Source organism: Arctopsyche grandis, chromosome 1, assembly GCF_051622035.1.
Source record: "Arctopsyche grandis isolate Sample6627 chromosome 1, ASM5162203v2, whole genome shotgun sequence".
NCBI lineage: Eukaryota > Metazoa > Arthropoda > Insecta > Trichoptera > Hydropsychidae > Arctopsyche > Arctopsyche grandis.
The window spans coordinates 19,346,670-19,416,585 of NC_135355.1; the positions used below are offsets into that span (position 1 = coordinate 19,346,670).

The 69,916-nt window shown below is 33.4% G+C and overlaps 11 protein-coding genes and 1 long non-coding RNA gene across 17 annotated transcripts in view; 5 read left to right on the forward strand and 7 right to left on the reverse strand.

Moving 5' to 3' along the window:
• Positions 1-3,309: 3,309 nt before the first annotated feature.
• On the reverse strand, positions 3,310-8,532 carry LOC143917680 (uncharacterized). Its single transcript, XM_077439290.1, has 8 exons — positions 8,206-8,532; positions 7,900-8,037; positions 7,778-7,814; positions 7,434-7,503; positions 7,221-7,353; positions 6,906-7,136; positions 4,557-4,699; positions 3,310-4,480 (listed from the first exon to the last, which is right to left on the reverse strand). The coding sequence occupies exons 1-8, from the start codon at positions 8,413-8,415 to the stop codon at positions 3,934-3,936; spliced, it is 1,509 nt and encodes a 502-aa protein (XP_077295416.1). The 5' UTR covers positions 8,416-8,532; the 3' UTR covers positions 3,310-3,933.
• Positions 8,533-10,724: 2,192 nt separating this feature from the next.
• On the forward strand, positions 10,725-14,037 carry LOC143918384 (uncharacterized). 2 transcript variants are annotated; one of them, XM_077440317.1, is made up of 7 exons: positions 10,725-11,752; positions 11,820-11,948; positions 12,014-12,210; positions 12,290-12,446; positions 12,963-13,187; positions 13,265-13,538; positions 13,622-14,037. In XM_077440317.1, the coding sequence occupies exons 1-7, from the start codon at positions 11,342-11,344 to the stop codon at positions 13,864-13,866; spliced, it is 1,638 nt and encodes a 545-aa protein (XP_077296443.1). In that variant the 5' UTR covers positions 10,725-11,341; the 3' UTR covers positions 13,867-14,037. The 2 variants fall into 2 exon arrangements, with proteins under 2 accessions (XP_077296443.1, XP_077296526.1); XM_077440400.1 differs by having other exon boundaries at positions 13,104-13,187; positions 13,622-14,031.
• Positions 14,038-15,048: 1,011 nt separating this feature from the next.
• Positions 15,049-18,114, forward strand: LOC143908921 (uncharacterized). The gene is made up of 6 exons (XM_077430576.1): positions 15,049-15,396; positions 15,473-15,710; positions 16,051-16,147; positions 16,225-16,392; positions 16,478-16,646; positions 16,714-18,114. Exons 1-6 carry the CDS (start codon positions 15,265-15,267, stop codon positions 17,161-17,163), a joined length of 1,254 nt encoding a protein of 417 aa, XP_077286702.1. The 5' UTR covers positions 15,049-15,264; the 3' UTR covers positions 17,164-18,114.
• Positions 18,115-19,323: 1,209 nt separating this feature from the next.
• Positions 19,324-21,083, reverse strand: RpL19 (ribosomal protein L19). The gene is made up of 5 exons (XM_077441477.1): positions 20,924-21,083; positions 20,379-20,485; positions 20,138-20,301; positions 19,864-20,054; positions 19,324-19,776 (listed from the first exon to the last, which is right to left on the reverse strand). Exons 1-5 carry the CDS (start codon positions 20,926-20,928, stop codon positions 19,638-19,640), a joined length of 606 nt encoding a protein of 201 aa, XP_077297603.1. The 5' UTR covers positions 20,929-21,083; the 3' UTR covers positions 19,324-19,637.
• A 936-nt stretch (positions 21,084-22,019) lies between these two features.
• eIF2Bdelta (eukaryotic translation initiation factor 2B subunit delta) lies at positions 22,020-25,419 on the forward strand. Its single transcript, XM_077431278.1, has 11 exons — positions 22,020-22,140; positions 22,481-22,519; positions 22,681-23,382; positions 23,463-23,657; positions 23,802-23,920; positions 23,999-24,101; positions 24,174-24,353; positions 24,423-24,550; positions 24,629-24,809; positions 24,883-25,063; positions 25,131-25,419. Exons 2-11 carry the CDS (start codon positions 22,505-22,507, stop codon positions 25,340-25,342), a joined length of 2,016 nt encoding a protein of 671 aa, XP_077287404.1. The 5' UTR covers positions 22,020-22,140; positions 22,481-22,504; the 3' UTR covers positions 25,343-25,419.
• On the reverse strand, positions 25,389-28,850 carry LOC143912199 (dolichyl-diphosphooligosaccharide--protein glycosyltransferase subunit 1). The gene has a single exon (XM_077431448.1). The coding sequence runs from the start codon at positions 28,598-28,600 to the stop codon at positions 27,200-27,202; it is 1,401 nt and encodes a 466-aa protein (XP_077287574.1). The 5' UTR covers positions 28,601-28,850; the 3' UTR covers positions 25,389-27,199.
• Positions 28,851-32,625: 3,775 nt separating this feature from the next.
• Positions 32,626-38,760, forward strand: l(1)G0020 (RNA cytidine acetyltransferase l(1)G0020). Of its 2 annotated transcripts, none has more exons than XM_077431168.1 (17): positions 32,626-32,814; positions 32,912-33,006; positions 33,077-33,236; positions 33,312-33,448; positions 33,531-33,693; positions 33,874-34,016; positions 34,104-34,380; positions 34,473-34,688; positions 34,760-34,990; positions 35,067-35,212; positions 35,286-35,433; positions 35,506-35,795; positions 35,879-36,081; positions 36,638-36,807; positions 36,877-37,125; positions 37,260-37,405; positions 38,556-38,760. In XM_077431168.1, exons 1-17 carry the CDS (start codon positions 32,707-32,709, stop codon positions 38,671-38,673), a joined length of 3,000 nt encoding a protein of 999 aa, XP_077287294.1. In that variant the 5' UTR covers positions 32,626-32,706; the 3' UTR covers positions 38,674-38,760. The 2 variants fall into 2 exon arrangements, 1 of the variants encoding a protein (XP_077287294.1); XR_013260604.1 differs by having other exon boundaries at positions 32,629-32,814; positions 37,256-37,405.
• LOC143912287 (metallo-beta-lactamase domain-containing protein 1) lies at positions 38,633-41,780 on the reverse strand. 4 transcript variants are annotated; one of them, XM_077431580.1, is made up of 4 exons: positions 41,463-41,780; positions 40,348-40,512; positions 40,162-40,275; positions 38,633-39,153 (listed from the first exon to the last, which is right to left on the reverse strand). In XM_077431580.1, exons 1-4 carry the CDS (start codon positions 41,674-41,676, stop codon positions 38,948-38,950), a joined length of 699 nt encoding a protein of 232 aa, XP_077287706.1. In that variant the 5' UTR covers positions 41,677-41,780; the 3' UTR covers positions 38,633-38,947. The 4 variants fall into 4 exon arrangements, 2 of the variants coding, with proteins under 2 accessions (XP_077287706.1, XP_077287699.1); XR_013260628.1 differs by having other exon boundaries at positions 38,634-39,381; positions 39,753-40,275; positions 41,463-41,764; XM_077431573.1 differs by having other exon boundaries at positions 38,637-39,153; positions 40,162-40,281; positions 41,463-41,770.
• Positions 41,781-44,336: 2,556 nt separating this feature from the next.
• LOC143917096 (uncharacterized) lies at positions 44,337-45,882 on the reverse strand. Its single transcript, XM_077438490.1, has 6 exons — positions 45,862-45,882; positions 45,694-45,776; positions 45,389-45,581; positions 45,154-45,309; positions 44,599-44,814; positions 44,337-44,524 (listed from the first exon to the last, which is right to left on the reverse strand). Exons 1-6 carry the CDS (start codon positions 45,880-45,882, stop codon positions 44,390-44,392), a joined length of 804 nt encoding a protein of 267 aa, XP_077294616.1. The 3' UTR covers positions 44,337-44,389.
• Positions 45,883-48,243: 2,361 nt separating this feature from the next.
• On the reverse strand, positions 48,244-52,734 carry LOC143912874 (uncharacterized). The gene is made up of 7 exons (XM_077432316.1): positions 52,684-52,734; positions 52,317-52,361; positions 51,871-51,959; positions 50,309-50,504; positions 50,071-50,229; positions 49,775-49,987; positions 48,244-48,891 (listed from the first exon to the last, which is right to left on the reverse strand). Exons 1-7 carry the CDS (start codon positions 52,684-52,686, stop codon positions 48,760-48,762), a joined length of 837 nt encoding a protein of 278 aa, XP_077288442.1. The 5' UTR covers positions 52,687-52,734; the 3' UTR covers positions 48,244-48,759.
• An 8,385-nt stretch (positions 52,735-61,119) lies between these two features.
• LOC143912357 (uncharacterized) lies at positions 61,120-62,466 on the forward strand. The gene is made up of 2 exons (XR_013260630.1): positions 61,120-61,602; positions 61,900-62,466. It is a non-coding gene; the product is annotated as an uncharacterized LOC143912357 (long non-coding RNA).
• Positions 62,467-66,116: 3,650 nt separating this feature from the next.
• Positions 66,117-69,916, reverse strand: part of Utx (Utx histone demethylase) — a 69,252-nt gene continuing 65,452 nt past the window's right edge. The window contains exons 12-19 of the mRNA XM_077431106.1: positions 69,545-69,746; positions 68,995-69,224; positions 68,451-68,656; positions 68,242-68,369; positions 68,002-68,164; positions 67,639-67,894; positions 67,302-67,512; positions 66,117-67,228 (exon numbers count right to left, since the gene is read on the reverse strand). Of these exons, the coding sequence (XP_077287232.1) occupies positions 66,910-67,228; positions 67,302-67,512; positions 67,639-67,894; positions 68,002-68,164; positions 68,242-68,369; positions 68,451-68,656; positions 68,995-69,224; positions 69,545-69,746 (1,715 nt within the window). The 3' untranslated portion in view covers positions 66,117-66,909. The remainder of the gene's footprint in view (positions 67,229-67,301; positions 67,513-67,638; positions 67,895-68,001; positions 68,165-68,241; positions 68,370-68,450; positions 68,657-68,994; positions 69,225-69,544; positions 69,747-69,916) is intronic.

The following is a 69,916-nucleotide window of genomic DNA, read 5'->3' on the forward strand; positions in this document are numbered from 1 at the left end:
ATTCGTTTTCGTTACTCTTAATTGGTTGTGTACGAGCCATCATCAAATCTTCGGTGAGTCGTTTTCATTTTGATAGCAGCAATTTTTTTTCAAATCTGTTTAAATTTTTCTCGTAATTTTTATTTAAATATATTAAGATTATTTTCTTTTAAAAATGGAAGAAAAAAGAATTCAGTAAAATATTTACAAAATTTGAACTTTTCGCGACTAGAACTTACCGAAAAAGTCGCTATAAAAGCATTAGGCTGCCTCACGCCCAATTTAATTATTTCACAGCCTGTAACTAGTAGATCTTTTAGTTACTCGCGAAAATTTAATCCAGACATTTATAAAAAATACAATTGGTTAACGGGATGTACAGAAAAAAACGCGCTATTTTGTTATCCGTGTCTTTTGTTTGGAGGCGAGTCGCCAGACGAAGCATCTTGGACGAAAACAGGAGTTATTGACTTAAAACATTTAAACGATAAAATTAAAAAACACGAGTGAAGTGTCGAACACTTAAAAAATGTGTGTAATCTCACGATTTTGGGATCGGCTAACATAAAAACCCATTTAAGCGAAGCTTGTCGGCGGGAAATAGATAAACATAACGAAAACGTCACAAAAAATCGGGATGTTTTATTTAAAATTATTGATTGCGTTAAATTTTGCGGTAAATTTGAAATGCCAATGAGGGGACACGATGAAACAGATAATTCAAAAAATCCAGGAGTTTTTCGGGGGCTTCTAGAATATTCACAAAATTTCGACGATTCTTTAAAAAAACATTTTCAAACATCTTCGGTTTTTAAAGGGACATCAAAAACTATTCAAAATGAACTTTTAGATTGTATTTTGAACGTGTGTAGGGAACAAATAAGTGCTGAAATAAAAAAAGCAACTTATCTAGCTGTTATGGCAGATGAAACAACCGATGTATCGATGCATTGTCAACAGGTTAATGTTTTTCGTTACGAATTAGGGGGTTAAGTTTTTGAAAGGTTTTGGGGTTTTTTTTAATCCGCGTCGCGAAACCAACAAGCACGAATTTTTTTTAGCAATCTTACTGGAGTACCAGCGTATTTTTCGAAATCTTCATCGCGTTTGGACGCACCCCTTTAATGGGTGGTGAATTTTGCTAGTTTTTTTTTCAATAATACTTAAATCCACATGTAAGTGGTCTTACTCCAAAAATTGTGCTTATTTTGTCCTGTTATGACATGATAGAATAATTATGGTGACATTTTTTAGACATCTTTTCAGTGCAGCCCCACCACTAAAAATTATCACGAGCCGCCACAGAATCAGAGTAATGTAGATATATCGACACGAACAATACAGCGTCGTCTCGACGAAACTGGGTTGAAAGCTAGGCGGCCAGCAAAAAAGCCGCTATTAACTCAAAGAATGAAGAAATCGAGGTTGGATTAGGCCAAGCAGTATCGTCACTTTACCCTCGATGATTGGAAAACGGTAATTTAGTTGAAATATGTATGTATTTTTAAAATTTTGAATGCACTAAATTGATCGATGTTTTTACATTTTTAAGGTTCACTTTTCTGACGAATCTTCCATTCGTTTAACAACAGAAACCCACCAATACGTTCGTAGACGTGAAGGAGAGAAATACAATGAGTCCTGCGTCGAAAGAAACCATGAAAGCTTCATAGTACATAACGGTACTGCGAGACACTGTATTGCCATCAATTCAAAATAAAATTGACAATGGGGATAGTCTTTATTTTATGCAGGACAATGCACCTTGCCACACGGCCAAAGTTGTGAAAAAAATTATGTTAGACAATAATTTACCTCTTCTTCCCTGGCCCGGTAATTCACCTGATCTTAATCCTATCGAAAATGTGAATGTAAATCCTATCTGGCACGTCCTTAAAATGAAAATTAATAAGCTCCCATGTTCCAATATCCATATTCTAAAACAAAATATTATATCCGCAGGGAGATCCTGACATAAAATCAACCATTACGTCGTGTATAGAGTATGCCCAGTAGAATAGAGGCATGCCTTTCGAAAAAGGGGGGACACACAAAATACTAATTTTCAATTATTTTTTTGTAATAATATTGTAAATAAAAGGTATATAATCATCTGAAAAACATTTTTGTTTCATTTTCATTAACCGATTTTTTAATATAGAGCTCTAAACATAGAATTTGCGAAATCTGCGGGGTGTTCATAATTCGGTGTCAGGGGACTGTACATGTGTATATTGCGGAAACATATGAAATTTCTTGCGATGAAGCGTATAGAAAATCTTAAAGTTCGCAAACATATGCCAAGAATAAATAGAAGCCTTATCAAGTATTCTCTTTCTAATATCATTAAAATTATATATGTATGTATAAGCTTTATTTGAGAGAGAGTTTAAAATATCAATCGTTTTTCTACTCGTCAATTCTACAAAACAGAATTGAAAAGTAGTATTTCAAAAAATTACTTTTACATAAAAATGATCCGAAAAAACAATTCCGCTTTATTCGAAACCTCACTGATCCAAGAAATTCGTTGCTATATTTTCTAAGTAGATCACATTTCTTTGGAAAATAAATCGATCCCATACTAGGACCAACATAATAAATGACAACTTTCAATAAAAGTTTTAACAACAGATCAGTATAAAATGTTTTATTTTAGCATATACATACATACAATGCTTAAATGCGATTACTTAACATATATTATAAAAGTTGAGATCATAGGTTAATTTCTAAACATGTACATAAATTTAAAATTACGTTAAGTTTCCTATATATAACTTATTGCACAGATGTCATAAAATTACAATAGAAACAATAGCTCTAAGACTGTGATATTCAACCGCTTTACAGGTTTTTTTTTTTTATTTTAGCCAAGGACCAATAATGTAATGTTAGAATTTCCAAAGCGTCACATATATTTTTATAATAATATTCTTAGCAACTACCTCCTACCCTTCGAATACTTTATGAACAAAATGTTCCGCTGTAGGCAAAAGTTTTACTAAAATTGAAATTAATTTCATCATGTCATAAAAACAAATTTAAATTAGGAACCCTTTATTTTTATTCGATAGTGGAAAAGTATATTTTGTCATTTGTATGGTAGTATAAGATATAAACATATAATTTTTTATATTAAGTGTTTTCTACATACACATCTTTTTTAAATAATTGACGATTTTTTTTATATATATGTATGTGGGTTTCAATAAATGTCTTAAGTTTATAAAAGAATTTAGAAAAAATCTTACTGAATTTATATTATATTTTATAATTTACTGAATTTATATAAATAAATTGGAAAAATAGCAATGAATTTTTTTTTTTACTTGAAACTTTACTATTCTACTGAAAATTTACGAAATAAATACTCATTTACATATATGTATATTATAAATCTTATCTTCACAAAATCTCATCTTTAATTATTAGATCAAGTTAGAAATGGATTATTTTAAGATATTTCTGTTTTATTGATTCACAGAATGTAATTTATAACTGACAGATTTTCCATTAAACCATCTTATTATACAGAAAGCCTGAAAGTCATCTACCACATTCATACACGATTTAAGATACGATACCTGGATTAATTATAATAAAAATACTTCTATCAGCCTTAGTTCTGATGTATATGAAATGCATGATGGATCATGCAACTTGTTTCAGTATAAACTGACCATTCCTATATTATAGTTAAATACAAAATACTGACCAATCAATCATACAATACAATGTATGTATGTATACAAGGCCAGCAGCGAGTACATTAAAAGTATCATTATGTAAATTTTTTATAACTCAATACTTTAATATTTATAAAATGCACAAGAAATTGTTGATTTTCCAAAATTATGGATGTATTAGTAAATTTTGGATAGCTATATGTAAATAAATTATTTTAATATGCATAATATCTACATACAGTATGTGATAGTGAAACACATATCTTTAATACATAGGATTTATATAGGAACATTGCGTTTTACTAGCTGGTGGAATGCGAAAGAAGCTACTTGGAGACTGTTTTTCAATTAGTTTTTCATATGGACAATTTTGCTTTGGTAATACTTTTACTGGTGATAAGGAATGTATATTTTGCTGTGGAATATAAGAACTATTTACAGGAATGTTTGTAACTAATTGATTCAACGTGGAATCCATATTCTGATTGTGAATTTGATGTGATTGGGGGTCGTTTTGTAAAATTTCTGTCGATTGTTGAATATGTGGAGGAATATTTTGTATTTTAGTTTTCCTTGCTTTAGGAGGGGCTTTTTCACCTGTGTGTGTTTTGTGATGGTTGCGTCTATCTTTCCCTGACATAAATTTCATTGGACAATAATCACAAGAAAACGGTCTTTCTCCTGTATGTGTCCTATTATGGATAATCATGTAAGAACGAGTTTTGAAGCGTTTTTCACAAGTTTTACATGCATGTGGTCGAGCATCGGAGTGAACCCCCATGTGCTTTTGCAAACTGGCGTTAGTGTAAAATCTACAACAAAAAAATTAGATCAAAACATGAAACTTAATCATTTTTTTACATTGTACAACATATACAAATACAATACCTCAATGGACATAAATTACAAGCAAAATTTTTTACACCAGTGTGACGTAACAGATGTAATTTATATTCTGAGGGTTGTCCAAATCGTCTGTTGCACTGTTCACATATATAAGGTTTTTCTCCGGTATGTTGTAAGAGATGAGTCTATAAAGCAAAGAACATCAAAATTTTACAATATAAAAAGCAAATAAGATAATGTAAGTACATACTAGTGATTCTGAAGTCTCGGGACTCGAGACTTTTGTTTGTTCATCAATAAAATTATAGATTTTTTTTTTTTAATAAATATTTGTATGCATAAAGCTATTGTGTACGACAGAAAGCTAAAGTGTTAGTTTACTAAGCAAATATAATCAAAAAGGCATATTTTTTAATACATTTGAGTACTTAAGGAATAGTTTTTAATACGATAACATTCGATTCGATTCAAATATGGCTCATATTCAAGTCAATCAACGATTCGTTCTAAACGTATTCCACCTTGTCTTCACATATAAGTATAATATAAGCTCAATACCAAATTCACTTTTTAAATATTTTTGCATTTTATATTTTGGCTTTTTCTGAACAGTTTAATAATTTTGCGAGAATCCATAAAAGCATCATAGCAGCTAGGTTTCAAACTCACTACAGTATTCGTATATTTAGAATTATCAATTTAGCAGTCACTTTCTTCAATGGAATCTTAGTTGGAATAATTAGTCATCGTCAGTATGACATCAATATTTTTTCTGGTATGATACTTCTATTACAGCTAGATGCATATGCAATAAAAATCAAGCACATTTATGCAAAGTTCATTGTCAACTGGACTTTCACGCCCAAATATTTTCAGCGCGAACGGTTACTTAAGACGGTTGTCTTAGGTATATAATACCCAGGGCCGGCGCGTGGCCTGTGCAAGCGGTGCTTGGCACAGAGGCGCGAGACCAAAAGGCGCCAAACTATGTAGCTCAAAAAAGAAAGCGACAATTGTCTGGTTAGCAAAATAAAAAAAAAAACGAGAAAAGAGGTTGAAGGAGCAAATTAAAAACCAAAAAACGCTACATAAATTGTAGGGCGAGTGCGAGAATGAAGTTATAATCGACGAGCGGTCTGGTGCTGGAAATGTAACAGAACAGAATGAAATGTCTGAAAGTGTAACTGAACAGGATGAAATGTTTGAAAGTTAATAAGACATTTCAATAAATGCAGTGGAGACTACAAACAGCAATGATTTTGATAATATAACGAATTGACCGGAAGAATTACAGAATAATCAAATTGATGCAGATTTAACTGACGATTTCACACCAAATTCAAATATTCGGATCCGAAATAGAAAGAATTTCTTTGACGAGGAGCAATCATCATCCCATGAGCCCACTGATGCAAAAATGAAATGCAAAACCAAATTTTGCGACATTTTGTTCACAACAGCAATTGCATCAATAAAAAAGCGTTTTGAATCATTTAATAGCATCTTTAGAACCATTCGAATTTTTATATAACATTGAAGAGTGTGATAAAATGGAGGACAAACAACTGAAAGAAAAATGTAGATCATTAGAAAAAGCATTAAGTGACAAAGAAACGAAGGATATAGAAGCAGAAGTTGAAATTGTTCTCTCGAAAAATTGAAGAAAGTACACCAGAGATGGTTACGAAGTGGATATATGTATGTATAACAATAACCTAGAGGAACTCTTTCCAAATATACTAATAGCACTGAGAATACTTCTGACTTTGCCAGTTTCAGTTGCTAGGGGAGAGAGAACCTTTTCAAAGCTTAAACTAATCAAGAATTATTTGCGATCTACATACAATGAGTGAAGAAAAATTAAATGGTTTAGCAATTATATTGATTGAAAATAATATTGCTCAATCCCTTAGCATCAATGTCCTGCAGCAGGATTTTGCTAAAATGAAAGCGAGACGAAAACATTTTAGCAAAACTTAAATAAATGTACGATTTTGGTAAGTAAGTTTATAATTACTATAATTTTTTAGGGTTTTTGTCAAAAACGGATTTGTTTTTAGAAATAGGCGCCAAAAATTGAACCAACCAACCGCAGATACAAGAAAAATATGACGCGCCAGCCCTGATAATACCTCTTTATATAAAATGAAAAACAGTTGTTTTAGGAGTTTCAACCATAAGAACATTATTTTCAACAATTTAAACGTAAAATATATAACACACATTTTGAATTAGAAAGTCCCTCAAGTTTTTTATTAAAAGTCTTGGGACTTGAACTAAAACACCAGAAATTCCAGAGAACCAAGTCCCGGGACGCCTCGTCGCAGAATCACTCATACATACCATACATATATGTAATATCAAATTTTAAAAATACAAAAAATATTTTACATTTAAATTGGTCAATTGAACAAATTTTTTTCCACACTGGTGACAAACGTATTTTTTAATTCCAGCATGTGCCCTCTCATGATTTTTTAATACATTGAGATAAGCAAAAGCCTTTCCGCAAGTTTTGCATTCATATTTCCGTTCTCCTGAATGAACTCTCAAATGACTTTTTAAATTCTTTTCCGTAGTAAATTTTTTATCACAATGACTACAACAAATCGTTGAGTCCGGCTGAAATATAAATTAAACAAACACTTAAATAAATGAATACTTAAAATAATTGATCAGTGATACAAAATATTTTGGAAAATTAACCTTCATTCCAAAGTGTTTTCGCATGTGTGCTTCAAGCTTAACATATTTATAAAAGGATTTATCACATTTTTGACAGTATAACAAAGAACTTGACCGTTTATTGGATTGTTTATATTTCTTTTTTTGTTTTTTTCTAGAATATGTCCATATGGTATAAATCATTAAAGACAATCATAAAGAAAATTTTATTTGTGCAAAATCAAATCTACTTACATTTTAGAAGAATTGCCATCTTTTGAATTAGAATTAATATTCAGATATTTGTCTCCTTTTTTATCACAGTCTGTAAAAATTAAAACTCAATTAAATTTCTTACATTTTCACACAAGAAATGCTAGCTGGAAAGCAAAGGTACAATAAAACTTCTCAGAGCTAGTAAGCTTAAAACTACGACGTTATTTTGATTCTTCAATAATGTTTGTATAACCCTATTGCCATAACAATTGACAAAAATACATTGCTATAACAATAGCGAAATCTCTTCTAATGCAAAAATGGTTTCTAGCTCATTTTAAGTTGCAGCTCTGAGAATTTAAAATTAATAAATTTTTGTTAACCTTTGTGCTTTATTACACCAGTCTTCAATTCTTCATCCTTAAATTGTACAGAAATATAAATATTATTACACTGTCGAGTTTCAAATTAATTATTTTAAGACTGAATATAATATTCGACAAACCTGCGTTGATCGTGGTTTTATATGTTGTTTAAGCATTGCGTCTGATCGCACGCATTGTTGTTTAAAATAAGACAATCTATTGAGAAGATCGTAGCAATCATGGCACAAAACGTTTGGTAGACCATCATCTATTACTACCTAAAAAAATGTAAAAGTCAAGTATCGAAAGTATTCATATTGTATTATTTACGATTTAGCAAAATCTAGATATTTTCTTTTAGTGTTAGTCAGAATGCAAGAAATTGGTTAGCTAAATTTTCAACATTTAATGCATTTGTATGCTAGCAGGAGAATTAAGAAGTAAACCTCAAGTGAGGTGCAATAAAAGTAAAGCTGTTCTGGAAGTGGGCGATGATGGTCGGCAAGACAGAGACAGGCTCGGCATCGTCCTTCCACTTCCACTTCCACTTCCGCTTCCGCTTCCGCTTCCACTTCCGCCCCTTCCAAACCCATCGTCCCCGCGACTGAAACTGCGACTGCAACTGCAGAGCCGCATTCGTAGGCCCCGAAACTCATCGCTCATCACTCTTCCGATGACACTCCGACCGGATCCCCGATCTTCATGTAAACACTGGACCTAACAATCATATTGCTGACCATTTTGATGTTTCGTCTGATTTTTATTTTTAAATGCTTTTTATTATTACGAAATTATGTTCACAATACATCTTATATCTATTTTAATAGCTACTGATCTACTGATCATTTTCTATTTTACAATTTTATTTTATTTGGTTAGTAATCATAGTATTATATTATTCTAATGTTAATGTACAGCATAATAGGAAAAGAGCTCAAAAACCTATTTACAATTCTTATAAATGCTCATAATACATCTAATACATAATGTTAATTAAATACTCTCTAAAGTCGATGACCTAAAGCAGATTGTGTTTGGGTAATCTGTGTTTATACCTGAAGGGTATAGACATTTTGTTGTAATCAACGAGACTTCACAATTAGTGTGTTAGTATGGTTATTAGTGATTCTGTCATAGAATCTACTGGTTAGTTTGTTAGTAATGTCTATAACAAACGGAATATTATATATGGCATGCAGTTTTTTCAAGTTAGTATATATGTGTGTATTATAAATTATTTTTATGATGTTTCGTCTGAATTTCTGGTTATCTACGAGGAAATGCTAAAATTCATAGCGATGCATACAGCATAATCATTGCCAAATTTTAGTGGGGGTTACTTTGTACCTCATGCTCATGCTGTGCGTGTGATTTTTGAGGTATCGCTCCTCGAGGGTTAGCATACCCAGGGTCTGAAATCTCTCCGGCACGAAATTGAAATTTCACTAAATTTCGTGCGTAGTTTCATTCCCGATACGCACGCCATTTTTGTTCGATGTGGAGAAAACTCTATATAATATAATGTGATTGTTTTTGTCTCTTATTTTTCAACCTAATTATATACTATATGTATGTACATACGTACATTATTATACATATTTTGAATTCATCCTCATTGTGTAATTGATCTATGCCAATAGGGCTAGAAGACTGCCGTCTTTTTCCATCTTTTGAACGTCAGTGGTACTTCAACCTATTTGCCTAATTAAATTCTCTAACCTATTCAAATTCTCTTATTCTTGTATATTTTTTTTCAATGTGTAAACAATAAAACAAAATTATATGATTAAAACCAATAAATTTTTCGCTGTCACCATTAACAGGTGGGAAGCTTTTAAGGAAAATTCACCATCAGTTACTTTAAACAGATTGTGCACTGCTTGTTGGTCATCCAGATTAAACTATTAATGCACTTCGATATATAGGTACATATACCGATACGTAAAAAAGGTATAAATTATTAATTTCGAAAGTTATTTTGCTATATATATGGGGGGGGGGGCGCCTTAAAATATTTTGCGGTGGGGGGCACCAGGAATTCACGCTACGCCATTGATTTATAGAGATGTACCGCGTAAAATTGACAACAATTATTTATTCGTAAGAGCCCTTCTATTCTTATTACATCTCTCTGCTCACGGTCCCTCCCTATTTTTTACAAACCTCTTTTTAGTTGATTTACAAGGCCTCTTCTTGGGTTCATTACAAGGTTTTTCTTAGTTTCACTTCATTCGCTATTTTCATCTGCCGATATTTTCCTCAAATGATTGTACCAGAGTTTGTACTCAAACGTTTGTCCACGAGTGTCATATTCGGTAATTGGACTGTAGGAATCTCGCCGTCGTCATCGTCATCGAAACCTTCGAGAATATTCCGCAACAACAAAATACATCGAGCGGAACAGCGCCAAGCATTCCAGAAAATACTACGCCTCGACGAAAGCAAATTCCCCTTGTACGCATCAATAACTAAATGCTCGTACAACCACTTCCATCAAGCATTCCAGAAAATACTACGCCTCGACAAAAGTGCATTCCTTTCGTACGCATCAACAAACTAAATGCTCGTACGACCACTTCCACCAAGCATTCCAGAAAATTCGACGCCTCGACGAAAGCAAATTCCTTTCGTACGCATCAACAAACTAAATGCTCGTACAACCACTTCCACCAAGCATTCCAGAAAATTCGACGCCTCGACGAAAGCAAATTCCTTTCGTACGCATCAACAAACTAAATGCTCGTACAACCACTTCCACCAAGCATTCCAGAAAATTCGACGCCTCGACGAAAGCAAATTCCTTTCGTACGCATCAACAAACTAAATGCTCGTACAACCACTTCCACCAAGCATTCCAGAAAATTCGACGCCTCGACGAAAGCAAATTCCTTTCGTACGCATCAATAACCACTTCCACCAAGCATTCCAGAAACACTATAAAAGGAGGTACAACCCAAACAACGCCAGTCGACCCACAGCAGCAAGCGTCGACACACAACAGCAGACCAGTCAACATACAGCTCCTGACCAGCCACCACTACACTACGCGAACATGATCATCCAACAGCGCTGTCAACACACATCGCTACCCCGCCTACATTGGTACTACCCCGACGTGATCTACGCAACCTTCTGATCATTCAACAGCGCTGTCAACACACTTACCTACCCCGCCTACATTGGTGACCCCATCTTTGAACCACACAACAGTGTTTCGTTAGGCCGGGATACGGTCAACACATCGTACCCCGCCTACAGGACTATTCGTCACATTGGGGTGGTCACAAAGACAATTTTTGCCATGAAAATCGCGAATACACAATATTTGGCACTCAAGTTCTCGTTACTATGATAGTTATCGTTAGTATGATGGACTTTTCGGCTGCCAGATGTTCCGTTATAGAGATTTTAGTGACTTTGTGACGAGTAATTTGTGACCAGTAATCACCGAACCGTCATATTCATATATATGCATGTATGCATGTACTTTACATATACGCTAGATTTGTAAGCGAGTGTGGGTGCAGAATCCCTAAAAGCTAGTGTTGTGTGTTCGCTTGTTGCGTACGGTCGTGGCGTCCCATGGAATTCTATCGCGGGGAAACTGCGGTGACGGGGGCGCAGGGGCAGGGGCAGGGGCGGGGGCGGGGGCAGGCCACGCTCCCGGCTCCGGCTCCGGCTCCTCTCCTGCACGCTCACCATCATCCACATACCCTAATCCATCACCATAACGTTCAGATACAGCAACATAATCATACCCATTCCCATCCCCACCATCATCAGCAACCTCTACATCAACAACCCCAGCAACAGTCGCAACAACAGCACCAACAACAACAACAACAACAGCAGCATCAGCAGCAACAGCAACAACAACCAACCCCTCTCGAGTTGGGAACGGTGTGTCGAGCTTGTTTGGCTCCCGGTGACCAATTATTAAATATATTCACTACCTGTTCGGCCCAGGTTTTCCTATACTGCACATCAGTACAGGTAGACGTTACATTATTGCCAAGGTGTCAACAATTTCCACTATAGCTTACAGGCTTATTTGTTCCAGATTTCTGAATCGGACGGTCTTCCAAGTTTATTGTGTCAACCCTGTTTAGATCTTCTCAATAGGCTGTATTATTTTAAGCAACTTGTTATCAGATCGGATGCAACTTTAAAACACTATGGTCAAATGCAGGTATACTGAATATCAAGTGTTATTATTATTTTTTTTGTTATACTTATCTTTTAACAACCCAATAGGTTAAGAAAGAAAGTGCACAGGAGTTTGTTTCTGAACCGCCGTGTATGCCTACCAATAATTTGGAAAGTTTGCAACGAGAAACTGCCTCGTCTAATTCTGCCATTCCTATAAAATCTCCAGCTTCTTTACCCGATCTTCATTCGGACGTCGAAGATGCGTTTAGCAATGATGATTACGAACCAAAAAAGTTAAAAAAGTATTTTGATTTGTCTCAATAATATCATGCTTGGTGAAAATTATACGAATGCATTTACATTATGTGACAATTTTATTAGATCACAAAAGTCGTTGAAGAAAAAAAAGAAAAAAGCGAAGGATAAAAGAGATAAATCAGTTAAAAAGGAAAAATCTCTTAAATGTCCCAAGTGTGATAAAGGATTCCACAAATACGATAAACTGGAAGCACATATGAGAAGTCACTATGGATTAAAGGTATATAATATACATATAGTGTATGCGTACTGTATTGAATTTTCAATTCAAATTGAACAATTACGATTAAATTTGACCTATTTTTGACCCATGGAGTTTGTGAACTATAATAATAATTTTTTTACATAAAATCTAAATCTGTATACCAATTTATAACTCTATTAATTCTATCTAAATAATTTTTTTACTTAATCTGTGTACGAAATATAAATGGATGGAATTATTATAATTTTTTGGTTCATTAGAAAATGTTGGATTTTTTCATAAAACTGTGGATTTTTATTTATTATGGTCTATGATTCATACTTGTTTTATACAATTTTGTTCATATTTTTATTAATATTTTCGAATTAGAATATATGTAAATATAAGCAAGTACATATGTGTATGTATGTATATCTTGCAAAATGAATAGAATAAAATGGGGCTCCATTATTTTCTTATGTATCTGAGAATTTTGTTACCAAGTTCGGCTATATACTCCTTAGTTACCACATTGGCAAGTATTGTTTTTAGCCGGACATAAGGTGCGGGGATTGTAACAAGAAGTTCACAAGCTTTAATAATCTGAACAGTCATATGCGTGTCCATACGGGCATTCGTAAATACAAGTGTAAGACTTGCAATAAAGATTTTGCTTATCTAAATGTGCTTAAGAGTCACGAGAGGGCGCACGCTGGAATCAAGAAGTATGTTTGCCATGAATGTGGGGCAAAATTTGTTCAACCTGCTAATTTGAAGGTATGCGAGTAAAAAATTATATTTGTAGTCCAAATGCATACGCTTAAATATTTATTATGTTTTCGTGTCATTTTCAGACCCACCTTCTACAACACACTGGGGATAAATTATATGCATGCAACCAATGTGGAAAGAAATTCATTCAACCTGGAAACCTAAAAATTCATCTTATAAGACACACCGGTGTAAAAAATATTCCATGCACTTTGTGTGATATGCATTTTTACGTAAAAGGAGATTTAGATAAGCATATGAGATCTCATTCTGACAAGAAACCATATGCTTGCAAAGTTTGTGATAAAGCGTTTAAAACTCAAAGTTTTCTCCTTGTGCACAACCGAACACATACGGGTTGGATTTGCAAATAAGTTGATTGATAATATGTAAATTAATTACTCATAAATAATCTAACTTAAATGTTTTTATTGTTTTAGGAGAACGTCCTTTCGCTTGTGATTATTGTCCGATGAAGTTTATGGCACAAAAAGATTTAAAAAATCATAGAATGACACACACGGGAGAAAAACCTCACAAATGCCAACTGTGTAGTCAAGCGTTTATTCAAAAATGTGCGCTAAATAGACACATGAAAACCCACGAAAAGGCTTCGTATGTACCGCATCCCCCACCGATCCCTATAATTCCTTCCCAAGTGCCACCAAACTACATGCCCACATAAGCACTGTGATTTTGACAATATTGTACATATTTTAGTATTAATCAGATGAAACGAGAGAGAAACATATATATTGAGGCTGATATGTTATTTTATACCTTTTTGGAATGTGTGAATTTAAAAGAGATTGTAGTATTTAAATTGAATAAAGGAATTTTATTTTGAAAATTAAATTAATTACTTATATTTTTTAAATCAACGATTTAAAAAAAACTAAACAGACCAATACATGAAAAAAAAGCAGAGCTGTGGAGTGGCAGCTTAATCGCTGGAGTCAGTCATTAAAAATTCAAGCGTTTATTTTTATTTTACTTTAATAACATCATATGACTATTGAATCACTAACAGAGCTATAGCTATAGAACAATACGCAACGTATGCAAATTTGAATAACTGTTTCTATTTTTGTCTTTTTCTAATGCTAAAGTCAAATTGTGGAGAGGTCTGGTTTAATTATATATAATATTTGTCTGATTTATTGTAATAGAGATGATATTAGACAAATCTATTACGACGAATGCTTACATTTAATTAAATAGTTCATGTATGTACTCGTACATAAAAAATATTAAATTAAAAAAAGGCAAAGTATCAAACCAATCGGAAGAATATAGGAATTTCGACTAATTCGTAAAAATATAATTTTGTATTTTTATAATCCAAGTCAAATTATAGGAAGATATCTAAGTCGGCATTTTTTTTAAAAACGACTCCACAGCCTTGGAAATTAGCAACAGGCTTCCACCAATTGTGAATTAACTAAGCGTTTGCTTTCGTTTTTTTTAATTTTTTAACAAATTTCTCGAATTAAGTAATAGAATGTTGGGTTCGGTGATTACTAGTCAAATGTGAACCGGTCACACGTGATCACCCGTCACACTAAAACTGGTCACACCCTAAAATCTGTCAACCAGTTTTCTCGTGACCGATTTTAGGGTGTGACGGGTGGTCACATGTGACTGGTTCGGTTCGGTGATTACTGGTCACAAAGTCACTAAAATCTCTATAACGGAACATCTGGCAGCCGAAAAGTCCATCATACTAACGAGAACTTGAGTGCCAAATATTGTGTATTCGCGATTTTCATGGCAAAAATTGTCTTTGTGACCACCCCAATGTGACGAATAGTCCAATTACCGGAATAATCACCGAACCGCGAAAATCATTACCTACGGGTGGCAAGCCTCCTGTTGTTACGACAACGATTAAGTTGGTAGCTCTGGCTGTCAAATTCGATTATGGTTCTGGAAAATATTTCAGTGAATCAAATATCAAAAAATTCAATTGCAGAAATGATAAAAAATAATAGAAACCGGGCAAATAAAAAAGATTGAGACTTGGAGAGTGTATTGTGTACATTATGATAAGGGGTGGAAATAACGTTTAGAACAAAGTGTCAAAATGCAGACACAGCCAGAAGGAGTAGAATCAGCTCAAGCTCTCTGTCGAGCTTGTCTGAGATTTAGCCAAGATATAATAAGCCTTAAGATTCCCGCCACTGCCGCCACCTTCGCCTTTTGCACCTCTCTACAAGTACTTACTATTCATAAATTAATTATCTATCAATGTTGAATTTAACTTTTTTTAAATTATACACTATTTGTTCTAGGTTACTGAGAGTGAATCACTCCCGAAAACAATGTGTAATATGTGTTTTGATCTTTTAAATAAATTTTCCGATTTCAAATTATTGTGTATTAAATCCGATTTTACACTGAGAAACTGTGAAACTTTCAATGGGAATAAATATGATGACATCAAAGTTGAGTTGCTTGATTCTTTTGATTCAAATTCTAAACTTAAATTAGACGAATTCGAGAGTATTTTGAAGAAGTCCGATAACTCTGGTAAGCATTAAAATCTCGCTATAATTTCACTTTACCTATTTATTTTTCATTTTACTGAATTAAGAAAAGAATTTTACTCGAAATTAGACTATATATCAGAGCTGCGGAATCATTAACCTCTCCACCGCTTGATCTGCACTCTGACTCTGAATTTAATAATAATAATAACAACACATTAGTTATATTATTGAGTAATAACAAAATGATTAAAAACATTTATGACTCAAACTCCTAACTAATTTATTTATAAAACATATAATAGTAGTTGGCAAAAAGGTCAATAGTTTGGAATACTAGCATGTAATTTTTTAATAAATATAATTATTTAATGGCTTTGAAGATGAAGAAGTACTGAATGAGACCAATTTCATTCCTGATTTTGATGTTGGTAGAAAAATTGACTCGGTCTTTGAAATTCCTAAATCCATGATCAAAAAGTAAGAAAACAAATATGTATTAAATTATGTTGTTTGAATAATTCATCAATTATTTTATTGACAAATTTTAATTTTAGCAATAAAAAAAGAAAATCCAAAGACAGGCGATTAAAATCAATGGAAAAGAAATGTATGAAAAAGAAAAATAAAAATAGGTATACTTGTTCTGTTTGCAATAAGAAATTTGGTCGAGCAGAAAGGTTTGAAGCTCACAAACTGACTCATCATGAGGTATCATTTCAGAGGTAAATATTCGTTTCTGTATCTTTAGGAAGAAATTGTTCGTAAAATATGTAAAAATAAATTCAAAACGTGGAACTTACTTTACAGTCATCAATCCATACATATAAATAAATTCAAATCTTTAGAATGTGTCACATGTGGAAAAAAATACAAAACGACTGCGACCCTTAGAAACCATCAGAAAATTCACAGAGAAAGAAAAGATTATGTCTGCCATATTTGTGGGGGTTCTTTCAGATCAAGCGCTGGATTGCAAGTACGAGTTATACATATTTTAAACATTTCTAATATGGGAACTTTTTTGATTTCTATTCCGTTTTCAGAGTCATGTTGATACACATCAAGAAAACCGGGAAAAAAACCACGAGTGCAAGATTTGCGGGAAAAAATTTGTCACCAGCAACTATCTAACATCTCATATGTTCAGGCACAAAGAGAGGCGTTTTGTTTGCCAGCATTGTCGTTTTCCTTTCTTCACTAAGACAGATCTTGCACGTCACATGCTGATCCACAAAGGAATAAAACCGTATGTTTGTGACATTTGCAACAAAGCGTATTCGACAAAGTCTTTTCTGGTAGAGCACGGAAGAATGCATTCGGGAGAAAGACCTTTCGCGTGTGATTATTGCACGATGAAATTCATTTCAAAAAGAAGACTGATTGACCATACGAGAACTCACACTGGCGAGAAACCACATAAATGCGACAAATGCAACCAAGCATTCATTCAACGGGGTTCACTCACTAGACATTTGAAAGTTCATGAAAAATGACGTAGCACCGAAGAGGCAACTGCACCAGCAACCTCCCCGGACTTAGCTCTCGGTCAATATATTCCTTATGAACCACTAGAAAATAATCAAAATTTCTGATCTCACTGAAGTATATTTATATTGACGTCTGATGTTCTACATGTGTACTTTATACAGCATGTACGGACGGCAAGCCACTGATATTTAGTACATTGTGTATATATAAAATGTAAACGACATATTATTTCAATGATTATACATATAGATAGTTGAACTGATACATAATTGAACTGTTAACATTTAAGACATTATTGAATTTGAATGCGAATATTATTTTATTGTTGTAATCCTCCGCAATACTAGTACATATGTATGTAAATGTCAATAAATATACAAAAATTCCTTATTGTTTGAGTACATACATACATATATCGAAAGAGTTGATATGCCAAATAAGTATATATTGTATTCCATTTTCATATAAAACGTTTCCATGACGACAAATTAATATTCCGGGTAAAAAGGTATATGAATTCATCTATTACTTTATTTTATTTTAAAAGGAAAACCAAGTCTTAAATCAAAAACAGAACAAATAATAAAATACATTGCAAAAGACCAATTAAAGGTTTCCGCTGGTAGTAATAAACTAAAGGGTAAACATACATGTAGTCATACATAAAATTTTGAAATTAACATAAGAAAAAACAGAAATTGAATGTGAGTAATAAATTTCAGTTAGTAAGATTATTTAAAAAATGATTTAACTATTACTCGCCTTGCTTGCCCATGCGTATTATCAAAAATATCAAGGTTATGGTCTCTCGCTAATCGAATAAAGGTTTTATTTGCTCGCCACAGAAAAGAGTTTTGTTTATCTGGCCATTCTTTCTCGGGTTGTTCATTTTAATAAGTATAGAATTACCTTTCTTAATCAATTGTTTCAAAAATATATATTATAGAAACAAATTATAATATTTTATTTTATTTTAATACACAAACATACCAGTGTCTTTACAGGTTACCCCAATATGAAACTGTGGCCTAAATATACGCTGAAAACATTTTGTATAAACATACACGCAAGAAAAAAACGATAAAAATTGAAAAATTAAAAAATTTAATAGTTTAAATTGAACTAAAAGTAAAAAACAATAAAAAGGGGCTGACAGTATTTTAATATGCATAGATGGTCAGTATTTTTATTATTTGTCCGGTATGACCAGTATTTTTATTTTTTGATTAGTATGTTCTTTTCACAAAAACATGGGACAAGTCAGGTAGCAATACTAGGAATTTTATAAAATTCTTTATTACATACTATTTTTACTATCGTATATTTTCTTTCTTTACATGCCTTCTTTTATAATATATATTTTTTTTATTCAATGTTCTATTGTATCTCTACATCTTTCTTTCATCATATCTTTAATTAATTTATATACCCCTAATATAATATAGTCTGCCCTTTTGATTTTTGTATGTCGTCGATTTTATATGCTAAAACAATCAATTCACAATGTTAAAATATATTTATATATATATACTCGAGAAACAAAAAAAGTCGAGAAATCACAACCTCTAAATCAGCAAAATCTGGCCATCGGCAATTAACGTCTGTTCATACCTAGTCATCACTGGTCACCGGAGCCTGAGGGGGCCGTGTATTGTTCAAAGGTTGTAAATGCATTGTTAAAGGTTTGCCGAACAATGGATAGCACTGTGACTATCCTACCTCTAGGCATCACATATCAGCAGCAGCAAGCAACCTGCAAGTATGGACAGTATTCTTTGATACATTATATGTGGATTCGTTCATATAGAATGTACCTAAGAATACTGTCCAAACATGCTGCAAATACATTACGACTAGGTATGAACATACCTCTAAGTGCATGTAGACATTATTGCATTAAAAATCGATGCAAATAGCGTATTGTAGATTAGGTAGTTTGGAATTTGAAGTATTAATTGCCCAACTTATTGGGCAATTAATACTTCAAATTCCTATAATTATTTATAAGAGCAGTTACGCTGGTGCTTGCTCACGAGTAGTAACAAAGGCCAACCAAATCGTAATTAATGCGATCAGACAGTTCTTTCAATTATGATCCAAGTTTTAAATAAATGATTGATTTGAACATAAAATAAAAAAAAGAATCATTACGAATATTCCTTACGTATTCATCTGACATTTTTTTTAATATTTATGATTTAATCTAGGCTAACGTTTTTAGTGACATTAAATATAATACATAGTTATCTAAATCAACGAAAAATTATTTTTGTCATTTACCAGTAGCAGGAAAAATTGTTGAACGTTTACCAATTTTATTTATCGGTTAATAGCAATTCCTATGCATCAGTCTCAATACCCAGTACAAATATGTAAAATAAAAACACGTTTTTTTTTTAATCCACATTTATTCAAAATATCAAGAATTTATAATGAACTCCTGTGGTTTCATTTTTTATGAAACATATTCTAGATTTTTTTACTTCTTTGCGGTGGTGATTGCTGCTTCATCTTCTCTTGCGTATGTTTGCAAAAGTTCGTCTTTCTTGGCAGCTATTCTTTCGCCACGTCGCTTGCGTGCTTCCCTTACCCTATTTCTGCGAGCTTCAGCTTGATCACTATAATAAAAAAAAAAAGAAATTGTAAAAATACATCACAAGTTAAACGAAATTATACAGTAGAAGTTTCGGACGAAGTTGACGAACCTGAGCATCTTTGTACGGGCTTTCTCCGCCTTCTTCTTGTGGATGTATTCCATCAGAACACGCTTGTTCTTGAACACATTACCCTTTGACTTCATGTAAAGAGTGTGATACAGGTGGCGATCAATTTTTTTACCCTCTCTGTATTTCTTCAAGAGACGACGCAAAACTTGCATACGTTGCACCCAGAGCAACTAAAAATTAAACAAATCTCATCAATTGACGAATCAATGTGGCAACTACTTTCAGTACTTTTGAGAGAGTAACAATTATTTACCTTTTGAGGCATACGCGCGTTGGCCGTACCCTTTCGCTTACCAAATCCGCAATGACGGCCTTTTCTTCTGGCTTCTTTGTTTTTGCGAACGCGAGCTCTAGAATGGATGGCAACGGGTTTCTTGATGACGATACCATCCTTGATAAGTTTTCTTATATTTTGACCTTAGAAAAAATTGATAATTATTAAAATTTAAATTAAAAAACGATTCATCAATGTTTTTAAAAACTCGTATACTCACGGGAGTTGGTAGTGGAAATTTCGTTGATTTCATTTGGATCTAACCATACTTTTTTTTTGCCACATCGCATTACAGAGGCTGCAAGCCTCTTCTGCACCTTGAGGGAACTAAAATTATACAATTTGTTAATTTCGATCGGAAATCAGTACACATCTGCGAAATAAACAGTGTGAGATATGGAAGGGCGTGACAGGCTGCTAGGTTAGGATTTGACAAGCGCGAAAGCCACGCGGCCAAAATTACGTCGAAGGAAAGACGTGTTCTCTAGTCGTGCTTTCGGTCTGAAGAAATTGAAAATGGCTGAGGGCTGAAAGCTGAAAGCTGAAAGGTGAATAGCGATCAATAGCGACCGCCGCATGGCCCCAACACGGGGGGGAAGTTGAAGTCCACAAACACGCGAGGAAAGAGGATCGGGTTGATGGCGTTGGTGTTGGCTTTTGCGTTTGCGTTTGCGTTTGCGTTTGCCGTTGCAATTAATCCGCAAGCCCGGCAACCAGAACAGAAACGAAACAGATGATAAAACGCAAAAAGAGAGCGGAACTCACCTCATGGCGCACGCGGCCGCGACACGCCGTCCCGAGAAGGAAGGCCGGAACCAGAGACCACGCACTAGAGCTATTCGCGACCATAGACAACACTCACCCACACTCTTCGCTCATCGCCACCCACTCTCTTCGCGCTTCGCTCGTCGCCACGTTTATTTCTAAAGCTTTTATTCAGCTCAGACATTTATATATTTTTCAGTCGAGTCACTTCTGATCTTCAAATCGATCTAATCAAATATTTTTCTTCTTAAAAAAAATTTGAATATGGTTCAAATTAAATTTGAATATATCAAAATTTTTTTAAATATTGGAAATATTTAAAAAAATTTTGTCCATCATCCACAAGCTCCTTATACAGTGTCCAAAACTCTCCTTCGGTTTTTCTATTTTTTAACATGGGATGCACATCAAAACGCCTCCGTGCTTTTTTATTGCCTTCTTGAGCTTCTTCTTTCAACAACAGCGCGACTATACATAATTTTTCTTTCGATAAACGTCGAAACATTTTTGCTGACTTGTATTCTGACGCGTAGCTATGAATGCACGTGTATGCATTCATATTGCGCCGTATCGTCATGGCCTGTAATGTATAAGTAAGCCGATTTTGCCTTGCACTCGGCCAAAGTGCTGTGAACGTGACGTGACCGCGACGTGTAGGTAGATATGAATAGAAACGTAATATAATGACATATTTGAAACGGAGTCGTGCAGTGTTGAAGCCGTGCAGTTCTGTTAAGTATGAACAGACCTTTATCCGATAAACGGACTACTAGTCATATGTGAACCAGTCACAGGACAACCGTTCGCTCTAGATCGGTCACTCGTGATCACCCGTCACACTAAAACTGGTCACGAAAAAACTGGTCACACCCAAAACTTTGACCAATTTTTAATATTTGGTTGTGACCAGTTTTCTCGTGATCAGTTTTAGGGTGTGACCAGTTTTCTCGTGACCAGTTTTAGTGTGACAGATCTAGAGCGACCGGTTGTCCTGTAACCGGTTCACATTTGACTAGTAATCACCGAACCGTTTTATCAAAATTCAATCTTAGAATAAAAAGATTGTCGAGTTTACGAACAGGTGAGGCGCGCAAGTGTTCAATATTCACTAAAATGACATAGAAGTGTTCGCAAATCCTCGTGGTGTGGCCAAAGCTGGTGGCCTCCGTTTGTCTGCTGCCAGATGTTCCATTTTCCCTCAACGCTTTTGAACTAAGGTCAATATCAATATATTTTGTTAATTTTGTGGCTCTCATATCGTATCGACGAACTAGTTGGTTTCAAAATATGACATCTATCTTAATTTTATCTTTAGTCATTGAAAGAAAATTTTTGTTTTATTGGATCACATTTCATCCATACATGCATATATATTTATATATACAAATAATTCTTACTCATCAATATCATCTGTGTTAGTGTTATAATAATGTGCGCATATTATATAATTTAAAATATATAATCATTGATTTCCATAGTCAAATGTTATATTAAATCTACATACATACTATGAAACCATGAAATCTCATTTTAAATGATTTTTTTTATCATTCATAGCCAACCGTGGATTTATTTCCAAAAATGGATACAAATAAGGTAAAATAAAATGGTTGTACACGTACATATATATAATCTTTTGTAAAATCTTCTTTCTGTCTATGCTATGCTGTATGAAAGGCTTTATTCTTTAATATTTAAAATGTACAACTTTAATATTCAACTGGTTGTATATTAAGATATAATTGTTCACTTTGCAGAAGAAATTTCGCTCGAAAAATAAATCTTCAAAAGATCCAAAGTTGGGGGATACCCAAATATCAGTTACAAAAGTCATCGAACCTATTCCCCAAATTGATTCAATTTCTGCACCTAAACGTAAGAGAAATAGAAGGAAAAAATCCTCGAAACCTGCCGAAGTTGTTTGTGATATTTTAGACGCATCAATCGAAGTTAAAAATAATCCCACACAAAATAAAAATTCTGTTGATATTCTAACAAGTGTGACTACTATTGAGATCGATAAAAATGAAACGATTTTTGCTGACAATAGTATACGAGATGTTTCTTTGAAAAGTAAACAGTTCATTCTCAATGATGCCGATATAATTTCAGACAAAAAAATACTACCAATTTTGAAAGAGAATACTAATATTAAAATAGACAATCTAAATATACAACTTAATCCATCGACAAATATGGATTCAAAGTCAACAGAAAAATCCAGAGATGAAATTAAAGCCGAGAGGGAGGCAAAGAAACTAGCCAAACAATTATCAAAAAATAAAAAGAAAGGAGATGAAAATACAAGGGACACTCCAAATGTAATTAAAAAAGAACCTGTAATAAATAAAGTTAATGTACCTACAGTTGTGAATAAAGAGAAGATTCTTACAGAAAAAGCCAACAAAAAAGAAAATCAATCGAAACAAGACAACGATACGTCTTCATTACCAGAGAAAGTAACTATTTAATTTTAACACCATATAAAAGAAGTTTTAAGCTTTTTGTAAAAGAATATATATTACATTTTAATTTTCAGCCTGTTACCAGTTTAGAGAAAAGCAAATCAGAATTGAAGGCAGAAAGAAGAGCTAAACAAGAGGCTCAAAGAGCGGCAAAATGTCAAGCTGCAGATGCTACTGAAACGAAAAAATCTTCTACTTCTGAAAAGAACAAAACTGTATCTGTTGAAAAAACAAAATCATTGACAGATGATGCAAAAATTGAAATCAAGGTTTATCTTATACTGTCTGCAAATGTAAAACTACATACATTTGTTTCTCTTCCCATCTATAATGATATTATTTGATTTTTAAACTATACCTCAATTTAATTAATTTTCTAAATAAAACCCAACATTAACATATTTTTATTTTAGAAATTGATAATAGCCGATAAACTCAAAGTAAAATCTGTACAAAACAGGCACAAAGTGAAACTTTTTAATCATTTGTACACTGAAGATGACGACAAATCAAATATTCCTTTGAATTCAAAGTACATATGATTTATAAATAATTTTTAATTTATTGTTTTTTTTTGTGCTCTAAACTTATTTTATGTTTCTTTTTAAAGGAATATTCCTCCGGTGATTGTGCGTCTTGGTGTTCAATATAAATCCCATATAATCGTAGGCTCAAATGCTCGTTGTATTGCTTTATTGAGTGCGCTGCTTAAGGTACATATAATATGATATTATATACACGATTTTAATATGTATTTAAAATAATTGCTATTTATTTTATTTAAGGTCATCAAAGATTACAACGTACCACCAAATGTTGAGTTTTCGCGAGGACTTGAAGCACATATTGATGAGTGTATGAAATTTTTGAATTCATGCAGACCACTTGCTGTGTCTATGACCAATGCCATTAAATTTATAAAGTCAAAGTTACGAAATTTACTACATGATATATCAGAAGACGAAGTGAGTAAAGAACTGTCTATGTTTATTTAATTTTAATTAACAGAACGTAATTTATTTTGACATTTTAAGGCAAAGACAAAATTAAGTGAACATATTGATACTTACATTGTTGAACAAATAGAAAAGGCTGGCGAGGCTATTAGCAACTCGGTGAATGAAAAAATCGCCGACGGTGATGTGATTCTAACGTATGGATGGTTGGTATATTTGTATATCTTTTTTCGTTTGATTCGACATGTTTTTCCTTTTATTTTAATTATTTGTTTAATTTCTAGCTCCTCGCTTATAGAAAAAATTCTAGTTGACGCTGTTGTTTATTCTGATAAAGTCTTTTCTGTAGTCGTAGTCGCTGCTAATCCTTGGAATGAAGGAAGGGAAATGCTACGTCGACTCACCGAAAAAAATATAAACTGTTCTCTTGTTATGATATCTGCTTTGAGTTTTGTAATGCGAAAAGTATGCAGCATTTCAGAAATATTGTTATTCCTTTAGGATGTTAACTCTCACTGAAGCTAATTTAATATTTCAGATCAACAAGGTTATATTAGGAGCGGGTGCTCTTTTAGCAAACGGATATGTAATGGCAAGAGCCGGAACAGCTCAAATAGCAATGGTTGCACATGCATATAATGTTCCCGTCTTGGTGTGTTGTGAGACACATAAGTTTTCGGAACGTGCCCAAACTGACTCGTTTGTTTACAATGAAATAGGTTTGTAAATTTCATAGATCGTATTTAAAAAATATATTTCAATTTATTAATAACAAGTATTTTACAGGTGACCCGGACGAATTGGTCAAGTGTAATTCTTCCAGCATAAACAATCCGTTGTCGAATTGGCGTTCTTACAACACGCTAACCCCACTCAATCTTATATATGATGTTACGCCTCCAGATCTTGTAACTGCTGTCGTCACAGAGTTAGCCATACTCCCGTGCACTAGTGTTCCCGTTGTGCTCAGAATAAAGCCGGGTGATTCCGGAATGTGAATATAAAACGGGGATTTGCTCTATAAAAATATCTTTTGTACATTGTTTACAAAAATATATCTATTTATTAAACTTCAATTTTGTTTTATATGCACACGAAATTATATTATATGTATATATGTATATAAAAGAACAAACTAAACAGTTTATCACTTAACCCTTTGCCCGCGGCAATAAATATAGCGAAAAAGCCCTGTACGCGGCACCTTTTTCGCGAATTTGGCAATCGAGTTTTCGACCTTAAATACAGATTTTAATATTTACTCAAGTAACCAGATATGTTAATTAACACATAAAGTATTATTTTAAACAATAAAATACATAACATACGTAGTTTTGGCTTAATTGTCAAATAATCATTCTTCATACAATTGAGACGTATCTTCGCCATTGTTCAACAGACGTGACATCTTTACAAAACTCGAAATCCTCGGCGGTAGTTATCTAGGGTTCGTTTGGATTAGATAGAATTTTTATACCTGCTTTCTATTGGATTTCTAAATAATTCTAGTTGGAAATGTTGGCGAAATTTTCAGCATGGGGGGCTTTCAATAGAAAAGACATCAGCACTCAAAGGTTTAAACTAAAACCTTTAGTTGTTGTATGTACAAACTACTATATTCATGAACACTCAACCGTATGTAACATATACATATTTCATTGTCATTTTCCAAAAGTCATTTTAATTAATCATTGTTAATTGTACATATGCTACGATTACATTTTGTTTTTAATGAAATACAATAATGTTAGCAGAAGATACGTCGCTCGTTCATTTTATTAAAACGAACGAGCAATTCAGGTCACTCATTAAAGTGGAATAAATTTTAATCGATCCAAGTGGGTTTTGTCACAGACAAATGAATTTATAATCAGAACTAAAAAAATAAATTTAACTCATAAATTGAATTATGTATAATTCTTTTAGTTTGAGTTTTGTACTTTGGTGCTAGTAGACTAGACAACTGGCTGTAGCTGATAAGATTTTAATCAGTATTTCTCACTTACAACACTTACTGGATGTCTGTAATTTCATACTTGTACAAAAGCCAATGAAAGCAGGACCAGTGTTCGATTCTGAATTCAAATCAAAAGTCGGATTTTTTTATGATCATAAAACTTCATATGCAGTCGAAGTGTTCACTCCAGTTTGTTCATAAACATACTAATTTGTCCATACACGAACTATTGGATTTAGTTTAAGTGCTAGCAGTCAAAACTATCTTCAAATATACACACGTTGTCACATGTCATTTAGCTGAAAACCTTTGAAATGGTAAACGCCGAGTATTTGAAATGAGAAGTCTTATGGAAACCATGATTCCTATTTCCGCTGATATTAAAAATATTGCAACCCAGGGTAAGTATATGTACAAAGGATCAATCCTTTACTAAAACTTAAGTCTAATAGTTTATGCATTAACGATTGTCAATTTCTTTTGTGTACACTAAATGGCAAGATTGGTTCGTGTATGAATAAAGGAAGTACGTTCATGAACGAAGGAAATGTTCACTTGGACTGTAACATTTGCATATAATATGTGTAAATATAGGTTTTTAGTATTAATAGTTAATTAGGGTTTGTCTTATTTTTGGATAAATGAAAGATGTTTTATATTTTATTTGTATTTATTAAGTGCATTCAATGCTTGTAACAAAAAATATTTTCAACTGAAGTAATCACAAATTTATAAAAATGCAGTCAATTGTACAATTGTAATCTTATTCATTAAACCATCAAATAATTTGTAATAGAAAACAAACCAAATGGTGAATGTTGCCACATTGTACATATAATCACAAAACAACAGTTAAAAAATTGATTTATTATTCTAAAATATTTGTGAACTGAAAAAATCACTCTTTGTGGTGATCGTCTTTGTGAATTGAGAAGTCCAACCGTACGTAAACAATCACACACAAAAACAAAATATACAAAAATATAACCACAAGTATCGGTTCTTGCAACATTAAAATTCTAGGAAACGAATATCGCAATTGAAAATCTTGGATGTGGTTTTCTACAAGGTTCGATTTCGAAAACGAAATCGTAGGCCTTCCCGTAGTGTCCAAGTATGTATGATGCAGAGTGTCTTTGTGTCTTGTAATAGGATACGGTGTTGTGACTTTAATATCGGTGGAACCTTCTGGCAAGATGATCGTTGTTGTGACCCTGTCGACCGCCATGTCATCGTAAATATGATCAATCAAGCGCATTTTCAATAAATATTGATCACCAGAATGATACAAATATTCATAGCTCGGAACATTGTAACCGAGAGTATAGTGCGTCTTCCAACCACCAAAGAGTGGGAATCTCGGTCGGAGATCCAATTCGACGGCATCCTTCTTAACTTTCATGTGTGAAGTGGAAATATTGCCATTGGTGTCTCTGTAATAGACACCCGTCGCCGAAGCTGGTAATAAAGTTTTGTAGGATTTGACGCTGGACGCACCGCTCAAAGAGTCTTGTTGAAAGTCGTATCTAGAGAACGAACCTTTGAGAGCTGCACCGGAATGAAACATGTCTATGGTTTCTTCGATGGCAATGTTGCCCCAGTGAGATACCTCTATGACCCGATCGATTTGAGTTACGGTAAGGAACGGTGAATTGTTTTCATAGTGAACTGAAAGATCGTCTTTGGTGAATGGAGAGATATTTTCATATGTACCGTACGTAATGGTGGAGTCGGTCAAACTGACTGGTTTCAGTTTCGAGTAGTTTTCGACGTTCTTAGAGCCCATGGTGACGGTTGTTTTTTGCGACTCGGTTTTGTACGGGGAGTAGAAGTAATGATTCCCATGGTAGCGGACGAGTTGTTTATCTTTTTGAGAGATGGTAGAGGGATGCGGTGTTAGGGATTTAGTGAAGACATAGTCCAGAGTGACGAACAAGGTCTTTGCCGGCTGGATTGGGTCCTTCAGTTCGATTCTGGCGAACTTGGGGTCGGGCTGTGAGGTGACAGAAGTGTCGACGACACGGAGTTCTCTCTTATTGGAATCTTTGGCAGTCAAGAGGGCGAGTTTATATTTGGCTTCTGGCTCGACTGCCACTAGGAAGCTCTTGACGGGGGCGTCGCCGGTATTCTCCAAAGTGACCTTCGCCGAGATCTTAACCAGTTGGGAGGAGAGATCGATCGATCGCTCTACATGTTTGTTGACGAGGCGATCGTTGACGAGCTCCGAGGGCAGAGCCGCGGCTGTCACCACCACCACCGCCGCGGTTAACACAATTATTGAATAAATTCGGCCCGACATGAAGATAACAGAAACGGAGACGGAGACGGAGACGATGACGGAACCGACGACTCGGCAACCGGCATTCGCCAATCGCCACTGACACGCCGACACGCCGACACGCCGGCGACACCGCTGCCAACTTTGCGATACTTAATTATCTCGATCATGGAACATCTGGCACCCACAAAAACTCCATCAATCCAACAAACACGAAATATTGTACTAATTCCGGCGCTTTAACGGACTATTGTCACACATTTGATCACTTAAGTGCGCTTTGCCTTTCCGTGTCGGTTTTTTAGCGCACATCAAAGGGATAAAAGTCCAAATGTTTGTGTGCCTGCCACACTGCGCGAAGCCTTGTTCTATTACGATACATTTCGCGGTTCGGTGATTACTGGTCACAAATTACTCGTCACAAAGTCACTAAAATCTCTATAACTTAAAACATTTAAACGATAAATTTAAAAACACGAGGGAAGTGTCGAACACTTAAAAAATGTGTGTAATCTCACGATTTTGGGATCGGCTAACATAAAAACCCATTTAGGCGAAGCTTGTCGGTGGGAAATAGATAAGCATAACGAAAACGTCAAAAAAAATCGGGATGTTTTATTTAAAATTATTGATTGCGTTAAATTTGAAATGCCAATGAGGGGACACGATGAAACAGATAATTCAAAAAAATCCAGAAGTTTTTCGGGGGCTTCTAGAATATTCACAAAATTTCGACGATTCTTTAAAAAAACATTTTCAAACTTCTTCGGTTTTTAAAGGGACATCAAAAACTATTCAAAATGAACTTTTAGATTGTATTTTGAACGTGTGTAGGGAACAAATAAGTGCTGAAATAAAAAAAAGCAATTTATCTAGCTGTTATGGCAGATGAAACAACCGATGTATCGATGCATTGTCAACAGGTTAATGTTTTTCGTTACGAATTAGGGGGTTAAGTTTTTGAAAGGTTTTGGGGTTTTTTTTAATCCGCGTCGCGAAACCAGCAAGCACGATTTTTTTTTAGCAATCTTACTGGAGTACCAGCGTATTTTTCGAAATCTTCATCGCATTTGGACGCACCCCTTTAATGGGTGGTGAATTTTGCTAGTTTTTTTTTCAATAATACTTAAATCCACATGTAAGTGGTCGTACGCCAAAAATTGTGCTTATTGTGTCCTGTTATGACATGATAGAATAATTATGGTGACATTTTTTCAGTGCAGCCCCGCCACTAAAAATTATCACGAGCCGCCACTGGGTCACACCCTAAAATCTGTCAACCAGTTTTCTCGTGACCGATTTTAGGGTATGACGGGTGATCACATGTGACCGGTTATCCTGTGACTGGTTCGGTTCGGTGATTACTGGTCACAAAGTCACTAAAATCTCTATAACGGAACATCTGGCAGCCGAAAAGTCCATCATACTGTGGCGGCTCGCTTATACGACATGGTCGAGTTTGGTTGCCTTCCTGCGAGTGGGGACCAACCCGGCTGGGTTCGGAGAGCTGCTACCCACTCCGTCTTCAGCTGTCATATAATAAACACGTGCATTAACATGCCAGTCGTCTCATTCGTTCATCCCCCATACTGGTGACCCCCGACATCGAGCCACGCAGCCTCGATCAATTTCAACATGCCGCTCATCCCTGCCTCGCCGAGCCAGGCGGGGAAGCTACCCGCCGCGCCCCCATCGCCATCAACACGCGTCGCGGCCCGCGGGTGACAATAAACGAGCAGACACGGCTACCTACCTATCTACCTATCGACTGGAGTCCAGCCACAACGTCGACGACAGGTGTTTTTAAAAAATGGGGGAGCGAATGAGACGACGATCTTGACAGCTGGATGTGGAGTCATGCGCGATCCACTACACATAGAACGGTCATCCAGCACCACAAGACATACACCACCTCAGCACCATCATCATCATCATCATCATCAAGGCCCCGTCCGTCCCCACGAGCGTCGTCACGCCGAGACGGGCGGTAGCGCTACAACACCTCCACGAGCCACAACGACTCACAGTCCAGCTCGGAGTATCATCAACCACATCGATGCCCCTGCCGCCCCCGCCGCCCCACCAACCGACATCAGCCTCGGAAGAGCGGCGCCGCCGCAGCATCGCATTGATCGGCGCGACCATCGGACCACCCACCGTCCTGCTCGCGACGTCACCGCCCTCGAATCTACCGACCATTCAGGGCGGTACACCTATGTACACAGCGGATGACCCACGTCAACAATTTTTTTTTCTCCCCACGTAATAATTTTTTCTCTTTGTGTAACAATAATTTTTTTCTTTTGTAAAATTTGTTTCTTTGTAATTTTGGTATCGCTGATGCTGGGGGGGGAGTGATGTGGCGGCTCGCTTATACGACATGGTCGAGTTTGGTTGCCTTCCTGCGAGTGGGGACCAACCCGGCTGGGTTCGGAGAGCTGCTACCCACTCCGTCTTCAGCTGTCATATAATAAACACGTGCATTAACATGCCAGTCGTCTCATTCGTTCATCCCCCATAATACTAACGATAACTATTATGGGGGATGAACGAATGAGACGACTGGCATGTTAATGCACGTGTTTATTATATGACAGCTGAAGACAGAGTGAGTAGTAGCTCTCCGAACCCAGCCGAATTGGTTCCCACTCGCAGGAAGGCAACCAAACTCGACCATGTCGTATAAGCGAGCCGCCACACTATCATAGTAACGAGAACTTGAGTGCCAAATATTGTGTATTCGCGATTTTCATGGCAAAAATTGTCTTTGTGACCACCCCAATGTGACGAATAGTCCAATTACCACATTTCGCACATCCATTCACGTCTTCGTTTTGGCTGTTTTTGTTTATTTATTTGCACGCGTAATAAATAATTACACGCACATAAATAATATAAGCAAACTGTGTCGACCAAATCGTCGTCCATGTTTTGTGGATTGTCTATTTGAAAACTGTGAGCTTAAAGGAGTGATCAAATCTTTGAACACATATCTGGCAGATACAACAATATGTGACCAAATGTGTGAGCAAAGTCTTCAGAACTCATGTCTGGCACCGGCATAACGAGAACTCGAGTACCAGATATACCGTATTCGCAATTTTTGTGGCATCGCTTAATAATCCGTTTACCGTCTTTTATATCACGTATTTATTTTGTTTGATACTTTAGCTAGAATTTACAGTCAGTCTCCAGTATGGCTTCAAAGCTATGCGAAAATTGTATGTCTGTGGAGTTGTGGCTTTTCAGCTGGAGTCAAGATCCGATTCCGATTTCACATTTTATTATTTTACTTACCTAGCATGTATGCGAATATTGGATTTTTCAATGAACGTGTAGGGTCATCTTTGCGACAAGAGGGTCTCACAATACCAAAATCCATTACGCCAAATAATAAATGTTGCACACACGATAATCGTTGCCACGAAAATCATGAATATGGAATATCTGGCACTCGAGTTCTCGTTAGTATAATAGTTCGCGCGGATATCTCTCGGTGGATGGAATTTTCGGGTGCCAGATGTTCCGTGATCGAGATTTTAGTCACGTGTGGGAGATCAATTTGTGCGGAATAATCACCGAACCGTAATGAAATTTAATTGTATATATATATATATATATATATATATATATATATACATATATATATATATATATATATATATATATATATATATATATATATATATATATATATATATATATATATATATATATATATATATATATATATAAGATATGAACAGAAAATGTCGGCTAATGCTGTAAACTTGGCGTGGCGTAAACGTGACGGTTAACATGAACAGACCCATACAAAATGCACCAAAGAATACTTTTCGTACGGCCGGATACCTGCTGAAGTCGGTTCGTGCCGACCAGGTATGAACAGACCTTTAAAGTTTATACCTTATTACGCATATTGAAAATGGTCAGTTATTAAATTCCGAACTTCCCCATTTCGGTTTTTTTTTAAACTTTACAAATTTTAGAACAATTTCTAAAATTTAGGAATGATTTCGAAATCTGGTTGAAAAATTATGCGTTTCGGCCATTCAAATATGACAGTTGTATCGAGCACGTGTTTGATTAGGTTGTGAACGCGACGCACGCGTTAAATCAAGTTCAAAATGGTTAAAAAGAAGATCGATAACAGGATCCGTGTGATGATAGAAAATGGAGTTAAAAATGGACATCGTACCCTTTTGTTGCTTGTTGGAGACAAAGCGCGTGATCAGGTTTCTATTTTTAAAAGGCTTTTTGTTATTTCTTGTTTCGAAATTCCGTGTTCAAATATATTACGATGCTAATCATTTATCCGATTCTGGTAAACAGGTTCCGATTTTATACGACATTCTCGTGAAATCAACTGTGAAATCTCGTCCGACAGTTCTTTGGTGCTATAAAAATAAAGATGAATCAATCAGCAAGTAAGTATTCGTAGACACGTGTTAGAACCAAATTATTTGCAAAATTTTTAATAATATTTTTCTACCGTAGTCATGGAAGAAAACGTGCTAAGAAAATTGCTGCAGGTAAAATAGACGTGTCCGAGGAATCACTATTTGATTCCTTTAGAGTCGCAACAACAATTCACGGAAGATATTATTCAGAGAGTCATGCAATTTTAGGACAAACGTATGGTGTATGTGTTTTACAGGTAATGTTTTCAACTTAATCTTGTGTTTACACATTTTATTGAGACCTTTATTAATCATGTCACACTCTTATGTAGGATTTTGAAGCCCTTACTCCAAATTTGATGGCTCGTACTATTGAAACTGTGGAAGGTGGGGGCTTGGTGATATTCCTACTAAAATCGATGACATCTTTGAAACAATTGCACTCTATTGCTATGGATGTGCATTCTAGGTATTTTATATTTTAGTATCTGTATCTTTCATATCTAGTTTTTTTTTTTTACTTGTTATTTTAAACATTATGAATGATACAGATTTCGGACGGAAGCCTATGATTATGTATCAAACAGATTCAACGAGAGATTTCTTTTATCATTGGCAGACAATAAAAGATGTCTTGTATTGGATGATTCTCTAAACATATTACCAATATCTTCTCTGACAGCAAAAGTCGATCCCGTTGATCAAGTTGTTGAGGTTTGTATTCACAAAATCTTATACTATTAAATATCACAGTATCCTATTCTATAGTTAGTTTCTCGTTTTGCCTAAAGAAACCATTAAAACAGATCTCGACTTAAGGAAATCTAGTTTAGGGTGTATTATTACCAAATTAAACACCTTAATATATTTTCGAATTTATTTCAATAATTTCAGCGAGTGGACAAACGATTGAGTGAATTGATAGATTCACTGTCAGATTCACCCCCAGCAGGTCCACTTGTAGGACTTTGTAAAACTTATGACCAAGCCACTGCTTTGGCAATGCTTATCAACACTTTGGCAGATCGGGAACCAAGGTATTTTTATGATGTATCATATTACAAACTCATACAAGGCATATTAAGGAAAATTATACTACATATAGAATTTTTATTTTTCCATAGACCACCCCATTGTTTAACAGCTGCTAGAGGGAGAGGTAAATCAGCATGTTTAGGTTTAGCTGTTGCTGCATCTATAGCCCTTGGATATGTAAATATTTATGTAACGTCTCCACATCCAGACAATTTAATTAGTCTGTTTGAGTTTGTATTGAAAGGATTAGATGCCTTACTTTATCAAGAACACACCGATTACAATATTGTTCGGTCCACAAATCCTGAATTCAAAAAAGCTATTGTCCGTATAAATGTTTCAAGAAATTCTCGTCAAACGATTCAGGTAAGCTTCAGTTTTTGTTAAACATTGTAATAGTAATAATGTTCATTTGATGTTGATGTTCATTTATATAAAAAAAACGTTGTAATTTTTAGTACATCGCTCCAGATGACCATTCATTGCTTGGAGCTGCTGATTTAGCGCTAGTAGATGAGGCCGGTGCAATACCTTTGCCACTTGTAAAGGAAGTTCTCCAACGTGCACCTCTTGTTCTTTTATCATCAACAGTATCAGGCTACGAAGGAACTGGCCGATCATTGTCGCTTAAGCTTTTCAGTCATATACAACTAAAAGATAATGCTCCTCCACCGGTATTAAGCAGATCTTTAATTTATAGTGATTTTTAAATTTAAAGCATTTATTTTCAAACTGTATTTTACAGCTTACTCTCGAAGAACCTATTCGATATCGACAAGGTGATCCAGTTGAAGCATGGCTGATGAGTTTATTGTGTTTGGAGGCTACTCTCCCTCCAAGTATGGGCGCAGGTTGCCCATCTCCCACTTCGTGCGATCTATTTTATGTAGATCGCAATGCATTGTTTTGTTATCATAAAGCAGCTGAGGCTTTCCTTCACAGACTTATCGCCATATATGTTTCCAGTCATTACAAGGTAGAAAATTTTTGAAAAATTATTATCAATCATGTTAAAAGTACACATGTATGTATAATACATATTTTGTTTACAGAATAGCCCTAACGACATTCAAATGTTAGCTGACGCATCATCACATAATTTGTTTTGTTTACTTGCTCCAACTTCCCCAAAATCTACATGTCTTCCGGAGGTTCTGTGTGTCATACAAATTTGTATGGAAGGAAAACTATCTAACAGGTATAAATATGCTCCTAAATTACATACATATATCTTAGTTTTCGTTCAATTAGTAACATTCTTACAATGATAGATCAGTAACGGACGCAATGGGACGTGGAAAAAAAGCAGCTGGTGATTTGATTCCTTGGAACATTTGTGAGCAATTTGGAGACCGAGATTTTCCACAGCTTTGTGGAGCTCGAATTATTAGAATCGCGACACATCCGAATTATCAAAAGGTGGAAATATTTTTAATATTAAATGAGTTATTAAAAATAGTATCATCATATATGTATGTATGTTTTTTTTAGATGGGGTATGGAAAAAGGGCTCTGCAACAACTTGCTTTGTACTATTCTGGTGAAATTCCTTGTCTTAATGAAGATTCAACTAATGATATAAGTGAAGATGTAGAAAAAGATGATGATCAGCTAGGACTACTTCACGAAACAATTAAACCAAGGAAAAATCCTCCAACTCTCTTGAAAAGATTATCGGAGAGACCTGCTGAAAGTTTAGATTATATTGGTACTTCGTTTGGATTGACAGAGCAACTTTTGAAATTTTGGAAATCACAAAAATATGTTCCTGTTTATGTTAGGTAAAATAGATACATAAAATGATTTTACATGAATATTTTTAACTAATATTGATCTACATATTAATTGTTTATGTGAATTTCAGTCAAAAATGTAATGATTTAACTGGTGAACACTCATGTATAATGATTCGCAACTTAAGCACAGATACAAATAATTGGTTACAAGCGTATTTTATGGACTTTAGGAAAAGATTTATGAATCTTTTGCCAAAAACCTTCAAAAAGTTTTCTGTATCTTTGAGTCTAGCTACAATTACGAATATACATGTCGAATTGCAAAGACCAGGTAATGCAGTAATTTATATGCATACACATTACGGTCAATGTGATAAATCAGGTTAATAATAATAACTTGATTTTGTATAAGTGATCAATGGTACCCTATTCATTACTAGTTAATAACAATTACCGGTGGATTAATCTATTAACCCATTTATCAGCCTCCTTTCCTTGAGAGTTAACATTTCCTTGCCCTCCTACGTTCAAATTACCTCCCTAACCTAACCTGGTGTACGTATATGTAGATTTTACCGCCAATAAAGAGTATCTTCCGGCATCACCTCCAGACCCCTGATACAATATTAGTAAAATTTGTCAGGGATTGCGTTATTTGTTTATTTTTAATAATCAATTTATCACATTAATCTTAACATATGCACATATAATTTTTTACTTTATGTATACATGTATAATGGTTCCATAGCTGGTGTGTGTTCTGTGGTATGTCATTAGCGAATCTTATATTTGATAGTATATTCCTCAAATACATATTTACATAGATAAAGACATAGGATATTTTAAATGAAAATATGCAATATTATAATTATTACATACATTTACAGACCTCACAAAAGATTTAATCAATCAGTATTTTTCTGGTCATGATCTTAAAAGATTAGAATTATATACCAGGCAGATGGCAGACTACAGTTTGATCAGTGATCTAACTAATGACTTGGCTTTTCTATTTTTCCATGTTAAAATGTTGGTGAAATTAGATCCTTTACAACAGGTATAAAGTTCATTTTCTGTACTTTGGTTTAAATTTTTGCAAGTGTTGTAATGAATAGATTGATTTCAGGTTATATTGTTAGGATATGGTCTTCAACATAAAAATGTGGACATAATATCGAGTGAATTAGAACTCCCTGCTTCACAATTGTTAGCAAAATTTTTTGATAGTTGTAAAAAATTGAATACAACATTGACAACTGTACTTGAATCCAATATGGCAAAAGAAATTGGATTTGAAGGTGTATCAAGTGATACTGTTCACCACAATACACCCCTGACTCAGTCTTTAGATAATGAGCTTTCAAAAGCTGCTAAGGTATAAATATATTGATCAAAATTATATTTTGTATGGTGCATGTAATATAATATAATATATTACATGCTGATATAATATATTACAATATCTGAACTTATTGTTTTTGTATTCAATTTAATTTTTCTTTGAGAAAGGAACTGGAAAAAAAGCAACGCAAGGAGGTAGCCCGTTTACAAAATGAAGATTTAAAACAATATTGTATCAAAGGAAGTGAATCAGATTGGAAACAGGCCTTCAAATTAAATAATAATAAAGCAGCAAATCTTATTTCTGTTAAAAGGTATATATATATATATATATATATATATGTTACACCGAATCCGTGAAATTGTCTATTACCCGCATTCGGCAACAGAATTGCCGAATGCGTGAAAAATGCAAGCACGTTGCCCAGTTCACGGATTCGGCAAATTCTTTGGCGAATGCGTGTATTCGGCAAGAATTTGTCTGCTCAAAGCGTGGAGTCGGCAAATAGACAGCAGCGCTCCGGTGTTGTTTTTTAGAACTGGACAGCGTGGACAAGTGTCAAAGTGACAGCTGAATGAGGATGTTTAATTTACATATTATTATGTATAAATATGACTACATACATATGTTTCGATTATCTCATATGACTTGTACATAAATTAATGCTATTTTTATACATTTTGATCAATATTTTAACAGTCGGAATTTTATACCTTTTGAAGAATCAGTATTATATTATAAATATTTTATTTCATTACACATGTCCCAGAACATAGCTCTCGGCTTCACCGACCAGACCAAATGTATAAAAATGTGAACGACTAAGAAATCACCGGGTGTGAAACGCTTAATCTAACTGCATATATCTCTCCGGAGTCCGAAGAGACATTTGTCCGAAGGACCAAAACAGCCCTGCGTGACCTGAGCCATAGAGCACTTTGTATTTTAACAAGCTCGTAGTCACCTCTCACTCATTGGTTTAACTTAAAAACATTTTTTGGACAGGGGACTATTACAGACAAACACTCTTTGAAGTCTTTGAGAATGGGCTAAAAATGTACCTTAAATTTAAACAATAAGCCACTATTAATAGTTTTTTGGGCTTTTATTATTTCTTTTACACAAAAATACAATGGAGCTGACTGTGTGTTCATACATAGTAAATAATTTTTACATGATAAAAAATTAATATTAAAAATTTTAACAACTTTTTCAACTTTTCCCACCATAGTCATATTATACATAATAATATGTAAATTAAACATCCTCATTCAGCTGTCACTTTGACACTTGGTTATAATATTACACGCTGTCCAGTTCACGCATTCGGCAAATAATTTGCCGAATCCGTGAACTGGGCAACGTGCTTGCATTTTTCACGGATTCGGCGTAACATATATATCAAAATTTTAAATGTGTAAATATCATTACTTTATTACTCATAATATAAAAAAAAATTTCAGTGGAGTGAAACGCCTTAATGATGGTTCTCAAAATAATGACCTTTTGGATTCCATCCCAACCAAGAAAAACAAGAAGTCAAAACATAATAAATTTCCCAAACACAAAGGAAAACCATAAAAATATACGTTTATTATAATAAAAGTATTGTACAAGTTTGACATATGTATGTTTCAATTAAAACTTTTAATAAAGTATATATTGTTTAATTTTTGTCATTCATTTAACGCTCATAATGTTTACAGTAACAGTTCGTATATTTGATGTTCATAAGAAATGCGTCCATATGTAAATTCTATATTTTTTTATATACTCTTACCATACGTCCTTAACCGAATATTCTTCGATTTAGTTTGATATTCGAAATATGGCGGATTTTAAGAGTATTTTTAGTTCATTTAAATGAGGATTGCAATTGCTGTTTTAATTTACCACGTACTTCAAGAGTAGATTCAAATGGCTCTCCATGACCGGGAAATATCCAGTCTACCATATTTGCTATGGTGAAACGGTGATATTTCTGCCGTTCTGGGGATTCACTTCCAGCTTCCATCCAAATTTCAGCCTTATCTATATCTTCTTTGCATTCAAACAAATCACCTGCAAGATTTTGACAAGGGTCGATATATTATCTGCTTAAATCTAACTCGCACTTTGTATCCCTAAACATATCGAAAATCGATTCAAAACTTTATTTATTTAAAGTTTGGACCATTTCAAAGTTTCGATCATAATTGAAACAACTAGTGTATTTATCAATCTGAAATTGCCACATTTAATGCTGAAAGCCGCTCCGCTACAAATAGCTGCAAAACACGCGACTGCATGCTCATTTCGATTTCGGTATTTTTTGTCTCGACGAAATTCGCGACTGTTTGACCCCATGTTCACTCGAACTTGTATCGATGTCGAACGTATGGATGTCTCTTTCGCACGCATATATTTTGCCGCGAGTACTGCTCGCCTTATGCGAATTGATACCTTTGTCTCGACTTTTGCCTTTTTACATACCTCTTCTTACTTTTTAAACTTGCCAGAAAGATCCAACTCAATTTTAATAATTGCCAATCATCAATGCACATCGAAATTTCATCTGCGCGACCCAATGAATATCTTGTCTTTCTTACATGCTTAAATTCAAAAAGCCGCTAATTTCGCCGAGACGTCAAATACCGAAATCGAAATGAGCATGCAGCCACGTCGTTTGCAGCGATTTGTAGCAAACCTCTGTAAACCAGTAAATTTTTAATTTACCGGTATTGCAACTATAGTCCTGGTTGATATTTAATGAACCTTTAAAAGCTGCGATCATCCCCCTTAATCTAATAGCTGTGGAAGTAAGAGTGAATAATAAGCAATCATTGTGAATATGATTTAAGGCCTAATTTTCGTTATTTTTCAGTTTCTTTCGGACTACACATACTTGAAACTGCAGATACCAAAATAAGCCTTACCATGATTTTATGAGAAATCGGTGCATGTACATTAAGGTAAGAACGTACACCCGGAAATAAGCCCTAGTGCAGTTTTCGAGTGTAAAATTAATATAAGACCGGGTCTTATTTTCGGAAAAATACGGTAATGGGAGATTACTTGTGTATACTATACCTGTTACAGCGCATAGTCCTTTATTAAGCGTTTTTACAATAGTAGTTACATCACTAAGAGTGTGACCTGGAGTTGGAATTATTTCAATATCATCATTAATCTTATAACTCGCACCTGAAACTAAATGTCTTTAAGCATGGATAAATTTAAAAAGAGTTCCAAAAATTTAATTAATAGGTAATTTACCATTTTCAAATGCACTTAAGTAATAAACATCTTTTATTGAAACTGAAAGTCCAACAATGTGCATCGCTTTTAAAAAAAGATTATTATTTCCTATATGATCAGAATGTCCGTGTGAATTTATAACGTAGTTTATGTCTTCTGGCATTAAATTGTGCTCATTCAATCCTGAAAATGAGTCAGTACTTCATTAAGAATGTTATTAATATCACTGTTTGACAAATGACGACTTTTTTTTTGGTTCAGAGACGAGATATGACTTTTCTTATAGAATTATGCCCAGTGAACACGAATCTGGTAATAAAAAATGTTGATTGGCTCGAGATTCGGAGATATATGTGTTTTATAAATCGCGCGATTTTTCTATATCTTGGTGTTGTTCGGTCGATGTCTCAAAATCTGTCGATTTACTGTTCAAAATGAATATTGGAATCTATAGTCGGGTATTTTATCTTCCATTTGTAGTACTTTTCAGCTTTCAAATCTCTCGAAGTAGTCATCCAGTTCAAATCAAAAGTCAAAAGTACGTATCTTCACTTGGGATTTTTTCCCACTGTTAATACTATTGTATATAGAGTTTTTTTTATTGAAACATGTCTATTGAGATAGTGTTCTGACCACACTATTTTTTGTTTTCGTTTAAAAAGGTTAATTGGAAGTGTGCTTTATATGAGAATTAAATAAAATTCCACTTATAAAAATCATATTTCGACTATTCTTGTGGATTAATAACAAAAATTCTATTGATAACTGGCTTACCTCGATAAAATAAAAGAAAAATCATATTGATTTTGATTTGAACTGGATGACTACTTAGAGAGATTTGAAAGCTGAAAAGTACTACAAATGGAAGATAAAATACCTGACTATAGATTCCAATATTCATTTTGAACAGGAAATTGACAGATTTTGAGACATCGACCGAACAACACCAAGATATAGAAAAATCGCGCGATTTAAAAAACACATATCTCTGAATCTCGAGCCAATCAACATTTTTTATTACCAGATTCGTGTTTACTGGACATAGATCTATAAGAAAAGTCATATCTCGTCTCTGAATCATTTTTCGTGTCGAACAGTGTATTTAACGATTTTAGTAAGTTTTTAAAAAATACCTTTGATTATCTTATCTTTGTCCCATGGTGTCATTGTGTCTACTATTATATTGCTTGGACCTTTAATTAGCGTACAAGTACAGTTGGCTTTCATCGTTTTCGAATTCACGTTGAGAGAAGAATAACCATTATAAAGAACGTAAATGTTAAAACCCAAACTTGCTTCCTTATTTTCATTTAAGTTATCAGGTATTGAAGTAATTTTACGCTCCATTTGGATTTTTATAAAAAAACTGGTGCAAAATTACTGCATGAAAAATCGAGTGCCAACACTGATATGTTTTTGACGTTTATATTGAACTAAATATTCGAATTCTCAACCATTGTCAGGTAAAAGAATTTATTATTGTGATAATATATTTTGCACGTCAGGATAGTTTATCTAATAATATAATACAAATAATTGTAATTGGTCTATTTATAAATGATAATTTATTTATAATAAAATAAAAACGGAATATAATTTTATCTTCCTTGGTTTGCCAACCCTCGAAATGTGCCACCCTATTTATCTATGGCCACGGAACGCCCTTACTTGTACTTAAGTACTCACCTGATCAGTGGCGGACTGGGACTGAAATCAGTGCATGCCAGGAGTCAAAGGGGGCCCCCACCCAGGGTTAAAAAAATTTGTCCCCCCCCCCCATATAACAAAATTTTCTTCTTTCCATCACGCTAAAAATCAAGGGCAAAAAATAAATAAAATTTTCAAAAATGGGAAAAAACAAATTTAGGTACAAGAAAAATGGCAAAAGCAAAATAGATCCATAAATTACATTGTATATTTCGTTTTAACCCTTGTCCTAGGTAAATATTATAGAATGCATAGAATGCGGCATAAAAGCGGCTTTTACTTGCGGTAGAAAACAATTGGGGACGTCATTTCAGCTTTTTCTTGAGGGGGGGTGGGGGGCAGGCAAATATTGGTCAAATTGAAAAATTTTCAAAAAATCTTGCTTATATCAGAATAAAAATGGATATACTTTTTTCTTTGCATACACCTTATTGAGTTATATAATATGAAAAAAATAAGTTTATTTTTGAAAAAATAATATATATAAACAGAGAAAAAAGCGAAAAAAAAGAAAAAAATTTTTTTCCAAAAATCTTCACATGGTCAACAAAAATCGACCATCTAACTGAGTCACCAAAAAACTATCAATTAACTTAATTTCTACCGACTGTCTTTTCACTTTATCTATGTACATATGTACGTAATAACAATAGATAAAATTTTGTGATCATGCGAAAATTTGAACTCAGAATCGATCACTGATCACGTTTACTGTATTTGTATTCTTGTATTCTTGTATTTGTATGTTATTTGTATTCTTTATGTACTAAATTTGATAAAGTTTTGGTCAGAAAGCAATTTTATTAAATAACTAAAACTTTTTTTGGACCGAATTCGTTACACATGAAGTTTAAATTCATCTCATTCGTTGTTTTGTGAGAGAATGGACGTCTGCAAATAAAATAAAAATTCGAGAAATAAAATCATTTGTGATTGAACCAATTGAGTAAAATATTAATTTAAAACCATTCTTGAAAACAAAAAATATACGAACTTTCGGAAAAATAAACGTTACACATCTGTTTTTGAGACAAAATGAAGTAAAGGGGACTTTTCTAACGATTCGCTCCATAGGATGAACAATTTCTAAGAATTTTACCCAAGGCATACCACTGAAAAACCAAAATATACTTGCTTCGAAATAATAATTTTTTTTCAAAGCACATAGCAGCGATTATTTTATTAGTTACCCAAAAGTAACATTCATAAGAAATAAACGTAGCATTCATAGATCCATAGTATCTTATTAATCATTAAATTCATAATATTTTCTAAATTCACACCATTCCTTAATTTAGGGGGGCGAGTGCCCCCCTATGCCCCCCCCCAAATTACGTCCCTGAAAACAATGCATAATATTTTCAATTAATGTTAATCGAAAATCGGGATTTTGGGGAGGGGGCCCCTATCCTATATTTCTATATACATGGATGTGTCTAGATTAGGAATAGATTTTATATTCGGAAACTGTTTAAAATTGTGTGTTTAAATCATACTATATCGTCGAAGCATAATCAAATGTTATTTTGAAAGTATGAAATAAATTTAAATCGCTGGTTGATGATGAATCTTCCTATCGAAATTGTTTTAAGCAATTCAGTTTATATTATTCACGGAAATTCGTTTATTCCCATTTTTATTTCAGTAGGTAGTTGTTACATAGGTATTGGTATATACATACATAATATTGAGGTTGGAAATGGGACCGACAAAAGGGCCCTCGCAATTTACATTTCTAGCCTAATAAAAAAAGTTAACCGATCCTTGGGCTGTTAAAGCAGGTATTAGTTGTTTGTGTATATCGTAAGAAATTTATTTTGTTGAAATACCCAAACTTTAGGTCCCAAAGTCCTATAAATTTTTACACGTGAAATATAAAAAGTTATTTAATTTTACTGAGGGCCCATATTTTCCATTAGTAGGAACAGTTTCTATGTTTGACGTTCTGTGCTTCTGATACTTTTCCGATTTTTTCCTTATTAAATTATTTAAAACTCGCCAGATCCAAGATCCAACTCAATTTTAATAATTAACATTTTAATAATTGCATCTGTGCATATCGAAAGGTTACTCGTCATCTGATGTGCAATTTTTCATTCGTGAAGTCGAGAGTTGCGTTTAAAGCAGCCATCCAGTTAATCTGTGGTTCAATCTGTCTGGCGCTTTTCGATGGTTTGCACCAAACTCAATTTTCTGAAGTAAAAAGTTTGACAATAAGTCAGTTCCGGCATTTTAAAAATAATCATGTAATTAACATGTAAGATAGAAATAGGACAGAATATTTATAATGACGTGGTTACTTTAAATACATATATGTAAATATGTACTGTAAAAACATTTAAAATATAGTAAATCATGTTTCGAGTATTTTTTGCGTTTCAGCTTGCACTGCAATTTTCAAAGCATCCATAGTACTTCTTAGTTGAAATCCACGAATCCGACAACATTCAGCTGGTATTTTTTGATTGCAACCCTTTAGACTCACAGCCTGTAATGTTTTTACACAATTTTGGTAAATATCAAAAATAAAATATTTAAATTCTAATTATAAAATTCACTTACATTAACAAACTCGTTTTTCTCATAAAGATCAGAGAAAAACTTTGCTATAGGAGTAGTTAAAGTAGCAACTGCAGATAGTCCGATGGCTCTTTCATTTGTGTTCGTAGATTTGATTAATTTACTTATCCAGTTTTTCGAAGTTTCCGGAAACTTGGCACTATTTTTTAAATAATCTTCTACTGAACTATCAATTGGGCACGACTCAGAAACAAAAATCTAAAAAAAAACAATAATGCTGAAAATTGTGGAATTATACAGGAAGTAAATACAATTATAGCATTGCCCAGGCGTATTTGTATGGAAGCCATTTGACACTGAGCACCGAACACTTCCAAAACCCATCTACGGTTTAAGTTACGATATTGTGAGATAGTATGGCAAATTTGAGGGTTATAAATACATATATTGAAATCTGTGTAATTGCATAGCAGTCTAACATACATAATGTATGTGTTTATATAAAAACAAAAATTTATTTTTATGTATAATGATGATGTAGCTAATAATATTAATATTTTATGATAATTTAGCTCTTAAGTTAGATCATTTATTTACCTGAGCTCTACCTACAGGACATCCAGCCGCAATTAAACCAACTCTAACAGAATTATCGCAAGCAGCCAACGCTAATTGTTGAAAGTCTAATACAGCTTGGTTGTAATTACTTGGGTTCCCGGTTCCAGATTCCATCATTTGCGATTGTTTTATTAACTTAAGTAAAATTGAAAAGATTTAATTAATTAACCTTATAATATATTTTTTAATTGAAAAAAAAAGTAATTATTCTCACATTACTATAAACACAATTTGCTGAAATATCTGGCTGAAAACCAGTAAGTTTATCGACTGCTAACAAAGATTGCCCCATAACAATTCCATCAAATTCAGAACACGTTGAAAGCAATTTTATTAAATCCGTTTGGTATTCTATCATCAGTGATGATAAATTTTTATTTAATTTCCACAGGTTTCTTAGAATTTGTCTAGAAAATTACGAAAGTCAATAGACAACGTTTAATTTCCATAAATTAAAGAAAATTATTGACTCCATTACATTATCGAACATTTAAAAATCACATGCTTTTAAACACTTACTTTTCTGGAATATTTTCACAACTTAGCGGACAAATTGGATCACTTGCAGAATTATTAAGTAATAGCACTAATAGCAGCAAAACCTACAAAATAACAAATAAAATAAATATGTTTTCAGCAGAAAATAAAGAATAAATATTAATTGAGATATGTATAATGTATACTTACAGAGGTGATCTTGGTTTTCATTGTTTAAAGATTTACTGTTGTAACAATTTGCAACTAATTTCTTGTCAACAAAGTCATTTATATATGTATGCTATTCGAAAAACTTCAGTGACTTTAAATCGTACAATATAAAATATAAATTATTTAAAATTTTCAAATGCATACAAATGCATGCAAATGCATTTCACCATATATTATATGTATAACAAACAAAGTGTCAGAGAATTTGTGAATAGTGAAAATTACATATTTCACTGATAAATTGTACTCTCTTAAGAGGGCTGTACACCCGAAACCTTAATTTTGTGCCTTTCCTTTCTTCGACATATATATTGAGTGAATGTATATATTGATTGTATGTATATATATTGAGTGAATGCGACAGTTGCGCTTCGACCATATAATACGTATTTTAAATCGACAAAATCAAGGTTTCGTATTCTCCAATTTTCTCCTCCGAAACTGGACCAATTTTTAAAAAAAATTCATCATCGGTATGAGAAAGATATTTTCTATGTAACTATGTGCGTATTTTTTTTTAAATCGACCGCAAAATAAGCACGCTGGACTCTTTTCGTGGGTGTAAAAAAGAGGCGATTTTATAGATGTTTGGCGGCTCCTAGCTCCTATAAAAAGCGGTAATTGGACTATTCGTCACATTGGGGTGGTCACAAAGACAATTTTTGCCATGAAAATCGCGAATACACAATATTTGGCACTCAAGTTCTCGTTACTATGATAGTTATCGTTAGTATGATGGACTTTTCGGCTGCCAGATGTTCCGTTATAGAGATTTTAGTGACTTTGTGACGAGTAATTTGTGACCAGTAATCACCGAACCATAAAAAGCATAGATAAAGTAATAAAAGCACAGATGCATGCCAATGGTGGATAATCCATAGCATATTAAAAAATAATTTCTCTAGTGCCATAATTGAGGAAGGGAGAAGTGTAATACGTTTGTATGGACAAGTCACTGGTGTCCAGCCCTCTTAAAGTATATATGTACATACCGGTCTCCGTGACGGTCCGGAATGTGAAGTTACCGAAAACGCAAATATCGGAAGGCAAAGATCGAAAATCGAAAGATCTTAAGTCGAAAGATCAAAAAAAGGGTGCATGGTAAACGGTACATACTCACGTACCTCCCGTATTCTGCGCGCGCACATTAAACAAGGCTGTATGACAAAAAGAGAGATAATTTCACCGCATGCCACTCATATATATTATATATACATAGTACCGTTTACCATGCACCCTTTTTTTTGATCTTTCGATTTTCGATCATTGCCTTCCGATATTTGCGTTTTCGGGCGTTTCACTTTCGGGCCCGTGAGGTAGACCCCTCGAAATACAGCGATTTATGTAATAAAAATGCTGCAATGTTTGTCATTAATTGTCTAGGAAGGTGCATTGGGGTCTACCTGTTAGGCCTTCCTGGTATACATATGTACTACCTGCTATACATATGTATATCTGTGTAAAATAAAATTTAAGTATTGTATGTATTATATGTATGTATATGTACATACATACATACGTACAAATATATATTATAATATAAAATAGTTATGAATATTCCTTAAACTATGTAATTGAAAAATCGTCATTCAATTAAAAAAAATTGACTCGATTTGCCGATTAGTTAGATTTTAATTAAATGATGATTATCATATTCCATTTTATCTAATTATCATCATAATTCATAATTTCATATAACAAATAGATAATGGTGACAATAGACGGTAGGTCGCCATTTTTTAAGAAAGAATACTTAAAATTCATCACATTTCATATGAATTTCCGAATGATCCATGAAATTCACATGTACATATCTGCCCTTCAGCAATGTCATGTCATATTTGTTTCCCCTTTTCTTTCATATCATTTTTTTTTCTTTGGGTTTGCTCTGCGGCAATACACTTTACACTGTCTACGAACCCTCAGGGAAAGATCCCAACCCGACTTCTGTCCTTTCTGCAGTCACAAAGCGAAAGATCCCAACCCGACTTTTGTTCGAGGAAGGTTGTATTCCTTTTTTTTATATTTGTGTTTCTTCCTTTATATTTTCTTTCATATTTCCAAAAGTATGCAATGAGCATGCAGCGAAATGAGCATGCACCCGCTTGGTTTACAATCGTTTGCAGCGCAGGGAGCACATACATATGAGTAGAGGTCGGATAGCCAAGGGGCCGCTCATTGTTCCATTGTTGTAAATCCTTTGTAAAAAAGGTTCGGCAAACCTTTAACAATGCATTTACAACATTTGAACAATACGCGGCACCTTCTGGGTCCGGGCTTTACATATGAGGTATGTGCATGTGCACATAGTGAACTGATGTGTGCAAATAATTAACTTTTAATAAAACTTTTGTGAGCTATGCGATTTCCAAGGTAATTGTCATCATCAGTTGAAATCAAAAATTTATTTAAAAAAACATTGAACACCTTAGTCTTATTTATACATAATTGTTTTGCTCATATCTTATAATATAACATTGTCTATATTATACATAGAATGATTTTTTAATTAGTAGAACATTTTAATAGAGTATCACTTAAGATAAGTGCTTTCCCCAGGCGTTTTTGTCAGACAAACACCTACATAGTTTATTTATTACAAAAAATCACCTAGTGCTTCCAAAAGAAAAGCATTTTGTTTTTTGCCTTTTGTATCGATGATTTAAAAACAAAGAAAATATTCAGTATGAATATAAGATAACGATTGTTGTAAAAATAAATTAATTGGTAATAATTACATCAAATAACGTTGTAAGAAAGTGGTTATCCTATGAAATCATAATAAACGGGACAGTTGTCACATAAACGGGACTGTAAACTAATTTTAAAAAGTTTTATTAAAAAAGATTGCAGAGTTTCATAAATTATAATTATCATTTAAGAAGTTAAACAACTAATTTGATGCTCAACAGAATTTTTCAAATTGATAATATTGGTGGATAGTTGAATTTCACGATCTTGACAGCAGTGAGGTGAAATCGGCTCATTACAGCCTTTCATTTTCAAAGCCTGAAATCAAACATTTTATTAGTATTTTTAAGAGTATTTTCTAAATAATAAAGACAAATAAATTTAAAAAAAGAATAAACATGCCAATGTCTAAGTTTAAATGTAGAGTGCCTATCATATACATATGTAAGTCTAAAAAAAATATTTGTTTATATACATATACATATGTAACGGCTAGATAAGTGGAGACAAGTCTGGACACATCGAAACTTGTCGGAACATTCAAGACAGATCCGAAAGTAACGAGACAATAGCAGATGAACAGTCAGTCAATAACTAATGTATGAATGCCCGATCCAACTCTCGTCTCGTGCGGACCTCTGGAGTCCGAACCGTTATAACAAATGCTTTAAAAGTAACAATATGTTATATACATAATTAGAGTTACCCGATTTATTGACATCTAAACCGGGATACTCAAATTCAGTGGCGGCTCGTGAGAACTCATAGAGGGAGGGGGGGCTGCAGATATTAATCGGGCTGTAGTAGCTCGTTGACCACACCGGTGATCAAATGCAGAAAAAAATAACATGAATATGTACTATACTGGGAGGTCTGCAGCCCTGCAGTCCATATGGACGGCAAAAATAGAATGATTTGTACTATACTGGGAGGCCTGCAGCCCATATAGACCAGCCGCCACAGCTTAAATTATATTATATATCTATTGGAATTTCGTAATCATATTTCTGAAAAATTAGAGATTTCATGATCAGCATGCAATTTATCTGAAATTGTTGACTGTTCAGAAAAGTTCCCTAGGGACGCCGGGACAAGAGGTAGGAAACTGAGACAATACTAGAATACCAGAGATTGTCCCAGTTTTAGATTTTAAATTCTTTAAATTTATTAATCTAAAATAATAAACAACTGAGAAATTTACATTTTGCAATTCGGGTTGCTTGAAGAGTCTCTTGAAGAATTCAGCACTGGATTTTGTTGCTGTAGCCACTGCAGCCAACGCTATGGCACGTTCATCTTCATCTGTAGATTGCAGCATCTCAATAATTACAAGTTTCAACTTATAAGGTATGTCTACATGGTTTACATACTCGAAAACATAGCTTTCTATAGGACATTCTATCGTTGGTTGAATCTATAATAAAATTACAAAAAATAATACTTAATGTTAATTCAATATATGTAAAAATGGAGAAAATGCATAAAGTTGAAAATTACATATTTTTGAGCTTGCACAGGACACCCAGAAGCACTTAGACCGATTGAAATTGAATTTTCACATGCTGCCAATGCAAGATCTCCATACTCTTTAACAGCTTGGTTATATTCATTTATATTCCCATGTCCATTTTCGCTAGCGTATGTTTGTTTAATCAACTGGAAATAACGATAAGCATTAAAATAAAACAAAAAATAGTGAATTGAATATGTAATTTTTAGTTAATGCTAAACTTACATTTGCATATGTACAGGACAATGAAATTTCAGGATTAAAGCCAGTTAGTCTATCTAGTGCCCATAAAGATTGTCCCATTAAAACTGAAAGTTGTGTTTGTGGTACAATATCGACAAGATCCAACAAGGTGTGTTTAAATTTTTCTGCAAGTGGTGGCAAATGTGGAGACAAGTTCCATAAATTCTTTAAACTTTCTCTGAAACAATTGTAATCACAATAAAAGTTAATAGGAAAAAAACGGCAAATATTTATAATACGTTTTTAAGCATACATAGTTTATTTATGTGTATATATATATATATATATATATATATATATATATATATATATATATATATATATATATATATAAGGGTCATGAAAATAAATATACAGTTAATATTTAATTAATTTAGTCGTGTTTGCGTAGTTATGAAAAAAACGTAGACATAAATAAATATAAAACACTTAAAAATAATGCAAAGATTCAGGGCCACTTAAACATTAGCAAAATGTAAACTATTCAAAAAATGGGCTAAGGGACGATCTTAAAAATGTTGATTGTCTTAACGATGATCTGGACAAATTGAAGATAACAAAACTGGAACACCTCTGCACATTAATTACCTTTACTCTGTAACAAGTTATAAATCCCAGGAAGAAATTTCAAAGTGGAAAAGGTTAACGGAAAATATGTAAAAAAGAATGTCGTATGAAGAATATGAAAATATCATAAATAATTTATTTTTGTTAACATTACAAATCAATTTAAATAATAATATAAAATGGAAATTAAAACAAATTTATTTTTCAATTAATTATCTGCGTCAAAAAAAAAAAATAGCACTCTAACTGAAATTATGATATTTTGATTTTGCGTATTCAGTGCATGCTGGATCTGTAACTAGCTCATTTGAAGTCGACGATGATGTTGCCGGTAATGGCGACAATAATTTTGGTGTAATCTGAGCAGTATATGCACAAGAGATGTCCAAAATCGATCTTTGTATCAAATTTTTCAACCTCATTTGCAAATATTTATCAGTATTCAACATTCGCAATTCACTAGCTACATATTCTCCAAAAATATTAAACTCGTCTCTGTCTATTTTATTATCCACTATTAATCTCTTCGCAGCTTGCTGCAACAAACTTTCAGTTCGTTTCTTTTTCACCTTTCTTTTTGTAGACGGCCATGTTGGAGATCCACGAGAAACTGAAGAATTCGGTGGTAACAATACGTTATCTGATGATTCGTCACAAATTATAACATCATTATCATTGTCAATTTTGGTAGTAGGCTTATTATCTTCCATTTCACTTGGAGACTGAAGAATCAAAAATTTAAGTAAAAATGTATATGCCAATGTATCTATTTAATTATGTATATTAAATGAGACATTTACCGACATGACAAATTATAATATCGTTTCTAAAAGTAGTCAACTTCTACTGCATTCTCTATACGTAATTCTCTATTTAGGTATATTGCTCGTATATTGCCATCACTCAAAATAACATTTATTTACTAGGTGGATATGACGGTTGGTTTTAAAATTTAAAATTTAAATATGTCTACTTACTGCATAGATATACCATCACACGGTGTTGGACAGTAATCTTCATAACCGTAACCATAGACATTAGTAGATAAGTAAATTCCAATGAAGACCTAACAGAATTTGAAAAAAAAATAATAAATTCATTATTTCTATATAAGAATTTAAACAGTTAGTCTAGTATTTAATATTTATTTACAACAAAAACAAATATTTTTATTTATAATATGTAATATAATTGGGCGAGATGGTATAGCTGATAGCCCCAAGAACTTTACATAGGAAATATAGAACAGAAATTAAAGAAAAGCTAAAATAATAGTAATAACGGAAAAGGGAAAAAACTGTAAAAAAAAATCTAAAATTAGTGTTTAACAAGACGAATTAAAAATAAAAATAAAACACGTACATACTTGGAAAAACTATTATAAATTCTTATTAAAATTAAATAAATAAATATTCAAACTTACTATCGAGAAAGTAGTAATAGAGTTGCGAATCATTTTTGGATACACCTTGAACAAGATTCAAAATAAAACGAATCACAGTCTAAATATTGCTGGGTTCTTATAAGAAATATTTCGGACACATGTTTCATATACAAAGGTATAATATAATTGGCAGTTACAGGTGCATTCAACCATTTTTCATAAATAAAGAATATTTCAACTGATGCTTAAATTGTTATAAAAGTTATTTGTCATAATTTGAGCTTGATTGCTAAATAACCCAAACACTATAAACAAATCTACATATTGAATATGCTCTACTCACTGAAAAATTTGTCAATAATATGAAATTCAACAATAAAGAAACTAAAGATTGAATGTTACTTACCATGATGCAACTGGTCAACTTTTTGGTGTTATTATTTTACTTTTATAAGGTGAACTAGCTCATAAAAATCGACCTTCTCTTATTAATTATTATCATTAAAAGTTTATACTCGTTGTTTTTAGGCCAAACCATTCATACACGTTCCTGTTATTTTCGTAAATATATTAATCTAGTTGTTTTACCCGGCTTCGCTCATATCGGTATTTGTAATATAAACAGCTTAGACATGGCGAATCTAATAGAACATATATATATTCATTTGTTTTTTTTATTAAATTTATTTGAATCGAAAAAAAAAATGTATTCAACCAATCGAATCGTCATAGAAACTGACATGTTTTCGATTTCCAACCAACTATAGTTGCGAACTTACAAAGTCTCTTTCGAAATTATATATTAGATGTATTATATCAGAATTCGGTGGCTCCCCCGACGCCCTTCGCCCCCAGCGCCCCCCGTCCCCCATCCCCGTGTCGTCATGGAAATTTTGACTTATTATCGAAGTTCCCTACCATTTTCCAACCAACAATATTTACTTACATACAAAGTCTCTTTCGAAGTTATATATTAGATTTAAATGTAGCGTTTAATGAATTAACCTTTCTATTGTATAATTTTAGGTGGTGCGTAAATAGTTTTCAAACAAAATTTAATTTTAATTTTATTGAATAATTTGTATTCCTAGTCAATTCAATACTTAAATAGTTTTATTTTATATAAATTTATTTGAATTCTCATTTGTTTTTTTTATTAAATTGAATGTCACGAACAAACAAACATATATATTGTCTCACGACCAAATCGTTTGCAAGCTAAGAATAGGTATGTAAGAAATCGAATGGAATTTGTCGAGAAAAATAATAAATCGAATTTGTCGTCTACGAACGAAGGTTATCTACATACATATATGCATACATACATACATACATATATGTAAATTCTCTTTCTAAATTATATATTATGGTGCGTACGCACTAAGCCAACGAACGGCCCACAGGCCAACTTTTAAAACCAGTAGCGTGCAAAATATCGAAATAAAAATGAAATTTAAAAATTGAAATTAAATATCAAAATTAAAACTATTATTATTATATTAAAATTAAATTCAAGTATCAAAATAAAATTATAATCATTATATTAAAATTAAAATTAAATATTGAAAGTTAAAACAGAACATGCACAATTCAAATAAATTTTCGAGATTGCCCTAAAATTAGATCATCAACAATCACATAGGTAATCCTCGACTTAAGATGTTTTGACTTACGAAGATACGCACTAAGATCGAAAAAAAATCAAAGAATTATTATTTTTATTTCTCCGTAAAGCACAGGTACTGAGAATATATCATGTATTAGTATGGGTGATCCAACGATTTTTGCTAACCCGGGGTGTTGTCGGTCACATGAAACGGATTTTTTTATTCTTCAATTGTTTCTCTCGTCGAAATTAATCAAGTAATTAAATCATTTCAGAGGTAAAATTTATCGGATAATATATTCTCAGTAACTGCGAAAAATAACGAAATAAAAATTAAATTTTAAAATTGAAATTAAATATCAAAATCAAGCTAAAGAGCGAGATTGAGCTAAAATTAGATCATCGTTAATGTTTTGAATTACAACAATGTTTTGAATTACGACGATACCGCATTTAAAACCAGAGAAATATTATAATTTCTCTGATTACGAGCGAAAAAAAATATTGTTAAAGTCGTCGCGAGTTGTTACTGTATTTCCACGTGGATGATCGATAAAAAAAAAACAATTCATAAAAAAACGCGGTGTCGGATGTCGGTGATTTGTCAAAGGGTTTTTTTTCTTTCGTCGAAATAAAATTAATAATCACACATTATCCGATAAATTTTACCTCTGAAATGATTTAATTACTTGATTTATTTCGACGAGAGAAACAATTGAAGAATAAAAAAATCCGTTTGATGTGACCGACAACACCCCGGGTTAGCAAAAATCGTTGGATCACCCATACTAATACATGATATATTCTCAGTAACTGCGCATTACGGGGAACTAAAAATAATAATTCTTTGATTTTTTTTCGATCTTAGTGCGTATCTTCGTAAGTCAAAACATCTTCGACAAACAAAAGTCGAGGATTACCTGTATGTGATTGTTGATGATCTAATTTTAGGTCAATTTCGAAAATTTATTTAAATTGTGCATGTTCTGTTTTAACTTTCAATATTTAATTTTAATATAATGATTATAATTTTATTTTGATACTTGAATTTAATTTTAATATAATAATAATAGTTTTGATTTTGATATTTAATTTCAATTTTAAAATTTAATTTTTATTTCGATATTTTGTACGCTACTGGTTTTAAAAGTTGGCCTGTGGGCCGTTCGTTGGCTTGGTGCGTACGCACCATTAGTAGAGGTAGGATAGTCACAGTGCTATCCATTGTTCGACAAACCTTTAGCAATGAATTTACAACCTTTGAACAATACACGGCCCCCTCAGGCTCCGGTGACTAACCATTAGACAAGCAGCCATTGGCCAGTGATAGCGAACCTATTTGAGAAGTGGGTAAAATTTCGTTAGTTATTTCTTTTAGAACAAGCCCATCATTGAGTCAGTGAAGTCATTTGAAGGGGGGGGGGGTAAAAATAATGCTAATAAATTTTGAAATCCAAATAATTCGTAACAGAAAAGTTGATCCTCCAAAATGGATTACGTTTACGATGTCTTTTTATTTTTATACTTTGAATTTTCCTCGTGTGACAACATGGCTAGTAGCGCCTCTGTATTGAGTATTTGAATGAACAAGGAGTAAAGAAATAAAGAAAAGATATATTAAAAATATATGATGAAACCTTATTTATTAATAAATTTTTTGACAGATAGGTTTATGTATAATTAAATTGAAAAAATGTATTCAATGCCAGATCTGTTGTTGTTTATTTTCAAATAGTTTCTTAATATTCGGTTCGTATTCCGTATTCATCAGTTTAAAGCATTTTGCAGTTAATTCATTCCCAAGTCTATTTCTCTGTGTACATATTTTATATGAAGTTTATCGATGAAAAACGTTTTTCAAATGAATAAGTGGATCCAAACATCGTTAAAAGAGCTTTTGCAAGTTTTTTAGTTGATTTATAATTGCCTGGCAAAGAATCCCACACGTTTAATATCATATTATCAATTTTCAGTGTCGGATTATTATTACCTGCACTAATTTTAGAAAAATTTCCTTCTATTTCGAAAATCGAGTTTTCAATTTTATTTTTCCATACTATGCTGCTTTGAAATTCGGTTAATTCCATTTATAAGTCATCGATAACACTGAGCAACCAAAAATCACGTTTTTGAGTAACCAGAGCGGAAACTAACCAGTCTACTAAGTTTGACCCACTGAGTTCGAATATGATAATGCTATTTGTTGGTTAGTGATCGTTTACAAGATATGAGCGGTTAAAAAACTGCGCGATTTTTACAGTTTTTTGGCTTTTGCGGTCTTTAACTCAAAATTTAGTATTGTTGTGCTCAAAGTGAGTATTGGAATCAATAATCAGATGTTTTTTCTATTGATTGTGATTTTTTATTGTTTTAAAATACTTAATTAAACTTAATTGTCTGGCGAATTTTAACTCAAAAATATATTTTTTTCTCCATGTTATGTTGCGTTTATTTCACCAGTTTTTTTATTTCACCACATTTATAAGGATTGGTTTTCTATCTCAATATTTTTATTTTTATCTAAACGTACTAACACGAGCGGTAATTGCGTTCTCTTGCGTTGAAAGTCTTTCGTTCGTACACATTTGCAGCGTTGGTGTAAGCGAGATGGCGAGCGAGATGACCGTTCACCATCGGACTTGCTATCTCGCTTGCACCAACGCTATGTGGTTTACGCACACAGGAACTGAACGACAGTTCTCTAAACGCAATTACCGCTCGAGTTAGTAGTACGTTTAGATAAAAAGAAAATTGAGATATAAAACCAATCTTTACGAATGTGGTGAAATAAAAAACTGGCCAAATAAACGCAACATAACACGGAGAAAAAATTCGTAAAAAAAAAATTATTTTTGACTTTTAAACTTCATTAAATCTTCATTTAAACTTCACTAAGAACATTAAATCATTTAACCAATCTATATTTGAAAATTCGTCATAATTATCGTTTTTTCCGTTCAAAAAGAGCTTTATTTCTTCTAATAAATTGACAAATCAATCGAGAACTTGACCGCAGCTGAGCCATCGAACATTGTACGTCAAAATCCCCGAATATTGGCACCTAATTTCTTCTAATAATAATTGTGCTTGTTTATTAAGAAGACCACTTGCATTTATGAAGTTGATGACTTTTATTACAACTGGCATAACATTGGAAAATGTTTTTAAACTTTCTTCGCACATAGAACTCACTGATGTATGCAATGAAATTAAATCAGAGAATATCTAGTAAATTGCTTAAGCTGCTGAATAAAACCATTATTTTTTTCCAACCATATTGAGAGCACAGTCTGTTTTTACAGAAATAATTTCCCGTAAGTTGATATCCATTTCTTTAAATGTATTATTAAATTCTTTAAAAATGTTAAAACCGGTACATTTCCCCTTCAACGTTATTAGTTTCATTGGGTTTTCTTTCATTATACAGCCTGATTTATATCGTCAATACGTGGGTCATTCAAAATACTTTCTTGGGTCAGTGTCTGACACACGGGTCATAGGTTTGCCATCACTGCACTAAGCAAAAGTAAAATGTGATGAAGGTTTGACCTAGATCTAATCATAGGATTTAATTTGAACCAGGTTGTTTATGCATACATATGTATGTACAATATAATATGTATAAAAAGTTTTATTCATGACAATCCAATCATGACGCATGTTAATATTAAGGTATTGCAAATCATTATTTTCTATTGCGTGTATGTTGCTTTAGTGAATAGCATGTACATATGCAGTGGCGGACTGGGACTGAAATCAGTGCATGCCAGGAGTCAAAGGGGGCCCCCACCCAGGGTTAAAAAAATTTGTCCCCCCCCCCCATATAACAAAATTTTCTTCTTTCCATCACGCTAAAAATCAAGGGCAAAAAATAAATAAAATTTTCAAAAATGGGAAAAAACAAATTTAGGTACAAGAAAAATGGCAAAAGCAAAATAGATCCATAAATTACATTGTATATTTCGTTTTAATCCTTGTCATATAATGCATCATAAAAGAATGCGGCATAAAAGCGGCTTTCACTTTCGGTAGAAAACAATCAGGGACGTCATTTCAGCTTTTTCTTGGGGGGGCAGGCAAAGATTGGTCAAATTGGATTTTTTTTCAAAAAATCTTTTTTATATCGGAATAAAAATGGAAAATATAAAATATGAAAAAATTAAGTTTATTTTTGAAAAAATAATAAAGTAAAAAGCTAAAAAAGCGCCGCAGGCGAAAATTTTTTTCCAAAAATCTTCACATGGTTAACAAAAATCGACCATCAAAATGTATCACTATATCAAAAAATATACGAACATTCGGAAAAATAAACGATACACATCTGTTTTTGAGACAAAATAAAGTTAAGGGGACCTTTCTAACGATTCGCTCCATGGGATGAACAATTTCTTAGAATGTTACTAATGGCATACAAATAATAAAATCTTTTTTTTCAAAGCACATAGCAGCGATTATTTTATTAGTTACCCAAAAGTAACATATGTACATAAGAAATAAACGCAGCATTCATAGATCCATAGTATCTCATTAATCATTAAATCCATAATATTTTCTAAATTCACACTATTCCTTAATTTAGGGGGGCGAGTGCCCCCCCAAATTACGTCCCTGAAAACAAAAAATGCATAATATTTTCAATTAATGTTAATCGAAAATCAGGATTTTGGGGAGGCCCCTATCCTATGTTTCTATATACATGGATTTGTCTAGATTAGGAATAGATTTAATATTCGAAAACTGTTTAAAATTGTGTATTTAAATCTTACTATATCGTCGAAGTATAATCAAATGTTATTTTGAAAGTATTGTGGCGGCTCGCTTATACGACATGGTCGAGTTTGGTTGCCTTCCTGCGAGTGGGGACCAACCCTGCTGGGTTCGGACAGCTGCTACTCACTCTGTCTTCAGCTGTCATATAATAAACACGTGCATTAACATGCCAGTCGTCTCATTCGTTCATCCTCCATACTGGTGACCCCCGACATCGAGCCACGCAGCCTCGATCAATTTCAACATGCCGCTCATCCCTGCCTCGCCGAGTCAGGCGGGAGAAGCTACCCGCCCCCCCCCATCGCCATCAACAGAGCGCGTCGCGGCCCGCGGGTGACAATAAACGAGCAGACACGGCTACCTACCTACCTACCTACCTACCGACGTCCAGCCAACGTCGATGACAGGTGCTTTAAAAAATGGGGGAGCGAATGAGACGACGATCTTGACAGCTGGATGTGGAGTCATGCGCGATCCACTACACATAGAACGGTCATCCAGCACCACAAGATTCATCACACACCACCTCAGCACCATCATCATCATCATCATCATCAAGGCCCCGTCCGTCCCCACGAGCGTCGTCACGCCGAGACGGGCGGTAGCGCTACAACACCTCCACGAGCCACAACGACTCACAGTCCAGCTCGGAGTATCATCAATCACATCGATGCCCCTGCCGCCCCCGCCGCCCCACCAACCGACATCAGCCTCGGAAGAGCGCCGCCGCCGCAGCATCGCATCGCGCGACCATCGGACCACCCACCGTCCTGCTCGCGACGTCACCGCCCTCGAATCTACCGACCATTCAGGGCGGTACACCTATGTACACAGCGGATGACCCACGTCAACATAATTTTTTTCTCCCCACTCAATAATTTTTTTGCTTTTTGTGTAACAATAACTTTTTTTCTTTTGTAAAATTTGTTTCTTTGTAATTTTGGTATCGCTGATGCTGGGGGGGGAGTGATGTGGCGGCTCGCTTATACGACATGGTCGAGTTTGGTTGCCTTCCTGCGAGTGGGGACCAACCCGGCTGGGTTCGGACAGCTGCTACTCACTCTGTCTTCAGCTGTCATATAATAAACACGTGCATTAACATGCCAGTCGTCTCATTCGTTCATCCTCCATAGTATGTATGAAGTAAATTTAAATCGCTGGTTGATGATGAATCGTCCTATCAAAATTGTTTTAAGCAATTCAGTTTATATTATTCAGGGAAATTTGTTTATTCCCATATTTATTTCAGTAGGTAGTTATTACATAGGTATTGGTATATGCATAATATTGAGGTTGGAAATGGGCCCGGTAAAAGGGCCCACGCAAATGTTGAAACTTACATTTCGAGCCTAGTAAAAAAAGTTAACCTATCCTTGGGCTGTTAAAGCAGGCATTAGTTGTTTGTGTATATCGTAAGAAATTTGTTTTGTTGAAATACCCAAACTCTAGATCCCAAAGTGCAATATCCTATAAATTTTTACACACGTGAAATAGTTAAATTAAAAAGTTATTTAATTTTACTGAGGGCCCATATTTTCTAACGGATAGTGGGGCCCACATGCCATCGGGCATGTTCGCTTGTATGGCCAGTCCGCCACTGTACATATGTATGTACATATATCTTCATGTGCATACATACATATGTATACACAGATAATTATGTCACAGTGGTGTAGCTACCGCGACCGCAAACCCCGCAATGCGGGGGGGCGCCGAGACCTGGGGGCGCCATGAAGCGCGCCTTTTTCACTGATTTTTTAATTTGTTCCGTAATTTTTTTGAAATAACTTTTTTAAAAACCTCTCTTATTTTTCAACCTATTTGTACTATATGTATATATTAATATACATTATTATGCATATTTTGAATTCATCCTTATTGTGTAATTGATCTATGCCAAATAGGGCTAGAAGACTGCCGTCTTTTTCCATCTTTTGAACGTCAGTGCCACTTCAACCTATTTGCTGAGAATTCTCTTATTCTTGTATATATTTTTTCAATAAAACAAAATTATACGATTAAAACCAATAAAATTTATAAATTTTTCGCTCTCACCATTAACAAGTGGGCAGTTTTTAAGGAAAATTCACCATCAGTTACTTTAAATAGATTGTGCACTGCTTGTTGGTCGTCTAGATTAAACTATTAATGCACATCGATATATATACATATACATATACAGATACGTAAAAAAGGTATAAATTATTAATTTTGAAAGTTATTTTGCTGTAAGTAAATAATATGAATATATGGGGGGAGGGGCGCCTTAAAATATTTTGCGGGGAGGCACCAGGAATTCACGCTACGCCACTGCAATGTCAAATTAATAGAAGGTGGCAGGGGTAGGGTTGCCAACCGTCCCGGATTGGCCGGGATTGTCCCGGAATTGGAATCACCGTCCCGTATCCCGGATGAATGCTAAATAGTCCCGGAAATTCTGAGGAAACTATTAAATTTATTTTTATTGAAATTGACATCGTGTACATAAATCCGTTGAACGTCCTTCCAACGTACATACAGTCCCAGGACAGAATATTACGCCACCCCATTGAACCGCGTTCGCGCCCATTTGTAACGGTTATAAATAATTCACAATAAGATCTTTTGGGCTAGTTTTTTTTTGTAAGCTCATCCTTATTTGCTACTCTATTCACCAACAAAAATAATACAACATTATCCTTCAAAATGTCTTCAAAAATAAAAGTGAAATGAGAGAAATGAGTTTGCTCCTGAATTACGTAAAGCATACGAGCGTTTCTGCGAAGATTTTACATTATTTCGTTAACACCGTGATTTTTTCTTTTGCTGCAATATTACTATATTTTTAGGGTAAGTTGGTGATTAATTTGGAAAAAAATTCTTTCATTTATGTTTTAAATTGCTTGTGAGTCTTAAATAGATTAGTCGAAAAGCAATTATTTTTGAAGAGAGAAATGCAAGTATTATAGTGTAGTTATTAAGAGAGACGCCCCGTAGACCGGTGACGTCATGGTGACGCCGACCAATGGTGGAGTCGGGCGTTGCGGCCAATAGCTGCACCAGACTCCTTGACCAATGACTATACATGTTTACGTGTCATACGTGTATGCGCTGAGCGCTGATTATTTATTAGTATGGTGCGCTCTCGAACGGTGGCATTCGGATCCTGACCTCCACCGGACGAGCAGCAATAAAGACTTGGAACCTGCCTGCGTGTTTTCTTGTACCTCGACCTGACTCCACTTACCTCTGAATACTCTTCAATAGCATTAATAAAAACTAGAATGTTTTATAAACATAAAATCGCGACAATAGAGGGTTTAAGTTATACGGCTGTTTGCAAAATAAGGAAACATCTGGAACAAAGTGGCGATTCCACTTTCTTCCAGATGTTAGACAAGCAAAATGATGACAAGATATGGGCAGAGTATTTCAAAAAGCATGAAAAATCGGTTGAGCTGATGAAAATTGTGTCTTTCATTATGTCCATCCCTGCAGTAATGCTTACCCAGAAAGAGTATTTAGTCACATGAAGTGTGTGGACGAAGGCCAGGAATAGCGTGAACATCGACTTAGTAAAGGCGGAATTGCAAATAAGACCTCTTTTACTCTTATGTATATATTTTTGTATTCGAATGAAGGAACCAAATTTAACGAGGCGTGAAAGCCAGTTAAATTTTGATGACTGAACATGATGACAATTTTTTTTCTTAAGTAATATTTTCCACTTGTAAAAACTATAAAATATGTTCCGAACGAATAAAAAAAATATATAAAAATTGAGTTTTGAATTATTTGTCCCGGAATTGTCTCAGAAAAAGTTGGCAACCCTAGGCAGGGGCGGGTCTACCTCACGGGACCGAAAGTGGAAAGCCGGAAAAAGCAAAGATCGAAAATCGAAAGATCAAAAAAAAAGGGTACATGGTAAACAGTACTATATATATATATATATATATATACATATGAGTGGCATGCGGTGAAATTATCTCTCTTTTTGTCACACAGCCTTGTTTAATGTGCGCGCGCAGGATACGGGAGGAAAAACCTATTCCTCTTGTTCCTGTTGTATCCTGCTCGCGCAAATTAAGTGAGGATGTACGACGGGGGGAGAGTTTTACCGCACGCCACTGATATATATACTAACCGTTTTTTATATGTATGCATGGTAAACGAACATTTTCGACATTTTAACATTCGGTGCGGTGAGGGTCACCCGGCAGGCGCATATTGAAATATTGTACTGTGTTTTAAGATATGAATGCTAAACTGGAGCGAGATTTCTTAACCTATAATTTAAATCTCGTAGCATGATGGTTAAGAAATCTGACGTTGGAGTACATACCAAAATAAAGCATTCCAATTTGAAAGCACGATTTTTTTGTAGTTTTATATTTAATAAATCTGGAAACATAAAAAACAAAAGGTAAAAGTGGCAGTGATATTTATTTATACATGTATAAATATAAAGGGTTTTACAATCAGGCTCACACCACAATAATTTTACATGCATCTAACATTGAATTCGAGAAAAAGTTTCTATCAAGTAACTTTACAACTACATATGTATATTCAAACGATATTAAAATAATAGAAATCTTTTTTCTCGAAGTCAAGACACGCGTTTTCAATTACTAGATTAGCATAGGTGTCCACTCATGTAACAATACTTGCCCATACCACATTTTAAAGGCATTTCGATTGATTAGAAGATATTTGGTATGCATAATTTATCAAATCCTTAAGAATTAAACTTCAAAATAAATATTTACAATGTGCTAATTTTTCATGGGCAAATTTTCATACTTATAATTTACAATAAAAATATTTATGGCAAATTAAAAGAAATGGTGTAACAAATATCATCATAAGAGTAAAATATATGTTTTTGAGGCAGCTTTGCATTGAAGGAATTGCAAACTCAAGTTTTTAACATAAAAATATTAAATATGTCATACTTACATAAAAATAATTCAATGAGATCAATAGATGTTATTTGCATTAAATCAATGTTACAATTAAAATTTTATACCAAAATCACGTATCTACGTATATCACGTATATGTAAACATAAGTCTACATGGACGAGACATACCTTGATCGAAATTTAATTATGGTATATCAATGATTTGAAAAATATCTCGTTTTGATAAAAATAAGTGGTAACTCCTAAATAATAAACTTAATTTTATCTATTGATAATGATTTTCCTACTTATATTTTAGGTATCAATGACAACTGATTTCATATTGTATACATTGAGTTATTTTTCTCATGTGAGGCAATTTGCTGCACGCGTCAAATTTACATGCCACGTTTCATTTCGATTCGATTCTAAAATAGTGAGCTGTGGTCATCTATTTAACACCATTGTACAAATTAGATTGACAAAAAAAAGTATGATTTTAAAATTCTTATATTATGTAGTAAGGATAAAGTTATTACGAAAGGTTTTTGGAAAACAATCACAAAATTTATAATTTTTCATTATGACAAATAATTTGAAGTTATACAGATAAATTGTTGAAGAAAAATTAATATTAAATTTCTTTTGATACAAATATCATATTTTTTTGTAATTTATATCAATACATACACAGTATAACAAACCTAAAGGAAAAAATAGAAACTATTTATAAGCATCGTGTTTTTATCACAACGAAAGTAATAAATAAATTTTTCCAAAGATCTTGGATAAATTTATTTTGGTTTATTTGTTAACAATTCACGTATTTATTACAAATTCATATTTATAAGAATCGATCAACAATTCTTATCAATCAGTAAAATATTTTATTATGAAAAATACAGCAATTCAAGATATTTTGAAATGATTATAGACAAAATGTCATTGGTGAAAAACTAGATATTTCAATGCTAGATTTGTTTTTACACTATACAATCCGAACTAAGGTAAATTCATCGATAAATATGTAATTGCACATCAAATGGTAGCAAGGCATGTCAGAATATATTATATCGTAGAAAAAGGTAATCATTTAGTGATTTACTTATGTACTATTTCAGTTTATAAATTAATTTGTACTATTTCGTAGAAAAAATAATACCATCATTTGTTTATGAGAATAGAATTTTTCTTGCATTGAAAATAAACAAAAGGAATAGATTGAGCATTGGATTGTATTTTTGGTGTGTTATTCTACAAATGCAAGGTATTTTGACAAAAATGTGAAATGGAGTATATGTATATGCATATACTTTGAAAAAAAAAACGCAATAATTATGAAAAACTATTTGATAAAGTTCTCTATTTCTTAATGTTACTATGTATGCATTTTTGATACATGTAGTGAACTAATGGTTGCTAAATGCGTAGTAGAGTTTCGTGTTGTTTACACTTGGAGGGATTGCGAGATTGTTAAATTACACATATGGCAGTGATGCAACTGGCTTCTTATATGTAATACACACATTTCTTACAATAAATGCCTTTTTAGATAAACCTTTTCTTCAGTCTTAAATCAATTAAATACATATGCTGTTTAATAATATGTATACTCTATGAAATCTATTAGATAATTTTAATATACATTTTATCCACTCCTCACAACACCAAAATGTTTTATTTTATATTAAATCCTAAAACAATTAACATTATTAGAATAAAGTGATCTAACAACTTAAAAAAAATTACACATGATTTGAATTCACAATATATGTATATACATATATATATTTTTAATAAATTTATTGAGCAAAAAATAAATGTTGAAAAAATATATCATGAGAATATATTCATAAATTCCAATTTGCTGGTTGTGAGCTTAAATTTCAGTCATAGGCTTAAAAGGCCATAATTCTATCACTAAATTCTATAATATTAAGAGCCAATGCAGACAGAGGAAGGTCTGTCTTTCGAGTTTGGAATTTAGACCATTATTTGTCATGGATGGACTTGTTAGCAACAACACACGGCAAGCAGTCAGATTGTGGCTGTCTTATGGTCCGAACGCAGAACTCCTGTCTGCGTGGGCTCTAAGATACAAAATTTATACTGTTTATTTATGAAAAGTTATTATTGATGAAGTGATCAAATTATTTTAATAATGTTAAATTATTAGCAACTGCATTAATTCCATGATATTATTATAAAATTCAGGCAATATCGGCCAAAGAACACATTTTAATACAAGTGATAAATCACCAATTATCGTATTACACAATATATAGAACATTCTTAGCTATGATATTTAAAAATGTGCATATATGAATACATATATATTTATAATATATACATATTTATTTAAGCACATACTCATATTGTACAAATGGTTGACGAAATAAAATTCACATTTTATTGTTAATTGTCTTACCAGAATTTGCGTGACACGTTCAAAAATTGAAATTAAAAAGAACCAAGACACTTGTATCCACCAGCATAATATACATTAATATTCATGTACTTGTATATATGTTTGAGGCTAAGTGCATGGAACCATTGCAATTCACATTATTGTTTTTTTTTTACTATTCAAAATTTGTATTTTACATACATACAAATTTTATTCGTATATATAATTAGTTGCATTAAAGCTTCTAAAACAATCCTATTGCTGCAATCTATTTAATGATTAGACCTAAATTTATGAGATCTGTGATGATGCCTCAACATACTTAAAAATATGAATTTATGTAATTAAAAATTGACCTAAAATATTATTTTGTAAAAATAAAAGAAATCAAACACGCATACAAGATAAATGAAAGGATGCATAACTAATATAGTTTTTATCACTTTCAAAAATATCATATGCATGAAAAATTCATTAATATAATTAAATCTAATGAAACGGGGAAAAAATTATACTAATCGAAACTACTACTATGAATAGATAAATATCGATAAAGTCTATAAAGTCTCTGATCCACTTAATAATTAAATATGAACAAATATAAACATTTCAAATATTAAATAATATAATACACATAATTTAAGAAATAAATTCATTAATATTTTCAACTATACACTCATTAAAAGAAAATACAATAATTACAAAATCATTCAATAAAATAAACTCTAATTATAATGATCTCAATTTAAATACATCACCTAATAATTAAATCTAAGAATCATCATTAATCTAAAAAACGTATATTACAAATGTCGTGGAATCACCCAATTAGAAATCAAAATTAAATTTAATATAATTTTAACAAAAAGTTTTTTATATCACATCAAATAATTGATTGAATACCACTAAACAATTAATTATTGCTGAGTGTTGATTCTACAATAAAAATGGAAGATAGTATCTAAAATTAAGAATTTTCTATCGATGTTGCAGAATGTGTTACAAAGGCATCGAATGTACGCATTAAATCTTCAAGATGATATTCTTCAAGACAGACGAAACCCGACAATGTGGGTGAACTTCGCCGAGCACAACTGAGACAATGTACAACGTGACGTTTTTCCTGTTCTCGGATCAGCAAGACATTCCAAACCTCTTGTTCACACTGTCCACAATAATGGGACGCTTCATTCTTTGCCCGACCATGAAAACGAACTTCTATTTCACGAGATTTTACAAACTCTAAGCTACACACCGTTTGACGTAATGTTTGTAGTAAACAAGTTCTGAAATAAAATAAAAGTATATGTAAAAATATATACAAAAATCAAAAAGCTTTATAAAAAGTATTATACTTACTTAATTAATTTGAACATATGTTTGTCGGCCACTTTTATATTCCTCGCAAGATTCCATGACAAATGCACCATGGGTACAATTGATTTAAATGCTTGCAATTTATTCCACTCATATCGCTCTAAAGCGAGAGAATATTGTCTAGCTGTCAAAGGACCAACGTTCCATGCTATATTATTACACCATCCAATTGCTTGAACCCAATGAACACATCCTATAAAAAAATTGAATTATTTTATGTTACGTTTCGCACTATTTCGAAAGTCTAAGTTTCAAATCAATTTTATCGTATGCAATGTTTAGATGTTATAATTGTATGCAATTGAGCTCAAATACTAACCAGCATTGACCCAAACAAGATCACCGGGACGTTGTGTAAAGCGGTATACTGGTATGTTTGCTGCTTGTAAGTCATCTAAAGCTGGCCACCAAGAACCATGAAGATAACTCAAACTGTTTTGTTCACAAAGAGCTTGTACGCCACCCCAATATGCATCAGGTACACCAAACCATTCACATTCTCCAGGACCAATGTTAATGTTTATCGAACAAAAGTTATTATTTTCTTGATGACCTGGAGTTCGAGAACCTGGCACCTGGAAAAAATAGTTACACATTAAAAAAAAAACGAAAGTAAGAAATAGTGTGGAACAATAATACTTTAATTAAAAAATAAAAGACCTTAAATACAGTCGTGATTTACCTTCATGTACAATTGGACAGTGTTCATCCCCAAGATTACATGTCCAACATGAGACAACATGTTAGCTGCTGAAACAACGCGTGTAAAGGCGGGTAGTTTCATCAGTTCTTGCAATTGTGGGCGCCATTTTCGTTCATCAGAAAGATCCACATTGGTTCCAAATCTATATAAGTTTAGGTATTATAATTATTCGCAAGATATACACATACTATATACATATATTAAAAAAAAGAAAGCAACCTTAGCATTTTATTTCCATTGTATTTGTTTACGCCTTTCTTCTTTTTGCCATTGGGACCTGTAGAATCTTTAGAATCAGAATCACTCATATTGCTAGTAACACCACCAGCTGCTTTATCCCGTTCTTCCTGTAGTGCATATAGAAATTATGTAAGTTAAACAAGATATTATCAATCATTTCACACAGTTAATTTAACCAAAAACTGCACCTTCAAACTATCTTGAAAACTGCTAGCTTGATATTGCGCATATTTATGTACAGTTGTATGCGACCGATGTGATACGCAGGCCCATACCCTTTTTTCTCCCTGTTGATCCCAGTTTTCATCAGCCGATTGATGTACCTGAGTTCTAACTTCTACCGTATGCTCAGGCCACGCTTCTACAAGGTTTTTTGTTGAAAATAATCCCAAATCTATAAATTAAAATCACACATATTAGTATATTTTATATAAATTCATATAAAAAAATGGTATCCAGATTTCATGCAAATATTTTTTTTATCCACAATATTAATCTTTAATTTTTATATTGACTGTACTTTTTGAAATATATACTGAAACCGTTATTCAAATATTTGGAGCAATGATTTTTTGAAGCATACATAAATTAGTGTTTTTTAACATAATTAATTGAAAACTTTCTAGCTTTATTTTATTGACAAAACAATAAATCATAGCGTATAAATATACAACGAAATGGTTGTGGGATGAAATGTCTTAAAACTAAAAAAAAAGTATTTTTAATACACACCTAATTTTAAAGCACCAGCAATTCCTCGAATAACTGCTATTGGATGTTTAAGACAAAAATCTTGTAATTGGGGTGAAAAGGCATCTTTTTTAGATTCTAAATATACTGATGGAGTTGGAGGTGTTAATTGTTGAGGCGTTAAACGCGTTGGTGGACATAAAGGAGGAGCTGGAGGACCATGTCCATCACCCAAAATATTCCATGCGCCACATGCTACCAAAGAACTTTCCCTGTAAATAAAAAATGATCAAATATTTGATATAATAAATGTAAATTATTAGTTAAAACTTAGTTTTAGTGGTTGTAGTGGTTTTTCAAAGGCATTCTCAATTATAAACAAATAAAAAACATCTCAATAATTATTCAGTTAAATTGGCAAACACTGACAAGAGATGGTATATCTGGATTTTATAATTATACATATTAAATAAATTATACATATAATTAACAGCAGTATGTACATATACTTATGATACTTAGTGGTAGGTTTGAGGTTCAACCAGTAAGTTACACTGTGGTTAATATAATAAATAATAGTTATTTTCCATACTTGCCAGCCTGCACTGCAATTTGTTTTGACGTCATGTTAATGTTATACTCTTGTAATTTAAGGGCATCTGGTTTCAAGGGTTCTAACTTAACCACTGGTTCTTTTCCTTTTGGTAACAGACTTAAGGAGGCCGCTGAAACAGATCTGTTTTCAGGTTTTTCCACTTTGATTTCTGGCTTAACATCAGCATTATTTGTTCCATCTGAAATTAATAACATAATTTTAATAAAATAAATTATAAACCAAATAAGATATAATTCCTCTATTATTTGCAACACATTGGTGTCTCTTGGTGGAATGATAAGGGAGAGAAGTGGAACTATCATAGTGTAGTGATGATCCAATCTGAGGTTAGGATGGATCTTTTAGCAT

Bases quoted from the DNA above. Each gene is read 5' to 3' on its own strand.
- LOC143917680 (XM_077439290.1), bottom strand. From the start codon at position 8,415: ATGAGTTTCGGGGCCTACGAATGCGGCTCTGCAGTTGCAGTCGCAGTT. The intron at 8,038-8,205 runs GTTTACTTCTTA...ACATTTTTTTAG, and splicing joins TTTATTGCACCTCACTTGAG to GTAGTAATAGATGATGGTCT. The intron at 4,481-4,556 runs GTATTGTATTTG...TTTTTGTTGTAG, and splicing joins TGTAATTTATGTCCATTGAG to ATTTTACACTAACGCCAGTT.
- LOC143918384 (XM_077440317.1), top strand. From the start codon at position 11,342: ATGGAATTCTATCGCGGGGAAACTGCGGTGACGGGGGCGCAGGGGCAG. The intron at 11,949-12,013 runs GTATACTGAATA...ACAACCCAATAG, and splicing joins AACACTATGGTCAAATGCAG to GTTAAGAAAGAAAGTGCACA. The intron at 12,211-12,289 runs GTATTTTGATTT...CAATTTTATTAG, and splicing joins GAACCAAAAAAGTTAAAAAA to ATCACAAAAGTCGTTGAAGA.
- LOC143908921 (XM_077430576.1), top strand. From the start codon at position 15,265: ATGCAGACACAGCCAGAAGGAGTAGAATCAGCTCAAGCTCTCTGTCGA. The intron at 15,711-16,050 runs GTAAGCATTAAA...ATGGCTTTGAAG, and splicing joins GAAGAAGTCCGATAACTCTG to ATGAAGAAGTACTGAATGAG. The intron at 16,647-16,713 runs GTACGAGTTATA...TTCCGTTTTCAG, and splicing joins GATCAAGCGCTGGATTGCAA to AGTCATGTTGATACACATCA.
- RpL19 (XM_077441477.1), bottom strand. The intron at 20,302-20,378 runs GTGAGTATACGA...ATTTTTTCTAAG, and splicing joins AATTTCCACTACCAACTCCC to GTCAAAATATAAGAAAACTT. The intron at 19,777-19,863 runs GTTCGTCAACTT...TTTTTATTATAG, and splicing joins GCCCGTACAAAGATGCTCAG to TGATCAAGCTGAAGCTCGCA.
- eIF2Bdelta (XM_077431278.1), top strand. The intron at 24,354-24,422 runs GTGAGTAAAGAA...TGACATTTTAAG, and splicing joins ATGATATATCAGAAGACGAA to GCAAAGACAAAATTAAGTGA. The intron at 24,551-24,628 runs GTTGGTATATTT...TTTAATTTCTAG, and splicing joins GTGATTCTAACGTATGGATG to CTCCTCGCTTATAGAAAAAA.
- LOC143912199 (XM_077431448.1), bottom strand. From the start codon at position 28,600: ATGTCGGGCCGAATTTATTCAATAATTGTGTTAACCGCGGCGGTGGTG.
- LOC143912287 (XM_077431573.1), bottom strand. From the start codon at position 41,676: ATGGAGCGTAAAATTACTTCAATACCTGATAACTTAAATGAAAATAAG. The intron at 40,513-41,462 runs GTATTTTTTAAA...ACTCATTTTCAG, and splicing joins CAAAGATAAGATAATCAAAG to GATTGAATGAGCACAATTTA. The intron at 40,282-40,347 runs GTAAATTACCTA...AAAGACATTTAG, and splicing joins CTTAAGTGCATTTGAAAATG to TTTCAGGTGCGAGTTATAAG.
- LOC143917096 (XM_077438490.1), bottom strand. From the start codon at position 45,882: ATGAAAACCAAGATCACCTCT. The intron at 45,777-45,861 runs GTAAGTATACAT...GTTATTTTGTAG, and splicing joins TGAAAACCAAGATCACCTCT to GTTTTGCTGCTATTAGTGCT. The intron at 44,525-44,598 runs GTAAGTGAATTT...AAAACATTACAG, and splicing joins AGAAAAACGAGTTTGTTAAT to GCTGTGAGTCTAAAGGGTTG.
- LOC143912874 (XM_077432316.1), bottom strand. The intron at 51,960-52,316 runs GTAAGTTTGAAT...AAATTCTGTTAG, and splicing joins CTATTACTACTTTCTCGATA to GTCTTCATTGGAATTTACTT. The intron at 50,505-51,870 runs GTAAGTAGACAT...CAATTGTTTCAG, and splicing joins TGTGATGGTATATCTATGCA to AGAAAGTTTAAAGAATTTAT.